The 72,089-nt window shown below is 39.2% G+C and overlaps 1 protein-coding gene across 3 annotated transcripts; it reads right to left on the reverse strand.

The window, feature by feature from the left end:
• Positions 1–9,192: 9,192 nt before the first annotated feature.
• SNX16 (sorting nexin 16) lies at positions 9,193–39,108 on the reverse strand. Of its 3 annotated transcripts, none has more exons than XM_069854280.1 (8): positions 38,984–39,108; positions 34,339–34,801; positions 30,488–30,574; positions 25,838–25,986; positions 20,249–20,318; positions 15,521–15,657; positions 11,589–11,705; positions 9,193–11,307 (listed from the first exon to the last, which is right to left on the reverse strand). In XM_069854280.1, the coding sequence occupies exons 2-8, from the start codon at positions 34,708–34,710 to the stop codon at positions 11,199–11,201; spliced, it is 1,041 nt and encodes a 346-aa protein (XP_069710381.1). In that variant the 5' UTR covers positions 34,711–34,801; positions 38,984–39,108; the 3' UTR covers positions 9,193–11,198. The 3 variants fall into 3 exon arrangements, with proteins under 3 accessions (XP_069710381.1, XP_069710382.1, XP_069710383.1); XM_069854281.1 differs by having other exon boundaries at positions 39,036–39,058; XM_069854282.1 differs by lacking the exon at positions 11,589–11,705.
• Between the last annotated feature and the right edge of the window lie 32,981 nt (positions 39,109–72,089).

A 72,089-nucleotide genomic window follows, 5' to 3' on the forward strand; every position in this document is an offset into this window, starting at 1 on the left:
ACCACAGTTGTATTGCAAGAGATTTTTTTATTTTAATGTGCCTGAAATACCTACCTCACATGCCCCCAAAGACCTCTTCATTGTTTCAGAACTGTGTGTATTTCACATTCCCGGCCTTGGTCAAGAGGAGGAAGGGCCAGGTCTTTTAAACATGAAAAAGAAAAATTGCTAAAGGCAAGGATTAATTGAAACCAATAAAATAATGCTTTTTCTAGGCATCTCATTAGAATCTCCTGAAAGTAAATGTGTATGTAACATCTCACATCTTATGTACACAAACATATGTATATTAAAGTGTTCGAGCAGTGATTTAATACCATCATTCCTTGTCTGGTGTGGAGAAGGTTCAGGTCCTTGGGCAGCTTGCCTTTTGCCCCACTGTAAAGCCTAAAAAGGGCAAGGAACTGTTCTGGTAACTTATGCAGGGCTGCTGTGTAGGCAGCTGGGAGGAGTGGAAGAACAGGAGGGGCATGTATGGGGAACATTCTGATGGAAAAATCACAAGTTTTCATGATGTAGAGCCTAAATGATTTTAATGAGGTAATTTATTTTTTTTAGAAATGTAAGGAGGAAGCTCTTTAGTCTCAAAAATGACCAAAGAGGAGGGACTAGCTTGAACATCTTAAGAAATAAGTCTAACGTTACAGAGCTGTCATTATTTTCTCATGTGTGTCCCCAGTGCAGAGACCACTGCAAGACCCACTATTGTAGCGTTGCTCACTCGGATAGATTGCAAGGAAAACTGGTCTGATTTTGATCACAGTTTAAGTTGTTTATGGTTTTGTTAGCAATATGTAATTACCTGGTCATTGCTGAACTATACACAGGATCAATATCTGCAGTGCAACAGATAAAACTAGACAATATAATAATGAAAAGTTAATATGTGCTTAAACTTCTAAACATCTTTGCAGAACTAGGACAGCTGTGTCTGGCACAGCCACGCTGGTGCCTCTGCTGCGTGGCTCCCCTCCTGCATGCTACAACTCCTCACGTTTTGCTTCTATGTCTGCTTAGCTAAGTTCCTCCTCTTCCCCCTCCAAGTCTCCTGGTAATTCCCTGGTGGCTGTTTTAGTACAGCCAATCATTGTCTTCCTTGCTACCACGATGAGCTTTGCCCTCTCAGACAGTTTGAGCATCCCCCACACCCTTACACCCCTTGCTCTCTCACTAACCAGCGGTACCCAGGCTGTTTTAAGGCAGCAGGGCTGTGTGGGCACACTCAGCTGACTCTTGAAGAGTAAACATCCCATTCTCCTAGACTTTCATGGCAGTGTTTCTAAATCAAGGCTCTGTGGTTTGTAAGTGAGCTAAATTTAATAAAATAGGCAGAGGTTAATTGGTTTGAGCTAGCTGTCCTACCCCATGCAGGTACCAAGTCTCCCCTGCGTGACATCAGCTTTCAAGTGTGGGCAAGGAGCGTTTTGTGGCTTCAAACAGGGTTTACGTGGACACCCCTCCACCTTGAGTGCAGCACCCTGTCCTCAGGGGGAAAAAAAAAGTAAACTTTAGAAGGAACAGAAGAGCAACAAAGCTGGTGAGTGGGCTGGAGAACAGGCCTTATGAGGAACGGCTGAGAGAGCTGGGGTTGTTGAGCCTGGAGAAGAGGAGGCTGAGGGGAGACCTCATTGCTCTCTACAACTACCTGAAAGGAGGTTGTGGAGAGGAGGGTGCTGGCCTCTTCTCCCAAGTGACAGGGGACAGGACGAGAGGGAATGGCCTCAAGCTCCGCCAGGGGAGGTTTAGGCTGGACATTAGGAAAAAATTTTTCACAGAAAGGGTCATTGGGCACTGGAACAGGCTGCCCAGGGAGGTGGTTGAGTCACCTTCCCTGGAGGTGTTTAAGGCACGGGTGGACGAGGTGCTGAGGGATATGGTTTAGTGTTTGATAGGAATGGTTGGACTCGATGATCTGGTGGGTCTCTTCCAACCTGGTTATTCTATGATTCTATGATTCTATGAACATAAAACTTCAGATATATTTAATATGTAAATATATCCAGATGTATTGTAGTTACTTTCATGATTGGAGTCCACAAAGGGAGCTTTGTGCAGCAGCTGAACAAAACACAAGCCAGCGGGGACTGCCCGTACAGCCCCTGTACTGCCCTGTACCCACCCGCTGCCGGTGCCCTGCTTTGTGCAGCGGCTGAAGCTATGCTGAGCGCAAAGAGCCGTCAGCAGCAGGACTCCGCAGCCCTCCAGGAGGAGCTCTGGATTCAGCAGATAGCGAGAAACTCCCAGCAGGCGGGGAAGGCTGGGGTTTTCACACAGGGCCCACAGTTTCAGCCTCTGCTTTCGCTGGAGGGAAAAGGACCTACGTGGAAGTGCAACTCAAAAAGCAGGGAGGAACCCTCCCCCCCTCCAATTCCCCATGTTTTCAAGGCTGAAATTCTCCTTTAAATACTAACTCACCTTCTCAGCTGCTCTTCTGGCTTCTGTCTCTCACCTTCCCCTCTCCGTGGCCACCTTGGCACCAGCTTGGGTTCCTGCTCTGGGCTTGCAAACATGCAGGGCAGCAGGACCTAAGCAGCAGCCCTTCATGCAGAAGTTTACCAGCCCCCTACTTACGCACTCACACCGTGACAAACTGAGGTTATGACAAAGATTAAATCAGTTAAAAGTACCCATTTGAGAGAGGTTCACATAGCCCGGCATGATGAAGAGATTTAACCTTTTTAATGCTGGTTCGGCTAATCGCGCTTTGCAGTGAACAGCTGCGAGCTGGATGTCATTGCAACACACTGAGGACTCTGAACTGAGGGATTTCTAGGTCAAGTCTGTCTCAGCCCTTGCTGAGCACTTTGTGTAGCTGTGTGGTAATAACAGTGCTACATTAGGTTAGATGAGAACCCACGGAACATGACTACAGCAATTGCAGCTGTTGGTTTTGAGGCTGTTGAGTAAGTTCAAGTGTAGAATTAGATCACTTTTATTACAGATTTGGATCCTACAGGTAACGTTATGAAGAAGGCAAGGTCTTATTTGTCAAAGGAAATTCAGTCTGAGCTGATACGCTTACCAGGTTGGTTCCATTTTCAGGACTGGCCACGCAATTAAACTGACTTGAGCTTGGGGCCTTCGACCACTAAGGAACGAACTCTGCAGCTCTGTTAGCTGTTCTAGTGCATTATCTATGAGTAACTGGACTAGCTTACTGAACTCCCTGGAAGAAACTTTCCCACACTCGACCTATCGCTATTGCCCAGAGCACCTTGTGTATCCCCCTTCAGGTACCTGAAGTAACACACTACAAAATATGCCTCCTGAAGGATGATAATAGGCTGGAAAGAGAAAACCGTAACAGCAGAATAAAACATATAGATAAAGCTTTGATTCTTTCACCAGGCTTTTCAAACACACTTTTTATACTGCACAGCAAGAGCTGGAGAGAAAAAGCGCTTCAGATCTGCAACAAGAGGCTGAGTGTCTTGGCTAAGCTAGAAATGGTGGCAGTGGCAAATACCAGATTTGATGGAAAGAGCACATAGCTTCTCTGAAACCACCCTGCTTACCTTAATCCCACTGCCAGTTTTCTTCATTCTACCACCAGGAGAAAGAGTGGGAGTGCTCTGAATAAAAGCTGCCTTTGGCTCAGGTAATTAATGCTAAAGCAAGAACAAACACAGTAGAAACCGTGTATAGATGTGCAAATAAAATGGACGACGTCACTTACTACTGACCTTCCGGTGGCTGTAATGCAAAGTTTCTGAAGTTACTAGCTGAACATGGGTATCAGTCACCACTTCACACTTTTCAGGTGAAAACCTTCAGCTCCCAATGCTTTGCAAGCTCTGTCAGCAAAATGTGTCTAGTCAATTTAGTTTCCTAAAATGGAGAAAAAGCCCAACCTTGCTGCACAAACCAAGAAATTCTGGAAAAGGTACCTAATAGTATTAACCTGACAGCTAGTCTTATCTATATATTGTATCAGACACTTGTGGTTCAACACAAAGGGCTTTATTTCGTGAAGATGACAATAGGAGAGAAAAAAATATGATGGGGGAAAATGATAAATAGTTGGGACATTAATTTATGTAGACTGAGAATTTATCTAGAGCACATACTGTGTCTGAATAAAATGAAATCTGAACCAACAGCTGCTTCACCAAGGCAGAACTGTGAAGCCTCTTTGCTGAGAGAGAAGAGCTCATGCTCTGACCTTTGGATAATCATGAATCTTGTGTAACTCACGTCATTTGAGAAGTGAAAGATGTTGCTCTTTCTGTGGTTTGCTAGATTCAGAACTGAAATAAAATGCTACACAGAGGATGCCAGTAGTTGGCCACAGCATGCCAATAGCAAAGGTAGATAAATTATTTGCACATGTTCTGTTTCTCAGGTTAACTCGCAGCAAGGTTCAGCTTAACTTTTCCTTGTTTAATACTCCATAACACATTAGTTTGCGCAGTAATTTTGCAACACTCTCAACCTATTTTTTTAATTGCCTATTTAAGGAGGGATGATTGGGTCAGTTCTGACTGGTGTGTGAGATGAAAAAGCAGCAATCTCCACAAGAAGCTGGCTTATCTGGGCTCATTTTGTATATTTAAGCAGACACAACACCTCTATAGGCACAACATCATCTTACTGAGTGGCTGTTTTTAAAGCTTTTTGAAAGATTCCAGAGAATGAGACAGTTTTCTCACTTGCCTCTTCCCACACAAGTCATTATCTCCTTGTCAGACTCTAACAGGAATCACATGATGATTTTGTTAAGCTTACATTATCCTACAAGCTATGCGGCAAGTTTTCTAAATTAACACTGTACATCAACATACAAAAACCTAAACTTCTCAGGACAAGACTTACTTTCTCAAAATGTACAAAGCAGCTGCCGTAATAGGGTAGGTCTCTCACCTGATGCCTCTGCTTATCCGTGTAACAACAGGCACAATTATAGCACAGAATGAGGAGAAACAGAGACCCCCTCACATAAACTACCTACTCCATGACCGAGTTATCAAATGCTGAGAACATCAGGAAAGAACTACAGGAAATCCAGGAGGATATATGCTCTGTAGCTTTGCTACATGTTGCAGCTGCTTCCTAAATTACATTTATCTATTTATTGAACAAGCAAAGCAGTAATGAGATCTCAAAAGGTCAATGTGCAACCTTCTCCCATTAGGCACTCACCAGATGAGCAACGCTTGACAAACACACATTAAGTGCCAAACAAACTTATGAGCAGCATTTCATAGTCATCCTCAACATTTCCATAAAACAGCGGTAATAGCTGTATTATCTTCTAGAAAAAAAGCATTAATCCAGAGGGATTTCTGAGAGCCGAAGCTTGTTTCTCCACCACATTAATGCAAACATCCTAGCTTTTTCAGTTTGAACTGGAAGAAAGGAATATTATAAAACCTAGAAGAAGCCAATAATTTATGAGCAGAGATATCCAGATGTACTCAAAACCCAGCTGAGATATCCCAAGACACTTATTATGCAGACAGCAGTCTCACCGGATGAGCAAATCATCTAATTTTAACCTGCTGACAAGTCTATGGGATCAGCAGTAACACTGCTGTAGGACTACACCAACTGACTTACTGTGCAATTAGGGTGAATCACATAATTAGTTTCTTCCTCATTCTCCCTGTTTGCAAAGCAGAGGGAAATACAATATCCGCCTCTCAGATACAAAGTGGGGACAAACTCATTACTTGCAGAGTACCTTGCTGATCCATGAGTCACAGGAGTGCTGAGTACAAAACAGCAAGTGTTTTAAGACCTCCATGAAGACCTTAAAAGGGGTAAAAGGAGCCACGAAGGGTCTCCATGAAGATTGTGTTGAAAACCACAAAAATCTAAGGTTAGAGCACTACCCCTGAGAGCTTAACAAAGGGTTATGAAGAACCTGCTAACTTAAGACACAGGAAACTCAGCCAGTGTGGGTAGTTGAGCCCAGAATCCCATTTATTAGGTAAGTGCTTTAATCAGATGAAACACAGCACCTGCAGGCAGACAAAGACCCTTTTGCTAGTGGTTTCTGCACTGGGAGTGAATGTCTTCTCTGATGATGCATTGTCCGGTCTCCTGAAGCCAAAGGGTTCAGCTCTGGCTAGCAGTGACAGCGCTTCTGAGGACTGAAATTATTACTCAGGTTTACCACTCCTAGTCCCAAGTCTCCTCTTTCTCCAGAGCCACGCTGCCCTGTTTGCAGTTTGGGGTCTTTACCAGCAATACTAGAACTTCAGCATGGTCCCTGGCTGGTTCACTTTAATATCCTTGGTGAGACAGAAAAGGCACAAATCACACCAGCAAGGACAGGCAGAGCATAAGAATATAGTTTACACATGAGACAAGTGAGTTGCAGACTATTTTCTTTGCCTGTCAGTTGGAGGTTAAAGAGAAAAGAAAGGAAAAGAGAGAGATTTGCCAGTTCAGCTAGAACATCATTAGTTCCCCTGAATTCTAATTTTAGATCAGGTGCTGTTCCATTGCAGAAAGACTTCATGCTAAAAATTGTCATTATCTGTTAAGTAAGAATGGCTTATATAATGTATTAGGCTTTCTGATTTATCTAGCTACACAATTATATGTGAGGAATCAGTAACTTTGGCCATTTTCATAGCTCCTTCAGCATTCCTTTTACTTCTAAGTGATAGTGAAAAATGCCTGTTTTTCAGAAACAACCTGTCTGTAGGCATCCTCTGCTCTGGGCAGACTAAATGTTACTTGTTAAACATGATCCTCCAATACTACTATTCCTTTATTTTTATTATACTGGATAAAAAAGAAAAAAAAACCTGTTTTACAGTTTAAATTACACTGACCAGAACAAAAAAAGATGGTTTTTATGTGAAAAAGCGATTATGCTTAGACGCATCTTGAAACAGCTGCCTTCTGTCTCTGCAACCACCATCAAAACGGTTCCGAATTCATCAGCCCAAGGAGAAATTCAGAGAAATATTTCCTATTCCAGTGTAACAATCAAGCTATCCAACTGGAGAATAATCTGTAAAGCAACAGCAGGACAGAACCGTCCAACAGTCACTAATACTTGTAAGTGGAAATGACATAAGTCTGTAATCTATACCTATTACAAGATAAGAAACATTAATCTTTTATTGTTGAGAATAAAAGCCTGCATGTTCCCACCTTTCCTTTCTTCCAAATCTGTAAAGTTGCATCAGATAACAAGAGATACATCAAACTTTGGAAGAAGATTTGAAGTATTTAACAAAAGCCCTAGCTCAGTTTGTTTTCCTTGCAATGCACAACCCGAGAAGGACCAAACACTAAACGTTGCCCTTGAAAACAAGACTGGGGAAAAAGATTAGCACAAGGGAAGAAGAAACCTTAGGAAAAGGTTTGTGAAGAGTTTAAGATAACACAGAATCTAACCCACTCATAACACAGAAACTAACATTTAGTGGAGAAATTATTCTGGTTAGCAATAAAGGGGAAAAATCCTAAAGTGTAAACTATGGACAAGGTAATCCCCCCTTTCTCCTCTGCATTTTCCAATCTCATCTTTTACTTCAGCTAGAAGGTTAAGATCCTCTGCATTAAAAGTGTGATGAAGATAAAAAAAAAATTTAGAACCCCTCCACTGGTCAGCACATTGACTGCTCACCCAGAATACAAGCTGTTCAAGACAGCAATCTTTTCTCGAGTCAGCTGCATTATCAGTTCTCCACATTTGAAGAAACAAACACAGATGCAAAGATACAGTCCAGTTACCCTATCATCCCTTAAACCAAGCCTTGTATTTTACAGGAAAAGTACATGTCTTGTTCTGAATGTTAGATCTGCCCAGAAATCTGAATGTACTGTCCTCTGGGACAAAGATTTAATTGAAACACAAAAATAAATGATGGGAGAAAAATTACCCCTACACCTGGTATTCCACAGAGGGAGTATTTCCCACAGGATTTTTTCCTTCCTTCACAATTCATGACCTTGGACTATTTACTTGTGTTATTTGACATTTCTTAAAAAATTTGACTGTAGCAGCAGCAACTTCACAGTGTAACTCCTCATAATTCCTCCCCCGGTGTTTATTAGAGCTGCTGTAGCGTAAGAGGGGAGAAAAAAAAAAGCCCTTACAAACAAAACCACATAAAACTTCCTTCAGCAAGTTGCATTTATAATCAGTTATACTAGAAATGCAAGTTTCTGGCAGGATAATTGCTGCTGCTTCACAGCTACATTTCAGTGGAGGAACAGAAACCACTGAGAGAAAAATCAAACTAGTTAGTGGCCTGAGTAGATGCACAGATTAAAACAATTTAGGACAGACATATGACGTAGAACAGGAGTTTTCCATGTCCCTTTTTTCCACAACAGTGGCAGCACAGAGCAACAGAGATGCCCTCACAGAGATGAGGACAGCAGCCTACCAGAAGAGACACTGCATTGGCTTTTCTCTCCTACAACCACCAGGTACAGTTTTGTGAATAAGCGTATTTGCTCTCTTCCTTGAGCTGGCTCAGTGGGACTGTTATAGCCACCGATGGCTGTCACAGTGGGAAAGGTATGAAGTGGGAGTTCTATATGGACTCATTCTTGCTTCATTATGAGTCAGCATTTTAATCGATTTAGAGGCATACAAATCAAAAACACAGAAGTAGCAGGGGCAGACTGCAAGTGCCTTGGAGAATAAAAAGTTCTGCAGGATTATTAAAAGATGTAGCATATAAAAAAAAAAAAAAAGCAAAACCCCAGTAAGATTAAGCTGAGTACAATGTATTAAAATCTAAATCCAAAGGAAGAATAACCCATTGTAAATCAGTGGCTGAACTATTAAGACAGTAACCTTTGGGAAGATTTAACTACAAGAGAAAAGAACAAGGTGTTACTGGTTGCAATTCACTCTGCTACAATTCCAGTTCCAACACTCCTCTGCTCATTGTGAAGACCACAGAATTCCACTATGAAATTCTTATGAAATAATGGAAAGTCGGTTTCTCAAATTGCAGCAGAGAGTGAAATGAGAAGGAGACAGGTGGAAAATAGTGCCAGAATGGAAGAAAGTGCACCACCCCAAGAAAAAAAGAAAACAATTAATATAGAACAGACTTGGAAATCACCTCCATCAGGATGTTCAAGGCCACCACAGGCTGTACGCCTACAGTTCTGCATGTCCCTTAGGGAGTGTAACCATTCACTAGCCAACAACACAGACTGAACAAAATTCACGTTTTTCAGCTCAGTTACATTAAAAAATCAAGGTCCCCCTAAACAAAAATGTTTATTCATGTGATTCTCACTCCTCTGGGTCAGCAAAATATCTTTTATATAAAACTTAAAGACAGAGCGCAACAAAATTTCTACTCCTTTGCCCTCTCATGACTGAACTGTAAATTACGTTATGCTTTCTTTAGTGACCAGATTTGCAGATTTACCTGAAGTATTGAGAACTTCCTAGCATGTATGACCCAAGCACCTTTTCTAGAGTTTAAAAACATTTATAGTTGCAAAACTTACACTTTAATGTACACAGTTCAACCTTCTTTTCAAATATATAAGTGACATCTGACAAAAGATTACATGTATATTTTCAACAAGGCATCAAAACTTTATTGAGTTCACTCAATATCTATGAGGACTCATGTAGAATATTAAAATAATAAAGGAATTAATTTTTTCTTATCTTCAACAGAAGTACAGCAAGTTTTCTGGTGCCCTGCTACAGCATACAAATTTGTTTTCATGCAGACAATTTTTGGTACAAAGACAAACAAAACTCAGATCAAAAGTTGAGTAACTGTAGGAAATAACTGAGATAAGTAATTTATCTTTCTAAATTTTTATCCCTCTACTAAATAAGGCATTGAACATTTTTTCTACAACAGAGAAAAGACAGGTGTCTTGCCCATAGTTTTATTTCATCAGGAAGGTTTATGCAGTTCTGCACAAAGGCCACTGTATGCACAGTACAAAGCTCCCTTTGATAACTCCAGCACAAAGACACTGCATATTGACAACATTATACAACAATGTGGGTGGGATAGGGCAAAAAAAAAGATTAAAACAAAACAGCATTCTTCCTGTTGGAAAAGCAGAACAAAACAAGGCACTTTCATTAAATAAGTGAAGAACAGAAACAAGCTGTATCAAAGATTCCACAGAGCTGACCCAGAGCACTGTAACAAAATTCTGCAGTAATGAACAAGTAAAATACAAAAAGGCACTGCATAATCCTCTCCCTGCAACTCCCCTTTCTCAACCAATTAGCCAACAGAACTTGGCACAATGGAGTCTTAATTATAAAGTGCATTTCCTGTCTTAATACATTTTGAAAAACAGGCTATAGTACACATGTAGCAACATCCCCATGTGTACACTATATTGAAACAAAAATACATTGCAACTAGATTCAATCTAGTTATGAACTGTGCAGGAAATAATATGGCTTCTTTACAAGTCTTTCAATAACCTCCATATAATCTGGAATATTTTTAAACAAACATGAATGCATTAGCTAGATGGTAAGAGGTAGTGTTCCAAGTAAAAGGCAAACTCACCAATTCTATTGTTACGTGGGTGTATAGCAAAGGTATCCCAGATTTTCAAAGCAGCATTACCGAACAAAGAGTATTACAGCATGCTATCTTGGGATGAAATACACAGTGTTTTGGGGTCTCATATTAGTTTGTTCAGCAAAAATGACCATTGTTTTTTTTAAAATGTCCAACTACAATTCCATGTCATAAGTACTTTTCTCTCAGTACTGTAAGTTTTCCTATTGCATTGCATTAAAATTTCCAGAGAAATATTCTTCAACTTTAGAATTTAAAACCAACACATTCTACACTCGTATGAAACATGAGTCCATTTTTACTGCAACAAGCATTTATGGCTATAAGAATACAATAACACAAATAGAAAACACAAGAACATATCAAATGTGTCACATCAGTGCAACATATGACATGCTCATTAGATATGTTTGGTGTTTTAATATGAAGCTTTCATCACTCCGCTAGGAAAGTCAGTCAAATTGTGTATGTACACTATCTAAATTTTAGCTGATTTTAGCCCTTATTAGACTTCAATATATTAAATATATACAGGCAAGATAAAAACTGAAATTGAAGCAGCACTGGGTATTTTTCTTACATTAATAAATTCTAAGGACTTATGTAAACATTCAATATGTGCAGTCTTGCTCTTTGCTGTAAATTCTTCACAGCTATTCTATGCCTTGTCCCAAGCTTGAACCTTTCAGAGGTAGCAGCAGCTACCTATTGCTCTTCATCAGCGGTATACGCTACTTCAGCAACTTCAATTTCCGGTACAGAATTTTCAGCCAAAGGGCCACTCCAGCATGCTTCATGGTTCTCTCTATCTGAGCTGCAACAAGAGATCAATAAGCTTTGTCAAATGGAAACTAATAGGATTCTCTGTAGTCATTTTATGCCTGCAATCCACAAAACATTTAAAGCTTGTTCAACTTATCGCTTATTCCAAATCTAAAATTATCTAACCTTAGGGTTTAAAGAAACATGAGATAGCTAGAGAGGTGCAATAAAATGCTGAATTCCTCAGCCGTGCAGTATTCTTACAAAGCCAAGCAGTTAAAAACATACTTTAAGAAAAACTAAAATATAACATGTAAGTAAAATAGTATTTACCAGCTGTCCTCACCCAGGGTACCCTGGTCTGCTTCTGCTGCAGAAGACTCCACCTCACCACTGCACTCGCTTCCTTCTCCTGACATTTGTCGAGTCATTTTTCCTAAAGATAAATCCCTACAACAAATAAAAACAAAGTACAACCAATCCATTTGGTGAAAATTCAGCATTGAAGGGTTTTTTCTTTCATTTTAAACTTTGCAGTTTCTAAGAACCTATCAATCTCACTCCTACATGACCCATTTCTTTTATTACTACAGAGATGCAGGCCTTGCAGTAGATAGCCATTTAAATAGTTCATTTGCCACAGCTGCTTATTCCTAAACTAAATTTAATCATCTGGTTGCATCACAATTTCATAGCTTTACAAAATTCAAGTCTCAGAGTAGCAATTTTGACTTCAGGTAAGAAATCACAAGCAGATGATCTAAGCCACACACATCTTGCATAAATGGCAGAAGGATTATATCCTGAACATAGTCAGAATGAAGATGGGCAGGATGATAAAAAGATTCCAACATTTTCCCAAGTTTCTCATTGTAACTTTAGAGTCACATATTACGTTTCAAATACATTTTCCCATTAATTAGAGACAGGTAATTTTTTTTTTCTTAACAGCAACACAAGCTGGCAGTCCAACTACCCTGGCAACAGCTCAGAATATGGTCATGTAAAATTAAAAAAAAAAATTTCCAAAGTATTTCTCTGCATGGAAAACATATATCAGTTTAGTGTTGAAAGCTGCCACCTGAACTGGGGAGGAAAGCTTGTGAGCAATTTTGTGTTGACAGTGACACTGCTGTATTTCCCTCCCTTTAAAATTTACTTTCAACTAGTACTGTTTCCATAGTTTTATTTTACTGCATACAATTCAAGTAATCACAGAGCGGTAGGGGTTGGAAGATCTGACCTCTGAAGATCATCTGGTCCAATCCCACTGCTAAAGCAAGTCCACCTACAGCAGGCTGTGCAAAAGCACATCCAGGTGGGTTTTGGATATCTCCAGAGAAGGAGACTTCATATCCTCTCTGGATAGCCTGTTCCAGTGCTCTGTTAACCTCAGAGTAAAGGTGGAATTTTCTGTGCTCCAGTCTGTTCACTGCTCCTTGTCTTGTTGCTGGGCACCACTGAAAAGAATCTGGCCCCATCCTCTTGACACTCACCCCTTATATAATTGTAAGCATTGATAAGAGCCCCTCTCAGTCTTCTCTTCTCCAGGCTAAACAGACCCAGGTCTCTCAGCCTCTCCTCAAAAGAGATGCTCTAATCCCTTCATCATCTTGGTGGTCCCCCACTGGACTCTTTTGAGCAGTTCCTTGTCTTTCTTGAACTGGGGAGCCCAGACATGGATACAGGACTCCAGGCACAGCCTCACTAGGGCAGAGTAGAAGGGAGGGATGACATCCCTCGAACTGCTGGTCACACTCTCCTTAATGCACTCCAGGATACCACTGACATTCTTGGCCAATACCTTGGCAGTGTTCTATAACATGACTACTGCCCCATGTCTGGGCCAAACCCAGCATGATATGTAAAGGCCTACAAGTCTGATGCCTTGTCCAATTGTCCCCTCTCCTACATCACATTTTAGGTACTTGGTCTTTAAAGTGTAGAGGCAGAAGATGCTTAATTCTTGTTGGGCCATCAGATTGGTGGTAAATGGTGTGAAATCCAGCTGGAGGCCAGTGACAAGTGGGGTTCCCCAGGGCTCAGTGCTGGGTCCAGCCCTGTTCAATGTCTTTATCAATGACCTCGATGAAGGCATCGAGTGCACCCTTAGCAAGTTTGCGGACGACACTAAGCTGGGTGGAAGTGTCGATCTGCTGGAGGGTAGGGAGGCTCTGCAAAGGGATCTGAACAGGCTGGACCGCTGGGCTGAGTCCAAAGGCATGAGGTTTAACAAGGCCAAATGCTGGGTCCTGCACTTGGGGCACAACAACCCTGTGCAGTGCTACAGACTAGGAGAAGTCTGTCTAGAAAGCTGCCTGGAGGAGAGGGACCTGGGGGTGTTGGTTGCCAGCCGACTGCACATGAGCCAGCAGTGTGCCCAGGTGGCCAAGAAGGCCAATGGCATCTTGGCTTGTATCAGAAACAGTGTGGCCAGCAGGTCCAAGGAGGTTATTCTCCCTCTGTACTTGGCACTGGTGAGACCGCTCCTCGAATCCTGTGTTCAGTTCTGGGCCCCTCACCACAAGAAGGATGTTGAGGCTCTGGAGCGAGTCCAGAGAAGAGCAACAAAGCTGGTGAGGGGGCTGGAGAGCAGGTCTTACGAGGAGCGGCTGAGAGAGTTGGGGTTGTTTAGCCTGGAGAAGAGGAGGCTGAGGGGAGACTTCATTGCTCTCTATAACTACCTGAAAGGAGGTTGTAGAGAGGAGGGTGCTGGCCTCTTCTCCCAAGTGACAGGGGACAGGACAAGAGGGAATGGCCTCAAGCTCCGCCAGGGGAGATTTAGGCTGGACATTAGGAAAAAATTCTTCACAGAAAGGGTCATTGGGCATTGGAAGAGGCTGCCCAGGGAGGTGGTTGAGTTACGTTCCCTGGAAGTGTTTAAGGGACGGGTGGACGAGGTGCTAAGGGGCATGGTTTAGTGTTTGATAGGAATGGTTGGACTCGATGATCCCGGTGGGTCTCTTCCAACCTGGTGGTTCTATGATTCTATGATTAAAATGTCACTTCAACACGGCCAAAGGCAGACCCGTTTCTTCTGGGTTCGAGTCCCACCAGAGAAGTTGAATTTCTTACCAAGTAAACCTGTGACCTTGTTTAACTTTTATAACTGAAAACCACAGGAGTTATTTTCTATCAAGACTTCAGCTTCTACTTGGCTGACTTTCAATAATTTTAAATGTCTGGGAAACTGGTAGGGTGTTTGTGTATTTAAAACCACCTCTATCTTCAAGGTTACCGCTAAAAAAAAAAAAAAAATCCCTTGTTATTCAAGCTTTCTTATTTTATTTTTAGTCACACAGAATTTCCTGTCATGATATTTTAGCCAAATACAAGTGATTTAATTTTTATTGGCTATTTCACTATTTAAAGCAGCAGTTAAGTCAAAACTTTCTTTTCAAAGAGTGAAATCTTCTTTCTAATGTAATCACTTGCCTTCAGGAGTAAGTGACAAACTGAATATGGTACTCAGATCAGGTATTTCAATAAGTCATAACAATTCAGTTTAAGTCCTTTTCCAAAAGTAGCTTACTTAAACTCTGTATACAAAGATGGGACCTGTTAGTCAACCTGGATATGCTAGACTCAACAACCCAAGCAGTTATTAAAATAACTGCTAAAGGGACCATGGGAATTTACTCCTTTGCTAAGGAAACCCCGCAATGACTGACTCAGCAGGTTTATCAGGACACTGAATGGCCCAACTTCACCTCCCTTGGGCCTACTACAAAATTTAGCAGACAGGCACCATAAAGTTCTACTATAAAACTCCACCATTCTTTTCCTTAGCATTTAAATAGCACTAGAGATTGTCCATTTAAGTCTATCTGCAGCATAGTTCCAGAAAATTCACAACAAAATTAAAGACACTAATACAGATGCATAATTGTTTGATCACTATGCTCTGTCAAAGCTTGGTAGTAGAACTTTACAAGTCAACGCAACGCTTTCATCTCTAGCAGGGCATTTCACATATCCACCACTTCAAAAGCAGTATGGAATCTCTGCCTTATCTTTGCAGGACTAAAAGGATTAGGAAACAATCCCAGTTACTTTAGATGGAAAGAAGATGGGACAACACACTCGCTGATTTGTTCTAAACAACAGTTTGCTAGCCAGCATATGAGAAAGAGTCTACTGGTAATAGCGCTTTGTATGGGGTTATGTGGGGAAAATTGTTTCCAAGAATACATTTGAAACTGGTGCTTGTGACTATATAGAGAAAATACCTTCATGGAAACAAGGCCCATAAAATTTCTACATACCTAATTCTTCTTTCAATAGTGTCTATATGAAGTTGCTTTTCACTCAACAATTTCTTCAGTGATTCAACCTCCCTTTGTTTTTCAAGCAGTTCTTTTTGTAGACGGTAATTTGTTTCCTCCAGAGTTTCACAGAAAGCCTATAAGACAAATTTAATAACATTTTCCATTTTACTTCAGTGGACTGCCTTATTGATTTTTTTCTTTTAGAAGTATCAATCCAACAGAATTGTAGGTGCTTTTCTTTGTATTAATTACCCTAAAGAGATCTATTAAAAAAATACATGTTAAAAAAGTATGTTTAAAAAACATTATTTTAAAATGTTCTGTCCTTAATAAAACAAAAGCTGCTTCACTTTGAACAACGAATTTATTATGCTAAATTGCAGCACAAATACTTTATCACATCAGTTTTTGTCTTGCAAGAGACTTTAGAAAGAGGCTTCTCTCCTTTGACACAGAAGTCCCTAATTTTGATTGGTTTTGCCTATGTAGAACATTAGCTAACTCCCTACCTCCTTTCCCCCTCACATAAGCTTTGCTTTCACATGATTTGCATGTGAATTTTGAAGTATCTAATTATTCCCAAGATACTAGGAAAATTTAGATAAAGCATATGCACTTGCCTTACCCAGGACAAAGGCAAAGTTGTGCAGCTCTTGTACCCAGTAGCTGTTACAAACAGGACAATCATCACAGTCAAAAGACCAACACAAAAACATTCTGAAAAAGCTAAGAACAGTAACTACTCAGCCATAATATGGACATTGTGCTACTCTGCTCAGTGGGATGTGTACACACAGTACACCTAATGAGTTTGACAGTGAGCAGTCTCAAAACTTAATGTGAAAAGTCAATGTAAAATGAAATATCCAGTGAATGCAGGAAGCAACAGAAGTGTCAGCACAGAGGCTGCTGATGTACTCCTGGGAAGAGCATGTCTAGCAACAGTAATGCGCAATACTGACTTCATAATTTACATGTTCTTGCTAAATAAGAAACCCATATAGGAGGCTTTCTTGGCTTAGCATTACATACAGCTAACTGCTAATTCACAGAATCCACTGAATATGAGCATTGATATAAACTCAGTTAAAAGCAACGCTCACAAGACACTGTTTTCCTGAATTTTTAAAATGGGCTACAGACATGAAAAAGCTACTATATTTTGTTTTAATTCAAGCTGACTCATCTTACAATTATACAATTCAAACAAATGCAGTGTTTTTCAATCCAATAACTGTTTTGACTTTTCTTTTTGCACTAAGTTATAATTTATTTTATTGACCCAAATAGGAAATTTATCTTGATTGACAGACGCTGAAGACCAATCATAGTTAAGTCACAGCTTTATTCACATTTACTAGAGCTGAGAAGCCGTGTCATGCAATTCATTCTTCACACAGCATTTTTAGCGATTGCTTTAACTACCATTCTAGTTATTCAGTCATCCTCTTTCACCCAAGGCAGTTAAGTGAATTGTAGTGTATTTTGTAAAACTGTTCAGGGTTGCTGGTGCCTTGACTGAAAACTGGCAATTATTTCCTTAGGAATATAACTAAGTTCTATTATTTCTACCTTTACGATTTATGCACATGCAAGTTGCCCTATTCACAGAATACCTAAAAATATTCCATGGGTTTTTGTGAACTGTTTGATTGTTCTATATGAGAAACAAAAAAAGACTTTCTGAAAAAACATATCTCTAGCTGTAATCTCTGTTATCAGCTGCCCAAGGAAAGGAAGTCACTGTTCACAAATGAATAAGAAAACAACATAATCTGAAGGATATAATAGCAAAAAGGTGAACTGAAGTTAAGGAAGACCTATCAGGGAATAGTGTCTAACAAGACATCTTGCACCCTGAGGAGCTGAACACCTGAGTCCAGTACAGCTCTAATACCCACATAGGTCAAACTTTCCCTGTAAATTCTGAAAGGACAACAGAACTAAGCCAGCTGAAGAGAGCTTTGCTTTCTTTTTCAATGGATCATGAAACACAGATGTCTGGAAAAAGGACCTGTGGAAACAATTACCATGGATATGACAAAAAATTTGCTTTGGTGACTATTCAGTCCACACTTCTGTGATTAGATTTCTGTAACTCCCAATTGATTTTTAATGGGCAGACTCCCTGTACCCCTCCCAAAAAGCTAACTATGTTTTGGCAAGTCCTTCTTGAACTGGAAAAACACAACAGACATAAAACAAAAAGGATATCCATATTTTCCTTTATCAGGAAAACAGCAAGATTTTTTTTTTTTTTGCAGTGCTTTGATATGACAAAAGTAACACGAGAAAGGTGAAACAGAAATTGAGTGATTCATTTACACGTTGATTCATTTTAAAATGAACTCCAGCACCTGTCCTGTAGCTGGGCATTGTTAAAAAAGGCAAGGATGGATATAGATGCTCTCTGGTATGCAGAGGTTCAGGATGCTAGCAGGCAGGACCAGGGCAAAAAGCAGGACCATAACTGTGGATTTTGGGTGAGCAGATTTTAATCTCTTCAGAAATCTGCTTGGAAGAAAGAATCTATGGGAAACCATCCTGAAAGGAAAAGCAGCCCATACCTGATATTCAAGATTCATTACCTCCAAAGCTCAAGAAAGGTCCATTCCAACAAGTAGGATATCAAGCAAAGGTTGCAGGAGGCCTATGCAAGGAACTCCTAACTGAACTCAGACATAAAAAGAAAGTATACTAGCAGTGGACGCATGGAGAGGAGACTCAGGAGAAGTACAGAGCTGCTGTCTGGTCTACAGGGACAGAGTTAAGAAAGTGAAGGCAAACCTGGAGCTGAATCTGGCAAGGCATGGTGAAAGGAAACATGAAAGGATTCTATTATACAAGTACATAATCAGCAAGAAGATGACTAGGGAAATCACGGACCTGCTGCTGAATGGAGCAAGGGAACTTGTGACAAAGCACACTGAAAACATAACGTACTTGATACTGTCTTTGCCTGTCTTGGCAGGCAAGACTGACCTGCAGGAATCCCAGACCTCCGCAACCAGAGGAAGAGACAAGGAAGGGCAAGACACACTTAACCTCATTGGAAGAGGATCAGGCCAGGGAAAACTTAAATTTTATACATTAAGTTCACGGGAGGCTGACAGGTTGCACCTATGAAAGCTGAGGAAGCTGCCTGGTCTCCAGCTTGTTGTACACCAGGACTCCAGGGCTTATGATTCAAAGACCATAATCAAAGATAACTAAGGGACCTGAGCATCTTCCATGTGATAACAGGATGAGAGCGCTGTGACTTCAGGCTGGAGAAAAGAAGGCGTGGGGTAATCTTATCAATGGGTATAAATACTCAATGGAAGGGAATGAAGAAAATGGAGCCTGACTCTTCTCAACAGCGCCCACTGACAGGACAAGAGACAATGGGCTCAAATTAAAACTCAGAAAATTCAACCCAAACACATGAAAACACTTTCACTATGACTGTGATCGAAGGCTGGGGCAGGCTGCGAAGTGAGGTTGTGATGTCTCCTTCGTAGAACATTCAAAGGCTGACTGGATATGATCCTGGGCAATCCGCAATATCTGACCCTGTCTGAGAGTTCAGCTAGGTGATCTCAAACCGCCCCTTTCAACTTCAGCCATTCTGTAATAAAGTGGGGTATCCCTCAGAGACCAGAATTTTGACAGATGTGTGACAATTTTATAGAAATTGTTAACAGCTGAAACTGCAACAGCACAGCTCTTTTAATAGTTTGCCTAAAATCCTATGGTGTAAGAATAACCCTTAGACTTCACCACAGTATGCATGATGAAAATATCTCTTGAAATTTCAGTGCCTTCTTCATTATCTTAAATAATACCTGTAATTTTTATTAATTTCCATCAATTTATATATCTATGATAAAAATGACTGAATTGAAGTTATGAGCTCTTAACACAAAATAACTCACATCACTCAGATAATTTAGCAGTAATTTTTCACATAACTTTTCAGTAATTTAACAAGAGCCAGGGCAATCCCACTTACATGCAAACTGAAGTGGTAAATATAAATTTAGTTGAAAGAGCATCACTTTAACATCCTTAATGTCTACACTACTAACAACAAATGTACAATTGCAAAATGTACTGTTAGTCTGTAAAGCCAGAAAACCAAGACGAGCCATTCTAAACAGACTTGATGTAGCTTTGCATGCCAGTGAAACATACTTGAAATAAAATAGGCTGCAGCATACATCTGTTCAATGCGCTCATATGCATCGTGAAAGGCTGCTGTCTTACAACACTAGTTAACACTACTCAGTTATCTGGAAGAGCACTATTTTTGGTGGTCAGAATTAATCCTTTCATTACCTTCCACAGCAAGAACATTTTACCACAAAATCTGAAGTTTAAGGTATATGTATTGTAACAACGTGTTGGACACAAACCTACAAAACCTCTTGTTATATTCAGTAGCAGCCTTATGTAACTAGTTGCCCTAAAAACAAATTTCATCCACTTGCCATAAAAGGCAAAAAGGAAGAGATTATATCTTGGGATAGGGATCACGTACAGCACTCAAGGATTATCAATGTGCACCAATAAGATTGTGTCAGTTTGTCAGTTTTAGAAATACATAATTTGCAAATTTTTGTGAAAGAACATAGAAATAAAAACATTTCATTCCATATCACTCAGCAGACTCAGCAAATCTTACAATATTCTAAAAACAAATACTGCCTTCTGCATACTGCTTTTATCATATTACATAGCACTTACCCTGCTCTCTTCTAGACTGTCAAAAGGACCCGGAGGATCATCCAGACAAAGAAATTCTCTGACTGCAAGGCTATACCAAACAACAGAATGAATTACTTGGCATACAGAAAAGCGACAATACTTAAATATGATGATACAGGGGCATTATTTCTTTAAGAGACGCAAACATCTATGCTCAAATTTACTCCAAACCATTTAAAATAATGTTAACAGACTATTAAGTCTCAGTTGTATGTGTTAACCAGGGACAGTACTTAACTGTGACTTGAGAAGTTGCACAAATACACTTGGATTTCAAACAAAGTAAATAAATTCAGAACGTGATTATTCAAATATTCATAGAATTTGTTGCTAAATGACAATTGACAAGTTTATCACTTTGGTATAGAAGTAGTTTGAAATATTTTTAATCTATCTTTAATATTTTTTTTTTTCATCAGGAAAAGTATTCCTACACAGATCCCTTTGGGAAATATACGCAGGACTAAGCATGGGTGCTGAAGCATGCTTATGTGTCACTATTTTGGTAATATCATAATCCACCAACATACAGGATATAAATTTTCATATCTACAGTACATAATACATCATACAAGAAGTGACAAGGTTAACATGCATTGATGTACTACACATCACCTCTAAACACACATCTCAAACTAATGTATTCAACTTAAAATTGTGTAAAATTCCACAGCAGTTGTTACTCCCCCTCCTCCATGCATCATTTTGTGAAGGCCAGAAGAAGGAAGTATGTGGTTTACTATGCAGTATTTTGAGCACCTTGCTTATTCTATCTTCCGAATTTAGATTGCTTTTCACAGAATTCTCCAGTATCTCAAATCAAGTCCCTTCATCCACCTAAGACTTTCCTGCTGTTGTGTTCATTCTTCTCCATATAACCTCCAATCAGGCTACTGTATTCACAATTAATTAGCAAGTAGTAATGCACTAACGACTATAAATCTTTAAATCATCTCCTACTGCAATGAATCCACAAAAATGGAAGATATGAGTCCAAATAATTTCCTATCTCTTCCTTCCACCTAAGTCCTGTGGGAAGGTGAGGGCAAAAGGAAGCCATTTTCTGTCTTCCATTCAGTCTCTATATTTGAGTTAGATGCAAAAGTACAAACACAAGAAAGGAAACCTTTACCCAGCTACTGATGTAATCCAATAGCTTCAGGCAAGCAAAATGAGGAGAGGAATTTCTTCAGCTAACAATGATCATTGATTGAACCATCACTTTCAAGAGGCTCTGAAAAATATTTATAATATCTTGAAGAGTAAAATATGCTCTTGGATTTTTGTATGCCTGTTTCCAAAAGCCTATTGCACAAGTGAAGATAAAGGTGGTCTTCTTGGGCTAATGGTTGGTGAAAATTCTTGCATTTTATCCACTTTCACCTCATCAGCCTCTACACCAGGCTGAAAAAAAATTCTCCTACAACCATGATCATTCCTTTTCCCACATAATCTGTGACAAAATTGATAAAACCTTCCTTTTTCAAGCTGTCTCAGCTGTTTAACATTAATCAACCCATGATCTGTGCAAGCCACGGCCTAAACCTGTACACCTGTAAAACACCTCCTTCCACATACTCAAATAATAAAAAAAAATCTTGGTACTTAAACCAAGATTATCACTTGATCAGCACAGAAAATGAGAAATGGTAACAAGTAATTAGTTATTAGGAAATATAAACTCAAATCAAATGAGAAGTTATTCAGGCACATGAAAGTACATTTACAAGGAGAAGAGCAAGTTGTTTTTTTCCTCTCCAAGCAGTTTAATCTGTTTGAAGTGACCCTTTTCCAACATGATGCCTGAATCCATTTTGTTAACGGTTGAATTGTTCTTTTCATAAAGATGCTGAATGAACTCGCATACGTCTAAAGCGTAAGAATTCATTATGTGGAAACACTTGTGCTTACAACTTTTCTTCAATATCTCCATCCTTATTCACATAGCTCAGTTCAAACATACTTTAAAAGTATTTTTCTATATGTTGCTAGTTTTATTATGATAATGGGTAACATTAAAATGACATAGCATGCAGTAATGCTTATGAGTGAAAAAAGAAATATCCAGAAAAACAAATGGCAAAATCATCCAATCTGCATACAACATCTACTTACCACAACATCTACTTAGTCAAACACATTTATTTGTTTTCTCTACATCTGCTGACAGAAAACAGTCTTTCAAAACAGTTTTCAAAACTTCTTGAGATTGAAAGCTGTAGATTTATTATTTTACATAAGGAGGTCAAGAAACTGAAAACCACAACTCACTGAAAACATCGTTTATCTAAAATAGACACCTGAGGGCATAAACATTCATTTGCAGCCTAGCTGTACTCCGAGTCTGCTTTGCCTCTGTTCTCCCCTCTATGCATTACACTTCTTTTATTCAAAAAATAAGATAAAATCCTGCCTTAAAAGTATCACAGAAATCTTCTACATCATGCAACAGATTGCTTCCTATGCTAGCTGACATCCTTCTCAAGAGAGGCAGCAATGCCAGCATACATCAGCATTAAGAAGGGCAGCAAGGGGTAGTGCCACCCATGAGATCCCTGGCAAGACTCTCAGTTCCTGCCTTTAAAGCTGCTTCTGATATAGGGTGGAGGCAAAGGAGAGCCGTGTCACTTATATAAAGCCAAATGACACTTCTGTTTAACAGGTTAAACTTCTTTCTCCCGCTTCATGGGTTATATGCAACTTTCCTGAACACATTAAACTCTGTGGGTGGACCTGAATTTGATCTTTCACTGAATCTTCAATACAAGGCAAAATATGAGAAGAAATCCATAAGCCGGACTCTAATTTTAGTTACCTCTATGCTATCCTACATTTTACCTTTAAACTACTTTGTGAATCTATTTTTGTTAAAAAAACAGTGTACCAAATGAGGTCTCCTATTCCTGAAGAGCATATTTCCCACTATCAATACGTCTCAATGACGATACAGTGCACCAGGAGAAACAAAAGACTTCTCTACCAAAAGAAAAAGCTCATTTTGTTTTGGAGCAACCCAAGCAGTTTGACTTATTTGCAAAACTGTACAAGTAAATGGTGAGCTCTTAAGGAGGATGCAGGGTCAGATGCTCACCACGGCTCATGTAAGGTGCAAATATTAATTTCTATTAATAGTAACTTCTGTTCACTGATAAATGGGTAAAAAAATCAGATGGATCAAGTCGTCTTAGTTTTAATCATTTCCTGAGGAATTCAGACCTTCCACAGATCCAAATATTCGAACGTAAGTTGTGCCAATAGGTTATAAAGTTTGTTTAAAAACTTGTATCTTCATGCAGAGCCTTACACAGCCAATATCAGAGTTCTCCAAACTACATTTCAGTTGACTACTTGTTCCTTAACCAAAAATACAAACTGATTCCACAAACATGTAAATTCCCTTTATTGAGCAATGCAGTCTAAAAGTTGTGTTTTGAGGATTTTCTGCCTTAAATTATGAAAAAAAGGTGTTTTCTCCAATTTGGATGGACCATCATCAAAACACAAACAAACTAGCTGAATTAACAAACTAGCTGCAACACCACAAAGCTTAAAGCCTTCACTTCTATGCAAGCAGATTAAAAATCCATCCAGCTCACTAGTCAGTTTCTTGCGGCATAACATAAGTGATATTTAGAGACTAATTCCTTTTTGCATTTTTTTTGGACAACTATTATTGTGTAATTTAATAATCAGGAAGTCCTTAAACTTCTCAGCCACATATTTCACCTGCATGATCATGCTTAATAGTGATGACAGAAACTCACAGGTTGATCCCAGTTTCTTTCTGGAACCATTTAAGCTTTCTGTCTCTGACATGTCACAACAAAGCTTCACAACTCAGTGTGATGTACTGAGAGATGACTATGAATCATCCAAAATATTAACATTCTTTACTCAGCTTCCCTATCCACTGTATGATTTCATATGCCCTGTTTAGCCAGCCCTTTCCCAAGACGACAGACTAAAGAGAACAGAACTCTTCTTGCATGGAAGTTTGTCTGTAGCTTCAACTGTTCTTGCTTGCCTTCTCTGTACTTCTAGCGGACCATCTTTTGAAACAGAATGCTGCATTTTAGCACCAAACTATGTGGAAGTGCAATTCAGATTCCCATGGCAATATTTTTTTTTAATTTCAAGTTCCTCTTCAACAATTTCAATGTAACTTTTTGACTACCGCCAAATACTGAACTGATTCAGTAAACTCTCAATACCAATAGCTGTTTTCCAGGTTGTAAAATACAATTGAGTTTAAGATTCTGTATATATGTACTGTCATTTTGCACTTCATGGCAAGAGTTAGTCACCCAGTGCCTCAGGATCCTTCTACAGTAGTTCACGATCTTATTGTTCATTCCCTTCTCCAGATAACTTCCAGATACTCCGAATACCAGTGTTCAGATCTGTGATCCACCATTCCATATGTAATAACCCTGAATTTCCATCAATCCTTTTCCTCTTGCCTTTCAACTATTTTAAACGACCTCCCTCATAACTTCTTAAAAGATAAATTTCTCTCTGCAAACTCCACTGTTGCTTTCCTAAGTATTATTTTTATTTGCCTGCTTACCATTTCAAGTTTTTTTATTACAAGCAGTTCCAAAAATTAGACTGACTTACTAATTGCTAGCTCCCAGACTCAGTCAAATGCATTATAAAAATTTGCCAAATGTATTAACAGGTAAAGTAGATATGAGCAGCTCAGCAATTCTACATTTTACTAGCTTTAAAATTCTTGAGGGAACGCTGTTTGCTCTAGAGAACTTCTTACTCTGATTTTCATGAAGCTGCAGACGAAGACAGTTCCTCAGGTACATTCCTCAAAAATTCTCTGGTCAGCGACCTCACAACTTTATTTCTGGTGTTAGAAAAGGTTTCTAGAAAAAAAACTGCTCTGCCTATAGCAACTCGCTTACTAAAATTCTCTTTTGACCTATATTAAAATGATTTTACATTTCATTTGCTAAAATTATGTTCTACTCACCTCCCAGCTTTGGAATAATCTTCCACTTTGTATGCAAAAAGATATTGTTCTAAGAGGCTTCTAAACTTTATTGCTTATGTACATTATGTTTTTTAGATAACTCTTGAGCCTTTTTTGATTTGTGATTTACATTTACTTATATAAAGCACTCCATAAAGGTACTTCTATTACTGTCATTTCATGCAAGTTAAAAACCTTTAGTTTAATACACTTCTAAAGAACCTACCACATAGAACAGGTATTTTCCATTATGAAATATTAATTTAATCTCAATATGAATTAACAATATACCAATTCTGCATTCAGCACACAGAAGTACTCTTTTATGAGTAAACAGAAAATCTGTATTAATGACTAAAGCTAGTTAGTAGTTGACGACGTACAATTCAAATACTGCAATTCCCCTTTTTTGCTTACGTTAAGGTGGGATTAAGTCACAGGACAACAAGTTATTCACACAATGACCAAATGCACAACATGGGCATTCATCAAATCCCTTAGTATGTTGCTCAAAGATACACTGCTAGAAAGTAGAAGCTTTGAACACAAAAAGAATCCCAATCCACAGGCAAAGTTTAATCACGTACCAGTTAGCAATATCTTTGTGAGCTACCAGGTTCTGAAGAAATGCTTGTAGCCCCAACTGTCGATCTTCCAAGAAGTCAGGATTATAATTATCCTTGAACCAGCGCTTTGGTGGAAGGGCCAACCGAAAACCCGGAAACATATCTTTTAGCTGAAATTAAAATCAAAAGCAAATGAAGAAAACCAAGAAAGAAAGTCTTGATGAAATACTAAATTTGACATAGGCACTGACTTTACTCTAGATTACAGGATTGTTCCATCTACTGTCAAATTCAAGCACAAGGTAAGTCTCAACCGTTAGTATAGTCCAAATCATAGCAAGAACTTTGGATACAGTTGTTACTTTCTGTGTTGCCCTTTGCAATCAAATGACCACTCAAATTTCCTGTATGAAAATAAGAATGAAAAGTTTTGCTTTGTTACCTAATGTTTCTGAGTCTGCTGTTTAATGCCTTTGAGTCAGTAAATATAAGAAAATCATATGTAAGTAAACACTATCAGATGAGTAAGCATTTCAGTGGTGTTTTTTCTAAAGCACTCGGGAATAATAAATAAGTACTATATAAATAAAACATATGAAACCCCATTACAGACCTACAACTCTGCAACTTGTCTGGTTTTGGCAGGACTAACAGAATTGATTACAACACAGGCAGGAGATACTTCTAGTAAAGAGTGGCTCCTTGTGCACCCGGAATATTAAAATAGAGCATGAATGTGGCTCAAACCCTAGTGCTAACATGCAAAGCTATTTTTGAGTTACTTAAATAGTAATGGAGTGTACTCACTATCAGATATACCTGTAATTTTTCTTTAACTGAGAAAAAGAAACATGCAAGTGAATGAAAGCATAAAATTATATAACAATGGACCTGTCCAAGGATGCCAAGTTAGTTTTGTAATATGCATGAAGATAAACATTAATGCTTTCATAAAAAATGATTTTTAGATGCCTTTTCTTAGATGGGATGCTTGATGGAAAAATCTAAAAAAGGATTTAAAACCAACAGGATAAAGCAAACAGGTTTTACAAAATCTAATGTTTCTCCAACTGCCACAAGAACCGTTTAATCTTTTTCTGAAGATAGGACACAGCCAACTTTTGTCAGGGATGTACTGTATAAATATAATACATTCATATAAATGTTCCAGTGAAGGATTCCAGAATCTGCCTTGAAAAATGCTTATTTTAACTACTCTTTATGGACTCTTTGAAAACACCAATGGACAGCTCTTTCAGCAGATTAAGTCTTTAAAAAAAAAGAGAAGTCTTTTAAAGAACAGATACTATATTTCAGCTAGAATATCTCTACACAGTTTAATGGAACCTTGCTCATTCAAGTACCATTTCACAGTACAAGAAAGGTGTGTTTTTAACATCACAAGCATTGTATATGTAAATAGCCCATGATAAGTACTACCTTCTTATTAATGTAAAATGGCTTATTGTCAAATCTTTGCTCTTTGTTTCTGTGTTTAATTATTTAAGAATATATTTTCCTCTTCTCTTACTGAATTTCATCTTGATATTAGACTCTTCTTGACATTTTAAAGTTTATCTCTGGTCATCCAAAGTTCCTTTATTTCTTACCAAGTTACCATCAATGCTATATATGTAAGTATCCTCCATGCTCCATAACCTCTACTGAGTAGAACTGAATGTAGAAGATAACAAAATTAATTCCTGTGAGAGTTGTAGAGAGGACCACAGATATTGATTCCTGGGAAAGTTTTTCAACCACAGATTTCTGCTTAATGGTAATTCCACTTGTCTGTTTGTGTAGATTATGTAATTTAGTTCTAAGGGAAGAGTATGCCTTCTCAGAGATTACTCCTTTTGTGGGTGAAGGGAGTACGAGAAAGCTCCCTGCTATCAGCAGACTAATTTTCAACAGCACAGTCCTGGGACACACTTTCTCGAGCACTCTTCAGACAAAGCAGGAAAAACTGTGGGTCAGACAAGTTGTGTGGGCTGTGATTGCTTACTTGGATCAAGCGTTTTTTCTAGATGCCTCTCCCCTAGAATATCAAGTGATAGATAATGCATGTCACATGAGGCACAGACTTGGGGAGAACTGGTTAACTTATTGGTTCTTAAGACTGGCCATTTCATTATTTGTTCAACATCTGTACCAGCAAAGTAATAAACTTTACAAAGGTCTTTTCCTGCCATTTTTTGGGGGACAGAAGAGTATTCTTCCCATACTTCTCCAATCCACTAAGTGTTAAAAAAAAACCCAAAGCATCTAGCCAAATCTGTTATTTTAGCCTTTGCTCTTATCTCCTCAAATTCTGTCATGTTCCAACATCCACCAAGATTAATGTTTTGTTAATAGCAAGAGACAGTATTTCAGCCTTCGCCGTACCATTCTGTATTTGCTTCCCACAGTTGGGTCTCAAGCAATGGATCTGTTAGTTACTGCCTCCTGCCCTTACTTCTGTCTAATGATTTACAGAACTTCAGCTATTGCTCCCAGCATCCTGTAACAGCTCATCTTGCACCTCAGCACCTCTGCCTTAGTGTTCAGAAGCCTGAACTACTTTCCATGTACCCATTTCTATTTGTATTTTTTCTTTAATTAGTTTTGGTTTTGAGATCACTATGTGGTTTCTTATGTACCCATACTGGCAATACCTAATCCTTCCTTTCCAATGGATTACTTTGTCATCATCTTTTGTTTCTCTTCTTTCAGCAGGTATAGAGTTTTCCTAACCTTTTCATTGCCTGGAAAGTAGACTCCTTGGACATTTAAAGAACCTGTTGCTTTCATTTGAAATCTGTCCAAGTCTGAACCTGCTGCTGCACTTAAGTATTTAACACATAAAAAGAGAGCCCATGGTTTTGAGCTCTGTTACTCCCATTCATTTCTATTTTATTAGCTGTTCCTTACGGAAAATATTTCAAACTACTGGAAGTACAAAACACTTTCTAGGATCCTACTTGCTATCTATTCTGCCTTTTTTAATTTTCTTTGAGAGATCAGGGCTTACTAGATGCTTCTATCAGTTAACTGTGCTGCATTCATTCATCCAGTCCTTACTTTATCTATGCACGCCCCCATTGTGACACTGTTGCTATTCTCATATTTTCTCCATTTTTAGCCCTTGCCAAAGTCCAACTCTCAGTTCAGTTTGGACTTGAGTATGTGTCTGACACATGCAAAACATACTGCTCTTTTGTCTCCTGAACCTGGCCTTCCTGAAAAGCCACTCCCCTCTCTGTTAATACCTCAAACTGATTCACAGTGATTGATTATTCAATTTGGCTGGCATTTAATGCCAAGTTTCTAATACCATTTTAGAGAATGGTTAATTAGCCACCAAATTCAATAAAGATGATAAGGAAAAGGATTTAAGATGGTATATGTCTCTTTTTCATATTGAATTTCTAGGAGATGGGGTAGAGAAAATCCTGAGAGTACACATGCAGGCAAGTTCATTTCTATATTTGTCATTACAGAACAAGGAGTTCCAAGTGTTGCACTGTACCTTTTGAATCACTGATGTGGGCATATAACCACTGACTTCTATAAGAGATTACGCTTTTTGTAACGCAGAAATGCCAGCTCCAGGAGCTGAAATGTACCATTATTCCAAAACTTCTAGAGAATTACAGAATTGCAACAAAACAAAAGCCTAGATGTACAATGTTTATAAGTTTCACTGAAAAATGAAAAAGCTTCAGTGACACAAGGGAAATAAAGTTCCTCTACCCAAGTAGAAATGCTAATACATACAAGTCATGCCAGATGCCAAACATATTCATGAAAGACTTGACTGTAAAGACTAAGGACTTCAATAGCAAAATCTACATATCTATTCTAAAATGAATACTTGTGGCATTTTAATTTTTCAAACTACTGATAGCCACGCTACAAGTCAATGGATGTAAGCCAGTTCATCTGACATAGCTGACCAAAACACAGACTGCATCAAGTGTGTTAAATTTGCAATGAAACATTATTCTTAGAGTGGACAGTAGGACAAAGAAAAGTGTAATTCTGTTTTTCTACTTTTATGCTTCTATAGGTAAATGGAATAGCCAAACACTATTTACCAATTCAGAAACTTTGTGCTTTTTACACAAATATTACTTTGCTTTCAAATGTTCTAAAAATACTAAGTTTCTGACCCAGAACTCCTATTTACCTGGCATCTGTCTTTAGCTTTAAAGATCTGATATAATATTCAACAAAACTTCAAAGATGCTGAAGAAAACTGAAGACTGACCAAAATATAAAAAACATCTTGTGTTTGCAAAACCTCAGCTTTAGCATGAAAAAAATAGTTTGTTGCACTACAAAGGATTGAATAATTATTACATTATTCCTGCAAAAGAATACAGACCCCCTAATCCTATTGCCATGCAGGGGATACAACTATTAAAGAATTTCCTTTATGACACACATTAGGAACAAATGTTAGCACACTAACAGCTCCAGATGAAGATATATCTTCCTAACATTAGTTGTAGTTATCTCATGTAGCTTTAAAAAAAAAAAAAGAGGAATCATATGTTTTTCATTAATTTATCTGCAGTAAAAAAAAGGCAAGAAAAGAAAAAAAGTGGCAAAAACGTGAGACGAATTAAAAGAAACGTGAAAGAAGAGTAAGTCAAGTTAGCTGACAATTTACTGGTACATAATACTCACCTTGTCATTAAGCCTGGAGAAGTCAGTGTATCGTCTGAAAACCACCCAACTTTCCTCAGGACTTCTTTTTACTAATATTTTGTATACCTGAGTGGAAAAACAGGAGCGTCAGGAAAACATGCAGAACTTCATGCCGCATTGGCTAGAAGGCTGATATTAACCTTTAGTTCCTAATGAAACACAACCCATGGATAAAAAAAAAAATACTTCATTGGATTTTTTTTTTAAACTTAATTATCAGTACAAACAGTATAGCTTCATTTCAGAATTTAAGGAAGAACTTCAATAATTCCTAAATTTAACTATTTTCTGTCTGTAAGAAAGTTTATGAAACTGTATTCAGATTTATTCACCAGAAAAATACAAGCCTCTGCTATCAAAGAGGTAAGTGAAATATGATTTAGTGATCTAATTTATCCTTTGCAGAGTTATAGTGTTACTCAATCTTTGAGATCAATCTCATTTTAAGATTACTAATAAGCAGTTACTGGTGTTATACAGCTTGAGATGTCACATCTGACTTGGTTCACAACGAAAAGTGATGCTGTATAAAAACAATATCCTGCTTTGGTTCCATTTGTCTTTCCAGGCAGAGTGTGACCACTTCCCTAGATAACTGCATCAGAATGAATATGCTAGCACCATAGTACTGAGGTAATAGATCCTTTGAATCAGATTTAGCCATACAACAGCACAGCAGTATCATTCTCCTACTTAAAATCAAATGGACAAATAAAACAACATAAATAATAAAACCCCAGACAGTTACCTTTTAGGAAGACTGTGTTCAGCTATTTGAGCATGAATCTAACAACACACAACTTCAAGTAAAGAATACTAAATAGTGTCTAGGAAAGGAAAGTTCTCATGTCACAACCTTATTTTCTCCAATGTAAGGAAAAAGGCTCTGCAATTGTACTGGGTTAGCTTTCCCAGTCTAGGTGTTCTCTAGTCAAAAAAAAAAAAGGAAATAAAGATATTTTTTGAATCATAACTCCTTAGTGGCATTTAAACAAATTTTATTTAAAACATTTTCTAATCTGTAACAGTAACATCTTTCCTAGTATTTCATGTCTGCGTAGCAATTTGTCTTAGCCAATATATGTATTTCTCCCGTTGCAGTCCCAGTATGTGGTAACTGCAGTGCTAGCCAACTTCTCTACATGTATGAGATTATAGAATAAAAAACTGATAAAACCAATGTATTAATTTGAAATACAAACTACAGGTAATATGGTGCAAGTTAAAAGCTACTTTTTGGCAAGAATTTATCTTCAAAACAGAACTCCACTTTCAAGCAGCAGCATCTGTGGAGGTCATAGATAGAGGCAATGTATCTGTGACCAACAATAACTATTAGTTTTTAAAATTCACGTTGCAAGGCACGCCTGTGATGCCAGCATTAAAATGCAATTCTCCTGTCTTGCATATTCAATATAAGTGTTTGTCCAAATGCTCTTTCTTGGCATACCATAAGTATAAGCAGAGCTTTATTTCACAAAAAAATTCATAAAGCAAAACTGCTACAAAAAAATCGTGAAGATTCTCTGCTAGTACACAGCAAAACATAGAATGAGCAGCACTGGAATATGCTTGTTGATTTACTTGCTGATCAGCATTCTATTCTACTCTTTTATTCTACTAAAAGTGTACATGTGAAAAACAAACAGCTAGCCTGACCCTCATTTTGAATGGTTTCTAAGTAAATATTACACAACTTTTAAAAAATCTTCACGAATTATGGTCTTATAGATTGCAATCAACTTGTGAATAATGGCCAAATAAAATATGGTAAAACTTAAAGAAAAAAAATCTTTGATCATACTGCCAAAGTTGAAAAAAAAGTGGGTTTTTCCCTTTATTCTTTTTAAGATTTGTAATAAACAAGAAAAAATCAGACCATTAAAAATGAACTGTCAATTTTTCACACAAGGTTTTGTGAAAAAAATACAAATGAATCAACAAATTCAAGTAATTCCAGCCAATCCTGAACTGCCTTATTCCACAAATACAAAATATTCAATGAAAATATGCCAATATTTAGCAACAATCTCTGGCTGATTCAGTATCTCATTACCACTTCTCACAAAAAAAAAAAGAAAAAGAGTGCTAATTGAACATTCCAGACCTGCCAACTCATTTGAGGCCAATTGCTTACAAACAGAGACATTTTTCAGCCAAGTCTTTTTCTCCCATAAGGTTCATCAGCTATACACTCTAGCACACACTAATATTTAACTCTTGATATTAGTACATTACCTAGATTAATACCAATTCAGATTGGTATTTTTGGCAACTAGGAGATGCTAGCAAGCAGTAGAAGACTTCAGCAATTGAGTCTCCTCTCTTTTCAGATGATTTTAATATAAATTTCCACTGCCTTCCATCTCATTGATTTTGCACTGCAGAAGCAACCAAAACTTCTAGGGCTAATTACTTGCTGGCTTTAATGAGCAACAGAAAGCTTATTTTCAGCACACAACTAAAACCAAGCAGTTAATTATCTGCTTTCAGAAACAAAACAGCAACAGAAGTGAATTCAGGAAGAGCAAAAATGCAACCAAGCATTTTAATAATGAAGAAAATTTCATTTGCACTGTAAAATAGTCTTCCACACACACTGACAATTTTGACTCCTTATTTTAAACACAACACCTTACATGCACATTGGAAAGTGCCCTGGCATATTTTCAGACCAACTTATGTCAATATAACTACATCAATAATTGTTTTACAATACTTTTGAAGGTATTATTTAAAAGGAATCTAAAAAGGAATTTAAAAGGAATTTTAAAATGTTGGCTCTTCTCTTAGGCTACCATGCATGAAGATGTTAGAAACTGAAAAACTTATGACAAGAACAAGGTATCATTCTCAATTAAAAAGCAACATTTCATTCTCAATTAAAAAGCAACATTTCATTCTCAATTAAAAAGCAACTTTTTTTTTTTTTTTTCAAAAAAATTGATGGTTTTACTAGTATTTGAACTGTCATAAGGGAAACAGCTTTCACATTTTTACTAATGTAAAGGAAAAAAGTCAAAAAAACCTGTACGCTATTTCCACCTTCTTTCCTATTTGTGAGTAATGTTGCTGTCCTGAAGTAACATAATTAATGAATAATAAGTAATAAGCAATTTCAATTCAGCAATGCCTATGGGGGCTGATGATCCCAATGAAATATATCAAACACATCCACAAAAAACAATTCACAAATACCTTAATGTCTTTATAGCATGTAAAAACATTAAATTGCCATCTACAGTACATTCTGAGAAAAATCAATACAAACCAGTTAAGCCAGTGTTCTGCCATGAGATATTTGTGTGACATCTCACTCCGATGTTTTCAGAACAGATATCCTTTTATTAGAAACTAAACATAGCAGTGCAAGTAGCTGTAAAGAGGTATTTGCACTTCAATTCAAATGTTGTATACTTCTAATAACTGTAAAGGGAAAATATCAGGGTATTTTACCAATAATTTTCAATAAAAGACCACATTTTATTTAAGATGTTTTAACTATTCAGAACTTCCAGAAGTTCAGTTTCACAACGAATTAAAACTTTGCAAGGAATTCCGAACTTTTCCAGCAGAAATTGATCGCTGGAGTGAATTGCTTCTATTCCAGGCACACAAATACAGGAAAGACTGCTTCCAAGTCTGTTTTCCCACCTGTAGAATGGGAATGGTACTTTCCTGTCAGAAGGCAGTATTTGGAAGCTAAACTGGTATTTGTAAACTACTCCATCATCCCTGAACTGCAAGATTAATTACTGAAAGAGAATACAAAGTACATTCAATTATTATCTTGTTATTACAGGATAAACTATACTGTCCCCAAAACTTACAGTGAATTTTGCCCTTTCCTCCATCACCTCATAACCCAGTATAGTAGGCGTGGATGGTCGATCTTCCCAGCTCCTGGAATCTGTATTCTGCTCTATTTCTTCTATGGGCTGAGTACAGTATTCTATGGATGTGTCCATACCTGTAAATCTAGTCCTAACAAGTGGACTACTACAGACAGATGACGTAGAATCAATCTGGTCAGGCATGCTCATCTTTTTAAAACTACCAACTGTAGAGTCCTCCAGCTGTCCTTTTGAGGAGCTGGAACTCGTCGAGATGCTCCCAAAAGAAGAACTTCTTTGGTTTCTGTTTGTAAAGCTGGATGACGTACTTCCAATAGGAATAGGAACTGGAACATACGGTGTTGCCATTCTTCATGAAAAAGAACTCAGGTTTTGGTCCAGAAATTCAAGATTCATTCACTGTGTAAGCCATATTTTCTCTTCTTCTCAAAAACAGTATCTGCAGTGAAGGGAAAAAAAAAAAGAGAAAAAAAATGAAGTAATTTTTAAGGGAAAGCAGCACTAAGATAACACTTTGGAAGAATCTATATCAGTGTTGAGATGGTACATAGCAGTATTAATGGTTAAACGTTTTCATAAGGAACATGGCTTCACATAAAATGCCGCTTTGAATTATCTCTGCAATTTGACAGATAGCTTTACGGGAGTTCTGTCTTTTGCTGTTATTAAAATAGAAAGAACAGAAAGTTAAAGTAAAATAAGAAACAGAAATCTCTGTCTTTACGATTTAAATGCTATTTTGCTTTATTGAAAGAGTAAGCAATTTTAGGCATAGAAGTTGGTGTAGTTTTAGTGACTGCTTAGTAAAGCAGTACAAAAGCTTTTCTTGGAATTGCTTCTCTTAGCTATCTCGAGCGGACTACACAAGCCAAATACCCAAGCAATAACACATATTATGTGGATCAAAAGGCAACAGTAAACAGCTTAGGTGAAAAACATATCTGCATGTATTACATTCATTTGCATATATTACATATTTACTGAAGTATGAGGAATATGTTTTCAAAGCAAAACATTTTTTCAGAACAACTCTGCGGCATATAATGACACAGATATTCGTAACAATGTTAACTGGTCACATTTTCTGTAGCTTGAATTGGAGCAATTATGTTTTACAAGCCTGCACATAAAGGCAGCCTCATAATAGCAGCTAGTTTCCCATTCCAGAGGATTAAAACGTAAAAAAAAGTTCAGGAAAAAAAACCAGATAAAATATTTGATATCTTTTCTTCAAGAACAACATTTCAAGCTAGAATTTATCTTTTATGTACATGTGCATACATTTTGGCAGTCTCAAGCTGCCAAAAAAGCACCACCTCCTCATTTTAAACTAAATACCCAAATAAGAGCTCTTACAACATACAAATCAGATGCCACCTCTTTGGATTCGTAGGATTAGTCACCACCCATTTCACCCAACATTATACCAATCGTCCACAAGGCTACAGATGGCTGCAAAATGGAAAACCATTAACCTGATTCATGTCATATACAATCAACCACCTACTGGAGCAAGGCACAAATGAGTTTCCTAATTGCTATGGTAAAGCGATGTTTTAATTCTCTTGCTCTGAATATATCTCAGAGAAAATGAGTTAGGAAATAAACATGAAATGAACCAGTACCAACAAGAAAGACTGAAAAATGCTCTTGAATGAATTCCTTGAGTGAAGGAAATAAACCAAACTTCCTCATCTTTTTGGCTGCCTAGGGAAATCTTCACATGTCAGACAGGTCAGGGAATCTGACCATAAAGAACAATTTCTCAGACAACTCAGGGAACTTGAGCATAAAGAACAATTCCAAATAGGCTGTGCCTCCTTGGAAGCATCTCTGCTTTCCTGTGGAATGGGCCTGGATACTTGGCAGCATGCAAGGGAGCAGAAGCGTCAGCGTCAGTCTCAGGCTGACTGACTTTGCTTGTCAGGTGCAAGATTTGGACTATCCAGCTGCTTTTTCTTGCAGCATAATCATGTGATTGGCTCTGTGCCTTAACTCCACGTCTCAGACAGATGATCTGCTTCAGCTTCACTCCATTTGAAAGAAGCAAGTCACACCTGCCCTGGAGACATTTTCACGTACCTAGATTAAGATTTAAATCCCTTTTTCCATCTGAATATGAATAAGTAAATCATTTGTGCCTCAAACAATAAACTTAGCGATAAATATTTTTAATACAGACGGAAATATCAAGGCATGAAGTATTCTCTGATAGATTTTCTAGCAGCAATATTGCAGTCTGTACAAAATTCTGAACAAGGAATTCCTTTTTCACTTGCCACTTCTCTTGTGTGTTGACAGCATAGGAAATTATGAGCATCCCCTTAAAAAATGCCCCAATCTGCTATGTTCATGGGATGCGGGATTAAACAGGAAAGCAAAGGATCTCTGAATAAAAAAAAAAAAGTGATTATTAACTGCTGCATGATTTTACAAATCTGAACTAGGAAAGGAAAGTAAGCCTACATCTCAGGGAAACTGGTGAAGTTCACACAGGAGCTAGTGGAATGTTGAGAAGGAAAAGAGGCTTGCTTTTGAGGAAAAAAAAAAAAAAGAAGAGACATTTTCATCAGTTGTGGTATTTATGAACAGTGTCTTTTCTAGAAGAATTTATTCCTTTTATTTGAAGCCCCAGTCAAGAACTTACTACTACTCTTAAATGTATCTTTTACTGAAAGACTGTACTGATACTGGCAAGCAGCACAACTTAACATGAACAGACCTGTACAGCCAAGCACGTGGTGTTATGAGTCCAACACCTACACTATGCAAGCTTAGCAGCTTTCATTCTGACTGGCTATAATTTGGTACCATTGAATGCTTATTAGCAGCTGGACTGCATTAGGTCTGCTCCCAGGGCGCATTTCTGGCTTAGCTTCTCTTTTGTGCACTGCAAGACAAGCCCAAGTTGATAGCTGCTGCATATTAAACAGTGATGATCACAATATTTGCTTCTAAAATACATTCTTTCCTCAAACTAACACAGCAAACACACCCACAGATAAATAAAAGGGGCTGACAAGTAAGTTGCTGATTTCTAAAACTCTGAAAAGTAATAAGAGAGTATTCTTTGAGTAACAGAAGAATCAGGTTAAGTGAGCAAAGGGCACACTATGTCATTTAATCTGATGTATTTTGTCAGGAAAGCAGAAAAAGAAGCAAAGATACTACATTTGAACTTACACACATATTTATGTATTTGAGTCTGGTAGGTCCATTTTAAACTATAAAAGTACCAAAATTTCCAAGTATCTAAAATATTTAGATCCTATGAATCCCAACAAGGCTTAAAATAGCACCAATCTGCACTTTGAGAAGGTTAAACATTAGGAAAAGAACACAATGCTTAACCTTACGACTGCAGCCTTTCCTATGAATACAGAAACCAACTCATGCAAAAAAGGAACAGAAATCATCTGATAAAACACTTCTGGACAAATCACATTGCTCCTTGTTTATGTCAGTCACATGCTACTGCACTAAACCAACAGAATCCTTGCACCACACCAACTTCCAGAACAAACAGATTGTTCCCAACGTCGAAAAAATAATCCAGCCACTGCACTCTCTTTCTTGTGCAGATACCTACTTTACTTAACCTAAGAAATTTCTTTTCTGTTCAGAATTTCTGAGAGGTTCAGATTGATTTCCAACCGTAAGTTATGAATGAAATAAAAAGAAGAGAACATTTGCTGGTAGTACTGAACTGCTAGATCTGAAATGGGATAGGACGGAGTCCCCAAGAACCCTCCTATCATCTCACGCTACAAACCAGCATAACAACAATTTACCCTGCCGGGTGCTGAAAACGGCCACCTCCCTTTTTGCGGGTTAAGCAACAGGCTATAACAAAACCACTTAAAAAGGGTTTGCCTCTGGCTTGCAGCTATCGCAATGCCAAACCCTTTTAAGCTAATGGCTTGTATATTCATTCAGAAACATGTAAGCCGCGCAATTCAAGGATAATAGATTAGAAACAAAACAATCCTTATTTAACAGTTCTAATTGGATTTAGAAGACTTTTAGCTATGCAATACTATTTGCGATCCGGTTACATACATTACAGCTCTGTTTGAACAGGGCAGTCAGGCTGACCTCTGTTGTTTAAGATTTAAGTGTTACCGTGGAACGCCAGCTGAAAAACCAGTTGGAACTTCTGGAGAGACAATCTGCCAAATTAGGTTTCGTGAAGTTCTTAAAAAAAAAAAAAAAGATTTCGTCCGGCTCTCAATCAAATAACTTCGTGACATAAAGAGGAATCTGTTCATGATGAGGGTGGTGAGGCACTGGCACAGGCTGCCCGGGGAAGGGGCGGCTGCCCCATCCCTGGAGGTGTCCGAGGCCAGGTTAGACGGGGCTTTGAGCAGCCTGGGCTGGTGGGAGGTGTCCCTGCCCGTGACAGGGGGGCTGGAACTGGGTGATCTTTAAGGTCCCTTCCAACCCAAACCACTCCATGATATCTCACCGGCTTATGAACTCAAAATCGGGGGGTTTTAACCACACCTCGCACACACATACCCTGGTAATCGCCGCCCCAAAGACTGCTAGCAAATTGGGAACAGCTGAAGGCAACTCCCGCCCCTCTTCAAGCCCCACCGCAGGACGCGCTCACATCGCCTACCTCAGCCTTTCCGCTCCCAAACAGACCAACACCAAGCAGAGCCCGCGCTCACCGGCCGAGCCCTGACGGCGGGGAGGCGGCCCGGGGCCGCGCTCCGGCAGCCGCACGGCCTGTGGAACGCTGCCCGGCCGCCGCCGGGAACGGGGAGAGGGAGGAGCGGCCGCCACCGCGCGCCGCCCGCCGCCGTCCCTCACCTGCTCGCCGCCGGCCCGCCCCCGCGCGCGGGAAAGGGGGGCGGGCGGGGACCTACTGCGCGCGGAGGGAAGGGCGGGGCACGCCTGTCACGTGCGGCCGCGCCCCGCCGGGGCGCGGGGCATGTCGGGTGCTGTAGTTCCTGAGCGTCGCGGTGCATGCTGGGACTTGTAGTTCCGCGGGTGGGCGTGTGTGTCTGTGCGTGGTGTGGTGGCGGAGGTGATGAATGGCGGGTGTATGGCTTAAAGTGATACATGCTTTGAGCTAAAGTAACTGTTTATCTATGTGAGATACACTCAATCACTGGTAAAATATTAAAAAGGACAAAGTCTTCGAAGTAAAGATAATAATATTTTTATTTTACAATTCATCGCTGAATTGGATGCCCTTCTAAAAAAGGCATACAATACCACAAAAGCAGCAGGTATATATACTAGTTTTAGACAAAGAAGCATATAAATCTCTTCAAGGTTGCTCATTATATTTTTGGAGTATTCAACCATGTCTGGAGACTTCCTTCAGGTTACCTCTTGACCTAAACCTACTACGTCTTGCTAGACAACTACACATAACATCTGGAGATTGTCTGCATGTTACCTCTGGATACAAGACAGATTTATTTGACAGGATAATTAAACATACAAGCCAGCTGCAGTAAAACTTACCAATTAATTCTCACATCTATCTATTGAATGGTTGGACTCAATGATCTAAGAGGTCTTTTCCAACCTAGTTCTTCTATGATTCTATCTCTGTCCTCTCTTGTAATTTTAATTTGGGGGTTGGAACTAGATGACTTTTAACGTCCCTTCCAAGCAAAACTATTCTATGATTCTATGATAATTATGTCTATTCCTCTCCTGTGAGGCCTCCTCTGGAGTATTTTTTCCAGTTCTGGAATCCTCAAAATGAGAGGGACATGGAGCTGTTGGAACAGGTCCAGAGGAGGGCTACAGGGATAATCACAGGGCTGGAGAACGTCCCATATGAGGAGAGGCTGAGAGAGTTGGGGTTGTTCAGCCTGGAGAAGAGAAGGCTCTGAGGAGACCTCGTAGCAACTTTCCAGTACCTGAAGTGGCTACAAGAAAGTGAGGAGGGGCTGTTTACAAAGGCTTGTAGTGATAGGACAAGGGGCAATGGGTATAGACTGGAGAGGGGAAGATTTAGACTAGACATAAGGAGGAATTTCTTCACGATGAGAGTGGTGAGACACTGGCACAGGTTGCCCAGGAAGCTGTGGATGCCCCATCCCTGGAGGTGTCCAAGGCCAGGTTGGATGGGGCCTTGGGTAGCCTGATGTAGTGGGAGGTGTCCCTGCCCATGGCAGGGGGGCTGGAACCAGGTGATCTTTAAGGTCCCTTCCAACACAAACTATTCTATGATTCTATGATTCTATGATTCTATGATCTAAAAGATGACCAGTTTTACAAAGAACAGAACACTCTGTAAGATAAGATAACGAAGTAGGGAAGCCACATTGCTGCGCTAGTAGAAAAAGACTAAGTTTTTTACAAGTTTGGGCTGTACTCCCTGTGGGAGCAACACCAAGTATATGGAAGATTAATTGGGACTAAGATAAAGCCTGAAGCTGGTATGAAGCGTATTAAAATAAACATTACTAAATGACCACGTGTTCCAAACTAGACACACAGGTTGATGGAGCTTGAATGTGTGAGAAGGCCAGGCTGGAAAGAAACAACAGGGAATAAGTGAATTGAAGATGTGGCTGAGAACAGTCACGAGAGTGCAGAATAGACAAAACCAAAAACATCCTGTTTTTCTGATGGTTGGAAAGCTGAGGAACTGTATAAAGATCTGCCTGAATGAGCGTAGCAAGAGTAGTAGTGGCAGTAGTATTACTTCCCTAATGTGACTTCTGTATACTGTGCTGATTAAAAGAAGATAGAGAAATCTGCAAGGTCTTTCTCCTTCATTGCCGCACCCCCTCTACAGTTGAAAGTTTACCAATGAGGAAGACTTCGAGCCTTCATCTTTGGACACCCAGGAGGGGTCCTCATGACCACTCAAAGGACCAACTGTGCATGCAAACAAGGTGTGGAGATATGTTAATGATGTCTCGGAAAAAATGAATATGTAAAACATTTCTGGGAGATGAAATGAACACATATAGGTCTGTAACATAAAAGATGTGGTTTTCTCACTTGGGATGTGTGGTTTTGGAGGAGTGTTCCCCCGTGCACCCAGAACTGCAAATAAAAGAATACCTTGTTAATAATGACCATCCAGTTGTCATTATCTTGGAATCCTTACCCAGCTGCACCTAGCCTCCCACTTTTGCGAGGAGTGCTAGAATGCAAAGGGGTTTGGAATCCAGGCTCCTGATGATACAAGAAGTAGTTGCTGTAACAAAAAGTGGAATATTTTGATTTAAGCTAAAGCAGAGTTAAGTTTCATCTAAGCAGTTGCATGTTTTCAGAGTTAGACAGAATGTCCCTCTGATAACGTGTTTTCTTTCAGACAGTGCTTTTGCAGACACTGTTCATTCTGTGGAGATGATGAAGTCTTAAGTGAGGTGCAATCTGTGCTGAGCAGACCTCTTCTTCTGTAATCACCTTTGTTTCCAGTCTCTTCCCATCTCAAATGCAAGGTCAGGCAGAGAGCTGCTCCAAATGAGCAACAGTTTTTACCATTGCAAAGCTTCATAATAACATTAGTATCAGTCCTTAGAAAATAATAGAATATGCATAAGATTTCTGGGGAAATTTATACATATTCATTTAAGTAGGAAATACATTCTGCAACAGCTTTTGTCTCGCTGCACGTTATTGATAGAGAACACTGTCCCATGTTACCCAGGCCTGGTAAAGGGTGCTTATTTTCTAAAACTCCAAAACAAGTCTTGGAGAGTTTTATTTTTCAGTGTCACTGGATGTGGGAACACCAAGAACTGTGTCAAGTGTGGGGAGCTAACGTCGTGTCACTTAACACCACCATAAAGCCCTGCTGTAGAACCAAGTGTTTTCATGTGGCAGCATAGGAGATGTAGCAGTGGAGCACCATGTTAAATTTCATGGGTAAGAGTGATCAGTGAATTTGCTTGGTGTGCATGGAGAGAGGGAATTGCTGTTCTTTAGTGGTGGAAATAAAACGGTGTCTTGCTATCTTATAGTGACCTGTGTATGTAAACAGGGATACAATACCTTGGAGAAAATGAAAACAGCACAATTTGGGTTAAAGTGTACACTTTCTAAATGTACACTTTCTTTAAATATTTTGTATTCTTTGTACATCACATAAAAATGTGATACCTAGAATATCTGAGAAGGTCCTTCTGTTGAGTTTTCACCTGGAGCTTACCACATGCCTGGATTTCTAAGATTGCCTCTTCCCTGGCTTTGGATCTTTTTATCTGGAAGGTACTCAAGGACTTTGGGATTTTAGGGTGTCAGCAGGCTGCTCGAACAGTAGCTGTGACTGCTGCCCAGCATCTGTGTTGTGTTCACGGATCTGGAAGCTGTTAGAAACTTCCTGAACATACTATACCTCTTGTTCAAATGCAGCACAACTGATCTGCTTGTTTATAATAAATTCGATACGTTCTGCAGGGCATGGACACAGAAATAGCATAGCAAAACTATGCTGGTAAGGTGATCTTATCTGTGATTGCAAACTACTATAGGCCGGTTGCATTAGCATGTCAATCTATTCTGTTCTCGGGGCTACTGTAACCACTGGAGTGCAATTCTTCTGCTGGAATTAAATTCTTAAGGAATGTTGGTTGTTTTTTTTTTCCTTATTTCTCCTCTCCCCTCCCCTTGTCCCCCCTTGTCATATTGTTTAAGCAGTAATTCAGTAATTTCCTCAGATTTGGCAGAGCTGCTAGCATTCATGATGAGTAGAATTAATAGATTTGAAAAGCAGTTCTGAATGATTAGTTCTGAAGTCATGCCATGGGGAACTTTTTTTTTTATCTAATTCTCTTTTTAAATTCCCAGTTCTGTTTTAAATATGTAGTACTCAGAAGAGATAACACAGTGGAATTTTGACATGTGTTATGTTAATGTGAATATTAAATTAGAGGAAATTTTTATCAACTGCTTTTTGAAAATGGTGCTGCCAAACCTGATAGGCTGAGTATATACTTACTATGAACTGTAAACTTTATCTCACTCAAGATGAAATATCCTCTAACATATAGCAGCAGAGGAGGAAAAACTGCTAGAAAGAAGAGAGTCCTAACTTCTAGTTGTTCAGAACACTCTTTTTTCCATAATAGTTGAACATGTCTGAGCATTACAAAAATTTAGTGTATATTCTGTATTTTTTTTATTTTTAAGGTTTTCTACGTACACCAAGCTACTTTATAAAAATAAATGAGATTTTTTTTTCACATCCAGAAATATTTGATAGTTATAAAAGCACATTTTTCAGTCTGTCAGTCAGCTATCCCAACAGGTTGTGTCATGACATTCACTGTACAGGTTAACACAAAATTTCTAACAGCCCCCTTGGTGATAGTAAGGTCAGTTTTCACTATGACAGTATTGATCAAGCATGGGTCCTATCCCAGATCCTCTGAGGAGAACAGGGCATTTTTCATCACCGTGAGCAGGTACATGAACAGGGCTGTATTTCATAGAATCATAGAATCGTGGAATTGTTAGGGTTGGAAGGGACCTTAAAGATCATTTAGTTCCAAACCCCTGCCATGGGCAGGGACATCCCACTAGACCAGGCTGCCTAAGGCTCCATACATCCTGGCCTTGAACACCTCCAGAGATGGGGCACCCACAACTTCCTTGGGCAACCTGTTGGACAGGTTGGACATTAGGAAAAACCTCCCTGAAATGGTTATCAAGCACTGGAACAGGATGCCCAGGGAGGTGGCCGAAGGTATTTAAAAGACAGGTAGATGAAGTGTTTAGGGTCATGGTTGAGTAGTGGACAGGTACAGTTGGACTTGATCTCAAAGGTCTTTTCCAACTTAGCGATTCTACGGTTCTACATGATAAAGTCACTCTGTAAAAGACTGGTAGCACTAGCAGAAGCTTAAGTACCTGGACACCCAGCACACCAGCATGCAGTAGAGGGAAAACAAAAAATAAACCGCATTTAAAACCTCACCAGAAAAGAAAGCCCAGAACACCTATTTCAGTTAAATACCAGCACAAACATTGTCTGCAAGAAGTCTCTTTCACCCCCATCCCACTTAGTTTTGTCCTCTATGGATGCCCTGTTATGAGTTTGTCCCATAAACTCAACGCTGAAGGCTGTCCACATCATAATCATAGAATAGTTTGGGTTGGAAGGAACCTTAAAGATCACCCAGTTCCAACCCCACTCCCACAGGCAAGGACACCCCATTAGATCAGGCTGCCCAAGGCCCCATCCAACCTGGCCTTGAACACCTCCAGGGATGAGGCAGCCACAACTTCCCTGTGCAAGCTGTGCCAGTGCCTCACCACTCTCATTGTGAGGAAATTCTTCCTAATATCTAATCTAAATCTGACCTCCTCCAGTTTAAACCTGTTCCCCCTAGTCCTATCACCACAAGCATTTATGAGTTGTCCCTCTCCAGCTTTCTTGTAGGCTCCTTCCAGGTACTGGAAGGTCACTATAAGACCTCCTTGGAGCCTTCTCTTCTCCAGTCTGAACAAGCCCAACTTTCTCAGCCTGTCCTCATAGGGAAGGTGCTCTAGCCCTCTGATCATCCTTGTAGACTCCTCTGGACTCGTTTCAACAGCTCCATATCCTTCTTATGTTGAGAATTCCAGAACTTGACACAATACTCCATGTGAGTTCTCACGAGAGAGGAATAGAGGGGTAGAATCACCTCCCTCAACCTGCTGGCCACACTTCTTTTGACATAGCCCAGGATGTGGTTGGCCTTTTGGGCTGCAAGCACACGTTGCTGGCTCATGTTGAGCTTCTCATTGACCAGCAACCCCGAGTCTTTCTCTGCAGGGCAGCTCTCAATCACTTCATCCCACATCGTGTACTGAAATCAGGGATTGCCTCGACTCAGGTGTAGGACCTTGCACTTGGCCTTGTTGAACCTCATGAGGTTCTCACAGGCCCCTTTCTCCAGACTGTCCAGGTCCCTCTTTGGTATTCAGAAGTTCCAAGGAAGTCAGTGGAATTTTTGGCTGCTGAAGAATGTGGGCTCAGTGCCTTGACATCACAAGATGCTATTCAGTCATCAGGAATTGACTGCTGCTTCACTGGGGTAACTACGCATAATGACGGTAAATTAAAATTGGGTCTGTGCCTTTTCTGGTTTTCTCTTCATAGTAGGTCTTTCCAGTGTATTTCGGCTGTAGAAACCCGTAAAGCTTTGAGACTGACTTGCTCCAGCTACTCGTGCAAGAAGAAAATACGTGGCTTTCATTGCAGGCGAGACTGAGCCACCATGTGGCAATACCGCGCATTTCACCTTTATTAAGTCGAAAGGACAACAAAAGCAGTTGCTAAATGTGTATGGGCAAGTATTTGCAGTTTTTTTTCCGCATATATTAGTATCAGATGCCACCCATGTTCTGCCTCCATCCACTGGTTATTTGTTATTTTTTTTTTTTCAGAGGATTGGTGTATATATTATAGGCTTGATTAAAATTTGCCATATTTTCATAATCCTTTGTGCCAAGGACATGATTTTTTTTGTTAATACTAGCTGGTTAGCTAGCTTAATTTAACCTTGTTTAGGGGCTAGGGCTTTCTCTGCTGGGAAGAAGAAAGCAGGAACTGCTAATTGTATAACACTAGTGTGCCAGCAATTCCATCTTCTGTTGTGAAAAATAATACGGATAATCCTATAGGTAAGAACTCTGGGATAATCTTGTTGAATTAAATGTGGCTTCTTCTGTGCTAGTTGAGGTATAACACGTTTTCAAAGTCCTACCTGCCCTCCTGATCATGTGAAACACTGAGGATATATTTTCAATCAGGTTATGGGATTTAGACCCTCAAATCTCATTACATTTCAGTTCGAGACAGACACTCAAATTCCATTGTATTTTAGAATAATTCAGGCATTCAATCCCATTTTCTTTCTCAGGATACTGTGAAATCTATAACTTGGAGGATGTTTGTTTTATGACAAAACAGTCAATTTTCTTTCTCAACTGCAAAGCCTTCACCATTAGAAGTGATGGATTTTCTCCGAAAAGCAATTATTTCTGTAATTCCACCCTGGTGCAAAACCTACACATCTTTAAGGATGCACAGCTGCATATTTTGGAAGTAGACATAAGCATTGGAACTGGGAACTTCATAAAATGTGAGCATTCAGATCCTGACTTTTGATCCTGTAATACTTTAAGCTGCTCCTATATCATTCTAACATTAAAGTCAGCTTCTATGTGTATGTATCAGCTTCTATGTATGTGCATATTGTATTTTAACGCTTCCTATGTCTGTGAGATGCTAGTTCACCACATGTCCAGAGGGACTTTGGCTTTTGAAGGGCTGAAAAACAATGACCTCTTATACATACACTTTGGGAGCCGCTGCCCTTGGGAGGTTGTACTATACAGCTTCAGATATCTGGTGGTCAAAAAAAAAAAAAACCAAGAAGAGAGCATGTGCTACAGAGAGCTTTTCAGAACAACTCACCATGCATACGCATGGTCCCTCGTCAATCACTAGTCCAGGGGTGGATGGGGATGGAACCTAGGTAGCCTGAAAGGTATAAAAGATAGGCTGGCACATGTCACCAGTCCTCCCACTAACACTGGATGTGAGTACCTACAGATCAACACTTCTCTGGCTCTAAGGGAGGTGAGAAAAATCTTAGCTTTCCTATACTCTTCCTACTCTTTCTCTGTTTTTTCACTTTTTTTGTTTTTTTACTCTTTTTTCTTTCCCACTCTGTGGTTCAGTCCCAAATGAACTGAAGCTTCATCTCTGCTGGTCTCTAACAAGTAAAACCATGTTTCCTATGTTTCTGAAGCTGGTAAAGTTGCCTCTGCTTTCTGAGTCCTTTGAGGGTGACTGTTGCAATTGTTTGTTGGGCTTTTCGTCACCGTCAGTGCTTTCTGAAGTTTTAATAAAGTTATTGGTTTCTCACATCCTCTGGGCCCCTATGTAGCAGCCTTGCTCAGCCCTGGGCAGCACGCAATTCCCTCCAGAGCATTCAAAGAGTTTCTTTTGCCCATCACATTTCCTGAGTCAGCAGTGGAACGTATTTTCCCGTTCTTGCAAAGCAGGTCAGAAGTGGAATGTGACACTTTGTTCTCACTCAGGTTTTGAATTTCATACTTGACCCTTGTCCAGAACACTCAGAAATGGGATGCAGATTGTTTCTTTGTCTCCTGACTGATTACTTTCAGCCTAGTAACACCGTACATTATCTTGTGATGCTTGCCATAAACTTAGCTTGTAATGTGGTTCTGTACCTAAATTGTTTTCAAGGTGGTATCCTGATAATAGAATGGAATAAAAATAGACTTTTTTTGTGGAGTACCAGATTCACAGATATAGTCCAGCTGCCGTGTATTATTCTGGCAGTTCACTGAGCTACAATTGTGACTTACCAGCTTTCTATTCAGCTGTGGCTGTTGTGCTTCTCTCTTAGATGGGAGTTCTCAAGTAAGAAAGCAGAAGCAGCAGCCTCTAAGAAGTTAAAAAATTCCTGCCTGTCAGAGGCTAGGTCTACTTTGACTTACAGGAAATTTTTCTCCTCAGAGCAGGTCCAGGGAGGTTATTCTCCCTCTGTACTCAGCACTGGCGAGACCGCTCCTTGTATACTGTGTTCAGTTCTGGAACCCTCACCACAAGAAGGATGTTGAGGTTATGGCGCGAGTCCAGAGAAGAGCAACAAAGCTGGTGAAGGGGCTGGAGAACAGGCCTTATAAGGAACAGCTGAGAGCTGGGGTTGTTTAGCCTGGAGAAGAGGAGGCTGAGGGGAGACCTCATTGCTCTCTATAACTACCTGAAAGGAGGTTGTGGAGAGGAGGGTGCTGGCCTCTTCTCCCAAGTGACAGGGGACAGGACCAGAGGGAATGGCTTCAAGCTCTGCCAGGGAAGGTTTAGGCTGGACATTAGGAAAAAATTTTTCATGGAAAGGGTGATTGGGCACTGGAACAGGCTGCCCAGGGAGGTGGTTGAGTTACCTTCCCTGGAGGTGTTTAAGGCACGGGTGGACGAGGTGCTAAGGGGCATGGTTTAGTGTTTGATAGGAATGGTTGGACTCGATGATCTGGTGGGTCTCTTCTAACCTGGTGGACTCGATGATCTGGTGGGTCTCTTCTAACCTGGTGATTCTATGATTCTGAGTAGAGAAGCTTGCAGGTGTTATGGCCAGTATTTTCAGATGAATCAACTATCAGTGTGGACTTTGAAATAATGAGACTTAAAAACGTTTGCTTCTGTCCTTTGGCAGATATTCAGATTCCTAACAAATTGTTTCTTTCCTTCTTCCTTCATTTTTATCCTCCCTGTCAGCATTTTCAGCCCCTGTTTTAGCTGGTTATGTCTTGCTTTGGCTTTGAAATACAAAAGTAATTATGATCACCAACTACTACTAATGATGTGTCATCAATAAATACAATATACAGAAGTATTCTGATAATTTAACACATTGATGCTTGGGCAAAATTGTCCTAGAAATTGACAACTAAAGCCTCCTTGACATCTGGCCAACCCTCTGGAAAAATAACAAAATGCATAATTGTGACAATAGGTAGGCTTTATAATATTCCACTTGTCTCCAGCTTTTCCTGCCTTCTTTGCCTTGGTCTTTATTGGTAAAATGAACTTTCAGTTATATTCATTGTCCTGTGATCAGTGGGAAGGTTTGGATCAAGGCAGATTTGTCTTGGTGAAAGAGGATTATTTTGGGGAACATTTAAACAAACTTGACCTATGGAAGTTCAGCAGCCTGGTAGGATATGTCCATGAATGTTGAGGGGGTGGCCTAATATCAGTGCAAGGCCACTTGATCATCTTTGAAAGGTCATGGAGGTTGGGAGGAGGTTCCTGAGGACTGGCAGAAAGCAAATGTCACTTGTTTCAAGAATGATAAGAAGGTGGATCTGGGGAGCTACAGGTCTAATGAGAAGATGGTGGAGCAAATAACTTGTGAAACCCTTTCTGAACATAAAGGACAAAAAGTTGATAAAGACTAGTGGTTAAGAAGGGAAAATCATGTCTGACCAACCTGATAACGTAATGAGATGACTGGCCTGGTGGGTGAGGGAAGTACAGTGGAAGTGGTTTCTTGATGCAATTAAGGCTTTTGGCACTGTCTCATGTAACATCCTTACAGATAAACTGATGAAGTAATATCTTCATTAATGACCTTGCTGAGAGTACACCTTCATCAGGTTTGTGGACAATACAAAACTGTGAGGAGTTATTGACATACCAGATCGTTGTGCTGCTGTTCAGAGGGATCTTGACAGGTTGGAGAAATGGGCTATTAGGAGTTTCATGAAGTTCAACAAAGGGAAATGTAAAAGATCTACCTCTGAGAAGACATAACCCCATGGGATAAGGAGTACAGATTGGGAACCAACCAGCTGGAAATTAGCTTTGCGAAAGGGGTCCTGGGGGTCCTGCTGGACACAAAGCTAAGCATGAACCAGCAATGTGCCATTGCGGCAAAGGCGGCTAACTATGCTGGGCTGCATTAGGAGGAGTGTTGCCAGCACGCTAAGGGATGTGATCCTTTCCCTCTGCTTAGCACTGGTGAATAGTATCTGGAGAGCTATGTCCAATTCTGGGCTCCTCAGTCCAAGACAGATATGAACATACTGGAGCAAGTACAGCAAAATGCTATGATGATGACTGTGGGCTTGGAGCATCAGACAACGAGAAGAAGCTGAAAGAACTGGGATTGTTCAGACTACGCAGAAGGTTCAGGGAGTATCTTGTGCAGAAATACCTGTTGAGAGCGTGCAAAGAAATTGGAGCCAGACTTTTCTTGGTGGTGACCAGAGACAGGACAAGAGTCAGAGGGCACAAAGGGAAATACAGAAAATTCCATCTGACAATGAGCAAGCACATTTTATTATGAGGGTGATCAAACACTGGGATAGGTTGCCCAGAGAGGTTGTTGCTTGATGAAACTTGGAATCTGACTGGACACAGCCCTGAGAAACTAGCTCTAGCTGACCCTGCTTTGACTAGGGGCTGAACTAGACAATCTTGAGAAGTCCCTTGCAACATCAACCCTTCTGTGAGCTTAGAGGCCCACTGTCCTACTGTTGCTGCAGAACAAAAAGATACCAGACACAGTTTCTATTCCTATTTTCTTATAAGCATCTACAAGAATGTACTCTTTGAAGAGTGTAGGAGCAAAATTTGTTCTCCTCATTTGCTGTTGTGTGATGAAATGAAATAAAATTCAACTTGTTCCAGGTTGACAGGTAATCTTTGAATGTACTTTTTGATACCTTTTCTCTGAATGAGGTGTTTTTTTTCCTGTCCTTCTTTTTTCCTCCCTGCAATCAATATGAAAAGAACAGTGTAAGGAAAACCCACGAGTAGAGAATAATGAATTATTGTTAATTGAATAGTAGACTACATGGCTTCTTTTCAATCTAAATAAAATTATTATGGCAGAGATCTTAGGCATTTTGATTGAGGAGTCATATTAATGTGCAATAATGACTTCATTACATGCCTTTGAAGCTTCAAGTTTAAAAAATGATTAGTTTGCTCTTAGCTGGAAGTGATTAAAAATATTCTTTGTTTTACACCATTGAAACATTGACTTACTTTCCTTGTACAGAAAAGGTGATTCTTTCACAAACACTTTTTTTGGATGCAATGGTACCCTGCATTGTAATTTGACATGGCGAAGCTTCTGGTCCTTTGATATGGCATTTCTAGAAGGCTTTGGTTTTCCCTTCTAATGCTCTAAAGCTTACTATTTTATATGACACAATGTATTTTAGTATTGATTTATAAGAAGTCTCAAAGGTATTTCCTTCTCCATGGGGTAAAGAAGAAACTTGGTCCTGAACAGATACACAAATGGGACAGAATCTGTTAACTATGTGAGCTTGGACAAATCACTTCAATTTCACTTTACTGTCACTTCTCAGGTTTTGCTGTAGGCTCATTAAATGAGCTAACAAAGTTACAGTGAATATAATCTTCTTCTGAATCTGGAAGGCATCACTATTACTTGTATACAACCTTGTATTCTGAATTTAAAGTGATGCTTGTCTTTCCTGCACTACACAGCTCTGTTACAACAAGCTCCTGCCCACAATGACTAATACAGCCCTATAAAGGGCAATGTTCATTAACTGTATCCTGTGCACAAAGGGTGAGAGTTTCATTGTTTGTAACAATAATACAGAAACCTTTCAATTTATTTCCAAAGCTGAAATAGCAGCAGTGGTGTGAAACAGCTTTGTCTTGGAGCAACATGTGTCGCATTGATATGTAAATGAGCACACCCCGTGCTTCAATAAGTGCCAAGGTGGCAGTGTTTAGAACTGCTACACTTAAGTGAGCTTTTGTATTGTGCTAAGTTGTGATCAGCTAGCCAAAATTCTAGCATTGTTTCTCTCTCTGTTAGAGGCAGACTTTGAAATACTGCTATAGTTGACATCCTTGCATGTAAATTTGGATAGAGTCACAGTTTTACACTTTTCTTGTGATGTAGCGACATGTGGTTAACTATTTTTAGATGAACGTTATACAATAATGTATTTAATTCATGGTAAAAACATCAGATAATTTTGACTTTTGGGGTTGAAGAAGAAAAATCAGTCTTTCAGAAGGACTCTTGCCTAGTGCATTCTGTTTTTTTCAGTCTTTTCCTATTTCAGCTCCACCTTGTGAAATGCAATTCAAGAATAAGTTGCACATTGATATGTTAATTTAGCATTAACATTTGCCAGCTATTCTAATGCTGGAGGCTACAGTTCAGTGATTGTTATTGCTATCTTCCAGAGCCTAGAATTATGCTAAATATTTCAGGGTGTATAGAAAAACATCATTATTTTCTGGATGGATTTGTAACCTTGTATTGAACAGATTGAAACAAGTGATGATGACAAATACTTGAGGCAGAAGTTGACAAGAGAAAACAAGAGTTATCACATGAGAATCAATCACTTACTCATTTTAGTTCTTGACATAGCATTTTTTATTATCATCCAGTATTTATTGTGATGGATGATTACATGGACCAAAGACTCTTTTAGGAGAGATGAGCTCTAGTCAGAAAGATTCAGCTGATCCTCAGTGAAGGAACGTAGTAGGAAGTCCCCAAACTGGCGAAATTGAGAAACAAGTACACCGAGCGGTGTGTTCTGCACTACTTGTCTCATCATCCGGGCACAGTCCTAGTGGCTGGAAGGCCCATTCCTTCCTTCTGAACTGCCCACATGTCTTATTTCCCATAGAATATAAGAGTATACAAGGGAAACAGGGTAGGATGGTCTCAGAATGCTGGTAGGACACAGCCACATCTCCCTACCTGACCCAAGACTGGGGAAGAGCTCCCAGGAACCATAGCTTAAGTATAGGAATAGATACTTGACATGTCATTTCACCCAGAAATATGGATGGAACAAATCACTAGCATATTAGGGCATTCCCAAAAATTGAATTTTAAATGAAGGGGAAAATGGGACATTTGAATGAGTGAATAATATATTTTCTGTGCTGAGGAGGAAGCATCCTTTAGGATGCCTTTTGAATGAATACGTTGCTGTGGCTGGTTGTAATGGAAACAGCAGACTTTGTAAGTGTAGGGTGAGACAGTGGAACCTATGAGAGTGGTTATAAGAAAGGTAAACAAATATCAGATGGGGTTTTGCTGTCCAAACAGTCACAGACATTTCTAAGGAGATATAGTATGTGATCAAACAAAGTCACTATTAGAATGGTCAGGTTTTAATAAGAAATCAGTATAATATTTCATGACTAGGCATGAATACCCACATCCCCACAAGAGCATACTACCTGCAAAATTAAGAATGCCATCAATTTAATTTTGATGGTGTTAACTTCAATGGAATAAGTATTCCTAAGTCATCTGATGTGTTACCCTGACTCACTCACTCTAAAATACTGAGGACTTGAAGTTTCAGCAGGAAGACCTTGGCCTATTAGATATGCTGAGTCCACAGTTGCCACTGATTTTTTTTTTTAATCTTTTAATAGAGATACTAAAAAAGAAGAAGAGTAGTTACAGCATCCAAAATGTAACTCAGTATTTGAAGTATACATTTTGTAATAAAACTGGTAATTATAAAAACACATAATACAATAAAAGGTAAAAAGTTTGCATTTCACCAACATCCCATAACTGCCTTGCTTTCTATAAAGAAAGATTTTAGTTCTTCCTCCCGTAAATCTATATTGGAGCTAGAATGAAATACTTAATCAAATGTCTTTTTTGAAGAAGAAAAATGTGCTTGAGGTGGATTCAAGCTATTGCTTTTCCCAAGTTTATGCTTCCATATGGCTTTGCAGGGAACAAAACAAGACACAAAAGAGGAGAGAACAACAAAAGCTGACATTCAATTTTTATTGTTGGTGCTGATTTTTAGCTTCCAGCTTCATGAGTTGGAATGACAGGCCCATTGTACCATCTTAGCATCCATCCCAAGACCCAGCAAACCTGCATTGGCTACCTTTCAGGTCATAGGTTGCCAACGAAATGAAAAGAGGTTCTGCCTTAGTTACCTAAACAGATTTCTTTCACACCAAAGAGGAAAAGAGAAGTACAAAAGAGTAAAAGCAAACCAGAGCAAGAAAAAGAGAAGAAATGTTACACCCAGCACCCTAACCTTATATTCTGGATGATGTTACAGAATTACTGAAAGAGCAGTGAACAATTATGGAATCATAGAATCACTAGGAAGACCTTTGAGATCATCAAGTCCAACCGTACCTGTCCACTACTAAATCATATCCTTAAGTACTTCATCTACCCATGTTTTAAATACCTCCAGGGATAGTGACTTGACCACCTACCTGGGCAGCCTGTTCCAGTGCTTGTATAACCCTTTCGGTGAAGGAGTTTTTTCTAATGTCCATTGTGAACCTCCTCTTGAGCAGCTTGAGACCATTCCCTCTCGTCCTACCACCTATCACTTGGGCAGAGACCAACACCCACCTCTCTACAACCTCCTTTCAGGTAGTTGTAGACAGTAATAAGGTCTCCCCTCAGCCTCCTCTTCTCCATGCTAAACAACCCCAGCTCTCTCAGCTGTTCCTCATACGGCCTGTTCTCCAGCCTCTTCACCAACTTTGTTGCTCTTCTCTGGACACGCTCCAGGACCTCAATGTCTTCTTGTAGTGAGAGGCCCAAAACTGAACACCGTATTTGAGGTGTGGCCTCACCAGTGCTGAGTACAGGGGCAGAATAATTTCCCTGGTCCTAATGGGCACACCATTTCAGATAAAAGCAAAGTGCAATTGGCCTTCTTGGCCACCTGGGCACACTGCTGGCTCATGTTCAGTCAGCTGTTGACCAACACTTGAGATCCTTCTCTGCCAGGCAGCTTTCCAGCCACTCTTTCCCCAGCCTGTAGAGCTACATGAAGTTGTTGTGTCCCAAGTGCAGGACTCAGCACTTGGCCTTGTAAAACTTCATCCCATTGGCCTCAGCCCATAGATCCAACCTGTTTGGATCCCTTTGTAGAGCCTCCCTAACCTCAAGCAGATAGGGAACTTACTAAGGGTGCACTCAATCCCTTCATCCAGGTCATTGATAAAGATATTGAACAGAACTGGACCCAGTACTAAGCCCTGGGGAACACAACTTGTGACTAGCCTCCAGCTGGATTTAACTCCATTTACTGTGATTCTTTGTGCCCAGCCATCCAGCCAGTTTTTCACCCAGCAGGTGAAAAACCAGCAGGTGACTTTTCAGGCCAGTGGTGGCCAGTTTCTCAAGCAATATACTGTGACAAAAGATATCAAAGGTGAAAAATTATGTTACAAAAGGAGCTGGATTTCTTACTCTGTACAATGTAGAATATAGAATTCTACACCACAAAGCTCAGTGTATGAAATCTCCTTTCTTGGTATTAAATGGAGTTTCCGTGGTGTGAAATGAATTGTGTGCTGTAATCTGAATGGTAGCAATGTGACTTCTGTGCAAGAGAGATGGTTGAGAGGAAGCATAAATAAGACCTTACCATTTATTTCTGACATGCAGATCATGCTGCACATTAGATGATGAAGATATTTCTGTCCTTTGATATCCCGTGTTCTTACAAAAAATTATTATAAGTCAAAGAAATGAGCTCTGAGTCAAAATGATGGTAAAAGTGATGAGCTAGAAAATAATGTAAAGAGCTAGTACCTAGGAAATTACTGCAAATGTCTGGAGAAATAGGGTAAAGGAAATTGCTCACAAAGTTGTTCAAATGACTTAAGCTGCTGTCTGAAAAATAAATAATCTGGGATATGACTGTTAAAAATGAAATCTGGTTAAAAGCTGAAGTTTTTGAAGCACTATATCCAATACTGCATTACAAGCTATCTTTCCTGAGCCTCCTTCCCTGATTAAAGTTTTAGAAAGATTGTAGTGGGGGCAAATAGAGGGCAGAAGAATTGCCAGTGTCATTGTTCTGGTTTGAGCTAAAGCAGAACCAAATATCTAACTTTTCAGCTAAGCCTCTTCTAAGTAACTTCATTTTCTGAAAGTTAACAACATGTTTTACAGGCAGTCATAAAGAGTCTTTCTTACCAAAGTCATTAGCCCTTTTCCAGTGATGTCAATAGTGGGTTGAAGTCATTATTGCCATAAGATTCCTTAGTGGTCTATGTGAAATAAGAATTGATTATTTCATTCTCGTTCTTGTTAGATATTTACATCACAAAAAAAGATTGCTAGGATCAATACCGCCCAACTGATACCAGAGACTAAGCAGTGGCTGGATTCACTGCAGAGTGAAAATTGTAGTTAACATGATAGATGATCCTTTTAGGAAAGGGTTAAGTGAGTGATCTATCATGTCAGGGAAACTTGTCCTTTTTGCTGACTAGGCTCTTCTGTGATCTAGTCTAGTCTCAGTTCATTGGAGTGTCTTTCTGTATCCACTTACGGACAAGGCTTCTTCTTGCCTGTGTTTAACCATCTAAATTTATGTTTGAGGTGGTTATCTAGGACCCTTCATAGCCCATACAGAGATGAAATGATTTTCAGAGTACTTCAGTTTCTCTGAGATAACTGTTTTGGATCACTTTGTGCGGGTTGCTCTTGTAGTACTGTTCAGAAACGTTGAACATCAGGTCATCCCCTCCTACAGAAATGGCTGGGTCTTGGGTTTATTCACGTGCCCAGAGAGGAAAAGAATGTAAAACCTCTTAAGTAAAATTTTCTTGGTGGCTACAAGACTAAGAGCAGAGATGAGATGAACAGAAATCAAAATGTTATGTGTTCTGGGAAGCTCTTCCTGTGGAAAAAATCAAAGGAGAATGTAATGTTTAGTAGGTCTTAAATATTCACACTGAAAATGTTAGTGGTGAATCTTACTATGAAGGCAGAAAGTAGTGTTTCCTATTACTCAGAGCACAGACTTTCCACAAATTCCTGCAGTGTAAGCTTGTCTTTGATAGCTCTTCTTTCTGGGACCTCAAATTTGTTACTTTGATCTTTACTTCAGTTTCTATGTCAATAAAATGGGGATAGCAGTACTATGTATCTCCCTTGAAGACTTTTGCTTAAGAATTCCTTGTTGGATTATAGGTGAATAGTGTGCTGTATGTGCTCAATGGCCTGGACTAGCAGCAAGATCTCTTCATGTGGATGGTACAGACGTAAATGTGTCTATTAGAAAACAGTTATAAGCTTTACATAAATTTTTCACCTGCAGCATCTGAGCTCTCCCTTGTGTTTCCTTTTTTATTGTGGCCTTAAATACTTCCGTGTTTTTTTTCCAGAGAGAAAATACAGACCAAAAGGGTTTCTCTAAGGTATGATCATGGTGATGCGTTATGAATGTTATGGAAAAATCAAAACCAAATTATTGCTGTGTCTTATTAAAGATCCCTGTGTCTGGACCAGATATTTGCTCTACAGCCAGTTTTGCTAATGAATAAAAGGGTAACTAACCATAACATGATTAATTTCTGGGTGAAGGTCAATCTTTGCCTCTAACCCTAGCAAGTGTTTGTATAAAACAAAACATTTCCTGTATTGCAGAGAATGTTATATAACCTGTCCACTACCGGGACTTAAGAAAGAAAATATGTTGTCAAAGACCAACAGATCAGCACTCTTTCTCTAGAAAAAAAAGATCCTGACATTATTTATTAAATGTATCTAAACAAGTAGCGAGTGAATTTTTTTGATTATACTTTACTGTTTCTCATGCCTTGAATTGTGATAGCTCAGATAAATACGGTGAAAGACTGTTTGTTCTCGCTTTTGCTTCCAGAAATAACTCTTTATGTTTTTTTTCAGTGAAGTACTGTTTTGGAATTGACAACATCAGTCTCACTGTGTGAATCTCTGCAGCTATCTCAGCAACCTGTTCAGGAGTAATACAGGGTGGTTAGCATTTCCCTCTGCTTTCCAACAGTGAAACAATAATGGTCTCACAAAGCTATGCTAAATTAGAAGACTAGCTTTTTCTGTGCTAACTCCCTATTGTTATGTACAATTTTAGTCAGTATGGTGGAAGAAGAGGATGAAGCATCTCACCTTTCTGGGTGGTTTAAAAAACCTTCCCTCAGATGTTCTATAAATGTACTTGAGCTTTCCTTTAAGTCTCATGTCTGAATTTGAGAAACCCATAAAGGAAAAAAAAGATTCAAGCATCCTCTGCATGTAACTTTTAAAAGCTAAAAATAGAAGTAATAAAATCTCAGTGTGGGTCCCCAAAAGATAATCTAGTGGTAGGTACTGAATAGAGTACGCTGTGCAATTTGCTGATGAATCCTGTGAGGTTTACTTAGACATAGGTTCAACCATACTGAGAGCAGAGTAATAACTCAAGCACTTCTTCTGGGTGACAAAATTGTTGTCTTCCTGTAGCTGAGTTAGTGCTGAAAGGTGTAACAAGCTGGCTTATATATTTTTGATAGGAATTCTTTAATAAAAGGCAATAAATTTAAAGCACTCTGCTGTTCTATAAAGGTGTCATAAAAAAGGGACAGTATCTAATTAATTAACCATAATTTATTTTAAAAATAAACACTAAATTAACACTAAATGGATCTAATCACACAGGGAAAATCTGGGTATTTTTCAAGAAATTTAGATCCTGTTCATAGCTATTTTACCTTAACATTTCCTTGATTTCTATCTCACCTGCAGTATGTCCACTGTCCTTCAAAATCCCTTTTTCCTTAAAGAGTGGAGATGACATATCCTGTTATGAGCTATAACTTTATGTACGCAAGCAGAATTTGAATCTTGACCATCTAGTCCCACTTACAGAGCAAAATTTTTGCAACAAAAAACATGGACCTATTACTTGTTAGCATGTACATTTGCTCTCAAAAAGTCTTTAATCACTTTCTCCATATTTTCCTAGCTTAGTGCTATGTTTTCTGTTTAACAGGAAATGTTCTGAGGTTTTTTTTTTTTTTCCATTAGTCTCATTCTAAATTTGTCCCTACTTAACTACATGTGCTGTCTGCTTGCTTAAGGATTTAGTTCTGTTTTCTCTATGATTATTTGCTGTGCTTCCACTTAAGTGCTATCTGAAAATCTGGCTGTTTCCCAAGACATTTAAACAACTAATATTTTTATTACTGCCCACTGTTTTTTTTTTCTTTAAAACCACTTAAAACCAAAAGTAAACCAAATTAGCCTGATGTTTAGAAAGGTTAACATCCCCAAAAGCGAAGAGAGCTTGTTAAGTAAAAGAAGCCATTTTAGTTCTTGCAAAACTCTCTTCTGTTCCTGTTGCTTTTTGACTTATTTCATTATGTTTGAGTCCATGTCAACTAGAGAATATAAAAAATGCGTAGTTTAATGCAGGGTAAAGAAACTGATACATATAATATTGCACGTCATACAATCTAGTATCCTCTATTTTTTCCCTTCATTCCAGCAGAGGAGGTTTCTAAGGACACTGACCGTACATGGAAATTGACTGTTTTCCTCTGTAATAATTTTTAAAAATTTCTTTAGATACTCTGTTTCTTGTGGTCTGCAGCCTGAAAAGAAGACTTCTACCCTCAGAAACTCTCTGCAATGAATTGAGACATAGTGCTTTTTAGCGCTGATAAAATTACACTCTGTCAAATATTTGATGGTGGGGGGATAATGAGTTGCTCACTTGGATGACTGACCAAGTTGCAGTCTCAAGATTTCAGGGTAGAGGTAAAAATACTGCTTTTGTTAATGCTTTCTCTCACCTCAAGGTGCTGAGAAGTCAGCTGAGGTGAAGTGAGCCTTTTATAGGAGAGAAGCTGGCCTGAAGACTCTTTTACATTTCTACCTTACAGTTGGTTCATGTTTAAATCTAGCCTTCATCTAAATAAAGATCGGTAGAAAATTATTTCATTTTCTTCGGAGCCAATCTTCTCAGGTGATCATTCTTTTTCAGTGATGCCTTCCTCTTACGGAGTTGTGAGCCATGATTCTTTGGACACTAGTTATGTCTTAGTATTTGTGATAGACCAATTTTTTATCAAATTTGTACTAGAAAGCATTAGGAAAGGCCTTATGGCCTTATGTCAGGGACATCCACTGGTTGTCTAAGGACTTCAATGGCCACTGCTGCTGCTGTAAGACAATTTCTCTCCTTTTCTATGCAAGGATCCATGGCTGGTCATTTGAACCTCTGACAAAGGATTGGAGCACTGACTGTTGTTTTGCTTTTACTCCTGAAGACATTTGGTCACAAACATGTATTAAGTCACTCGTTGCCTTCTGTGTATGGGACTACCACCTGCTCCTCCACCTCTCATACTGCATCTTGCTAATGACTTTGCAGTGTGCATATGCAGAAATGTGTGGGATTTCATCTAACATTTGTGTTTGCATGGATTTCAAGGTCCTTTTATGCTGCTAGATCTATGTAAACAGGCAGTTGTGGTTTGTACCTGTGTATTAAGCATAATTTAAACAGGAAGGGCTCAGTTCTGTCACCCTGACTCCATTTCACATAATACCTCACTGTACTACTAGATTCAGTGAATCTGTTTATGTGACAAAGTGCTGTTCATGTGAAAAATGGCAGCAAAATCAGGCTGCTAGGCTGCTTGCACTTAAGCCCAGTGGGAAATAGGATATTAACTGACTCTGTTACAGAAGAAGTGTAAAAAAAAGTTTGACACTGGGAAGAAAAGAACAGGTCAGCAGGATAGCACACCTTGAAAAACACAAGTGGTGATTATATGTCATTATTTGTCAGTATTCCTTTTCTGTATTCTAGAGTGGCATTGGCAAAGTTGCAGAGCTTGAGAGTAACTAGTGGGACATAGGCAAACCTGAAAGACTTAACTAACGTGAACTGAGTGTGATCTGCCTTTATTGGCAGTAGGCAAACGGAAGGCAATTTGGTCAGAATTCCTTCCATTGTATTTTCAAGGGTGTTCTCTGTAGAAAAAAAAAAATTGCTATGAAATGTACTTGTTTTGAAGCACTTGCTTTCACAGTGCTCATTACCTCAGAGAGCTCAAGAATAAAGGTTTGAGAGGAATCTCTGTACATAACAGACTGTGCTTATGAACTACATTTTCCCAGCATGCATAATTCTAAGTATTGAATGATGACAATTACTAAGGGCATATGAAGAGTGGGACATTGAGGAGTGTTGTCATATTATATTAGTTATGGGTAATAGCTACTGACTTTAGAACAGTGATTTGAAAATCAGACCACTTCAGAAGCTCAATTTAGAAGCTGGGAGAGTCATGCAAGGTGACAGATCAGTACTGATGGAGGAAATGTCTTAGAGGCAGATAACTGCTGTCTTATGCATAAGTAGTCAGGGTCCAAATATTTTTCTTATGCAAATCAATGTCAAAATTGAGGTTAACCTGATTAGGATTGTCTCCTTGCAGAGGATTGTCTGTGGCTGTATCGCAGAGAAGAGTTATAATTACATTTTAGATGGGGAAAAGGCATGAATTCTATCAGTTAGATATGTTGAATCTAGCAGTCCCTAGGAAGCTTCTTTGTATCGCTTATTTCCTGTATATAACGATTTTTGTTTACAGAAACAAATGAGGAAGGTGCTTTTCCATGAGCTTAGGAAGGCATTTTGAATTGGTATGCGTGGTATGCACTTGTGCTGATCCTGCAATGTGCACTTGTTATAGCCATTTTCCTAATGCGCTTACATTTGGTGAGAGTACATTGAACATTCCAGGAGACTGCTCCTTGTCTTCGGTAGTTTGCCTAAAACAGTGTGATCTCCATAACTAATGACGCTTAAGTTTTTTTGTTGCATCTCATCCCTCATCTGCATGGGGTCACCTTTCCCATTTTTTTAGGAAAGACTCCTGCAAAAGGGTGTTCAGGAGACATTGACAAAGACCTGCAGTATGTCTCGGGGAGGAAGGAAGATTCCTTCTAATCTGTGCTATAAGTAATAAAATTTGGCTAGGCAAATCATTCTTTTTCTCTGGAAAAGTTCAAATAAACCATTAGGGAGATATTATAAACTCATTCGGCGTGTAAAAAACCCTCATGTTCTCATTCATACACAAGGCAACAATAAAGAATTTATTTTGTCTAGCATATTTATCATGGATTGCTTTCTGTAATTATTTAAAAAAAATTTCTAGTAAACCCCTCATGTCTTCCAAGGAAGATTACTATACCAGGAAAAAGTTCTTTTGCTATCATAATCAAAGCTGTATTTTAGAATGAAATTAACTGTATTCACAAAGGGCTGTTTTTAACATCTTAGTATCTATATTAGGAGTGTTGCCATTGTAAACAGAATTTCCAGACAGGAAAAACTTGTAAATGTGGAATTACTTAAAGTATATGAGCCTCAAGATTTTCATAAGCTGTGCCTAGTTAGGAAAAAGTATGTGTTGCAGTGAGATTGGTTTAGTAGGATGTTTTACTCAAATGTGGGAACACTGGGTGTTCTTGGTGAATACATAATTTCAAATTTCTCTTCATTTGTCTGTGTTTGTTACCTCATCCTCCCTTTCTGAACAGTGAGGCTCCTGTTTCTAGAATATATCTATTGTTTTCAGCAGTGTTAGTCTTTATGTGATAGATCTGAACATAAATGCAAATTTTTGACCATTGAAAAATGATAGAAGTGCTTTTCTGTGTGTGCTTTCAAAGTAATTTCTTTGTTCCTTTGTTCCAGTGCTACTTTTTGCATTTGTACAACCTTGTTTTCTTTAAGTGGTCTCACAGAAAAATACATGTGCTGCTGTTTAGATTATTGCTCACATTATTTTAGGATTAAAAATTGGATTATTGTGCTGTGGTAAATTACTGAGTATTTACAGTGATTTTAGAGGAGAGAAGAACTTCTTTTTTTGAGTATAAAAGGACAGAGAAGCAGAAAAATGCAAAAATTTTGAATAAATGAATTCCTATTGTTATATCTTAGATATAGCCCCATTCTCTAAGTAATAAGGCTCATGCTGATTCTAAATACAGAAAAGCTGCGTAATTTTTAGTGCTTAAAATATGGTTTGGTTTTGTGTCTTTTAACAGTTCTGACCTGTTTCTTCCTAGCCATTGTTTTACATTTCAAGGAAAGCATAGTATAACTGTGTCTGAAATTCAGAAATAAAACCAGAGCATAATACGCACTGAATCAGAATCCATTATGTGATGGTAGGTGTTGGTTATGGCAAGAGTGATTACATTATTACTTTATCTAGACTACTTTTTCTATAATTCCTGTATTAATTTTCATAAGCTTTCCCCTTTAATATTCTTCTGAAAGGGTTTTTAGACAGAAAATGGTGGGCAGAATGTTTTCCTTTTAAATCAAACACACTGCCTTCACTCTTAGGATATGCTACTGGTGTCTCTATCTTCATTTCTTGATTACTCTGGGGAAGAGAAGTTAAATTGCAGTAAACCTTAGTGCATGCTATTAATTACATATTTAGTTATGCCTGTTCCCTGCCTGATAGGTAAGAACTTTAATATTCCCAGGTATGCAATCTAGAATTATCACTTGTAGCAGATCTTTTTACTTAAGTAAATGCAGTGGAAGTACTATGAAGCTTCTCTCCTGAAAACAGGATGACGATTTTTTCTGCTGTTCAAGAAACTTCAGAATAATAGGAAACTTCTGAATTTGGTGTATTTGCACGTACTTGGGAAAAGTCTACTTTTAAATAGAACCATAGAATAGTTAGGGTTGGAAAGGACCTTAAAGATCATCTAGTTCATAGGGTAGCACTGTATCATTTTAAAGCACTGAAGAGTAAGTAATATGAAATCAACCAAGAGGATAATCTCTGACATTTACAAACATTTATAATGGCATTAGTTCCAAGTAAGTTAGCTGAGGCAATTTGAACCTGTAGACCTGAACAAATAAATAAGCATGGCTTGCCTTCAGCTACTTCAGAAATGTACCAGTACTGCTGTGGAGCTTTGTGCATGCAAATAAGCAAAGAGATCCACCAGAATTCTCTGAGGCTTCCTTCAGTCAAGACATTGTCAGCATTACTAGAAAATACTTCTCGAATATGTAACAATCACAGAATCACAGAATGGGTTGGAAAAGACCCACAAGATCATCGGGTCCAACCATTCCTATTAACCACTAAACCATGCCCATCAGCACCTCATCCACCCGTCTTTTAAACGCCTCCAGGGATGGTGACTCATGACGATGGAAAGGGGTTTGGCCAGCACATCCGCCAGCTCCTTCAATACTCTTGGATGGATTCCATCCAGCCCCATAGACTTGTAGGTGTCTAGCTGGGCAAGCAAGTCTCTAAGCACCTCCTCTTGGATCATTGGAGCTTTGTTCTGCTCCTCTAACTCCTGGGTGTGTACACACAGGGGACAACTTTCCTTACTATTAAAGACTGAGGCAAAGAAGGCATTAAGTACCTCAACCTTGTCCTCATCCTTTGTCACAGTCGTTCCATTTACATCCAATAGGGACGGAATATTCTCCCTGGTCTTCCTTTTATTTTTAATGTATTTATAGAAAGATTTTTTGTTATCTTTCACAGACTTGGCCAACCTGAGCTCTAGTTGGGCTTTAGCTCTCCAGATTTTTTCTCTGCACAATCTCACTTTCTCCCTGTAGTCCACCCAAAACACCTGTCCCTTCTTCCAAAGCTCATAGGCCCTCCCCTTCTTTTTGATGTCAAGATCTCCCTGCTCAGCCAAGCTGTATTTTTTCCCCACTGGCTCCTTTTCCGGAACATGGGGATGGCTTGCTCCTGAGCTGCTAGGATTTCCTTTCTGAAGACCTCCCAGCCCTCGTGGGCTCCCTTGCCCTTAAGGACTGTCTCCCATGGGACTTTGCCAACCAGCCTTCTGAACAGTTCAAAGTCTGCCCTCTAGAAGTTTAATGTGACTGTTCTGCTAATCCCCCTCTTCACCTCACCCAGAACTGAAAAACCTACCATCTCATGATTGCTTTGTCCCAGGCGTCCTCCTACCACCACATCCCCCACAACACTTTCTCTATTCACAAACAGCAGGTCCAGGAGGGCACCTTCCCTTGTCGGCTCACTCACCAGTTGTGTGAGGAAGTTGTCTTCCACGCACTCCAGGAACCTCCTAGACTGCTTCCTTTCTGCTGTATTGTACTTCCAGCAGATATCCGGAAGATTGAAATCTCCCACAAGGACAATAACTAGTGATCTTGAGACTACTCCCAGTTGTTTATAGAAGAGCTCATCAGCTGCTTCTTCTTGGCTGGGTGATCTATAACAGACTCCCATCACAATATTCACCTTCTTGTGGGCTCCTCTGGATTTAACCCATAGGCACTTGATACTGTCATCACCATAATCAAGCTCAAGGATATCAAAGCACCCTCTAACACAGAGGGCTACCCCACCACCTTTCCTACCCTTCCTGTCCTGCCTGAAGAGTTTATAAACCTTCATAGCTGCACTCCAGTTATACGAGTCGTCCCACCACATTTCCATGATGGCAACTATGTCGTAGTCTCCTTGCCCTGCAATAAATACTGCATTGCAGAAATTTCTGGATTTTCTCTAGCCCTCCAGTCTCAGCTTCAGCAACCTGAAATAGTTGCCCTGTGAACCATTTAAGACAATTATCCTGATGTGGCATTCAAAACTAAAAGTTTGATTCGAAAGTAGGGAATTTACAGAAGCACAACTGAGTGTTAAATTTGGCTTGTGAAGCCTTTATTTCTGGTGCTAATGTTTAAGACAAAGAACCCAGCCTGAGTTCCAGTTCCACAGAGAATTTGTAGGCTTAAGATTTAGAAGAAAAACCCCTTTTACTGGTATATGAAGACATTTAACCTGCTCCGTGAAAGAAGACAAAAATACAATTCTCGAAATGCTTTGGTTGCGTTTTTTTAGGGGAAAAGCATATTTAAAAACTGGAAATGGTAGTAAACGTCAACTGTACGATGCATCCTTTAATGCTGATTTCCTGCTACCATCTGCTCTGTGACAAAAAGGCGGTCTCTTAGTTTCTGGGTCAGAAACAAGGCTCTGGTGGTAACTTTGTACTTCTTGGAGGATGTTATGTGCTTTAAACCAATTCTCTCCTGTGGTGCTGTGCAGTGGGTGGTCATCTGAAAAGTTGAAGATAACCAAGGATAATTTGAATCAGAGTTTTAGCAAGGGTCTGTTAGTTTTAAGCACTAGCACAGTTTGGCCAAGGATTACATATATATTGATTCCTCAAAACTGAGCACACATCTAAGTAAGACCTGGAGGCTTGCTGCAAATGGTTTCACATTTTTTTTTTCCAAGACTCATTATAAAAGTTCCTAACTGAGTGACACTTTCTAGTTTATACTGAACTTTTGTAATGGTGAAATTTAAGATTACAGGATGATCATCCTATCCATAACTGCAACTACAGCCTTGTGGAGTGTAAACCTGTTGTCCTGCTCTCTTTACTACTGTTCTAATGAATGGCAGTTTTGTGGCTCCCCCAGACCCCGAAGGTATGACACAAGTAATCTCCTGAGTTAACAACATGTTATATTTTCCAAATTGTTAAAAATCTGAACGTATAGAAGTACCCAAAATAATTATTGACCATTCATAAAAATTAAAAGGACAAATTATTGGAATGCCTTAATGTGTTTTAATGTTTTTGTATGTATGGGGCTTTGTTGGAGCTGAATGAGTTGCTTTTTGTAACCAACTTTCTGAAATTATACTTCTGCTCTTTTTATTGTCTTGTTTTCACTCCTTTTCCAAATGAAGTTCATAAATTATTTATGAAAAAAGATATCAGCTGCTAAAGATTTTCATCTTCTAGAATACCAGCCATAGTTAGGGTTGTTCAGAACAAACTGAGGAGAATGACAGAAGTATCACCATTTTGGAAATGAACATTGAGTATGCCAAGTAAGTCTGAAAATGTCTTGAAACTGGTAAAAGATAAAACACCAGTCTGGTGTTGGCGTTGCCTTTTACACAAGATGCAAGGAGCACCTTGGGTGAAACCTGACATTACAGCCCCTGTTCCTTGGGAGGGGCATGTGCTTGGTATGTCTGGGTCACCAGATAAGCATAAAAATGACTTCAAGAAAATACACTTCACTGACCCCAGTTCCCTTCTTCTATATGAGGAGTGGGCATCTAAGAAATCCCACTGCCTGGCACCAGGGCTCACCCTTCCTGGGACAGTACTCTACAGCCTGGCTGGCTGCCCTGATACAGGAGAGCTGGCTGTCTTCCCTCTCATGTCAATGGTAGTAAATCACTTGTAACTTATTCAGGGGCAGAAGTGGAGTTCTCGTGATTGTCTGTCTTGTCTTGCCATGCCCTCGATCTTCGCTTTTACTTTCAAGTTTGCTGGTGGAGTTTCCAGTGTATTTAGCAGCCTACAATCTTAATAGATGTACTTAGTTACTTAATCATAGATTATGCTAGAAAGTAACTGATTGGATTTCTGTCTTGGACATTGAGTGGCTTTTCTGGAGCTTTCCAAATATTCCCCTGCCCTCTTTCTTCTTCTCTTAACCCAGGAAAGCTAATAATTGAAATTCCTTCTTTATTCAGAGAAACATGGGCAGTGGTCCAGCAAGGCTTGCACTTATCACTAACACTTGTAATTTCCCATGCCTGTAAAGGAAGCTGAGGACAGAATCCAAATGGAGAGATTAGAGTTAATCCTTGAAAGTAAGATGAAGTTCACAAATTGTTTATTTGACAACTTAGTTTATTTGTCTAGCTGCTGCCGTCTATATAGTCCACTTATCTGTTCTTGATAAAGAGATCATTTATCATTCAGAAACATGGCTCAGTTCTTTTCTGTGCTGGTGCACACAACTAATGCATGTCATTAATGTGATCCAGAGGGAGCAGTTTGGAAGATGAGAGGATAATTTACTCACCATGTGCATTCAGTCCTCGGCCTCCTTGCTGAGAATCCCCTGCTGGTTTGGATTCTGTTTTCTGACATAAACCTGTCCTCTCTGCGATAACCAGAAACATAGTGAGCCTACTAGTTTAATTCAAGGAGAGGATGGTAAAAATTCTGTTTGCACTCTTTGGAATTCAGAAAGCTGAATTCTGCGTTAATTTGCAGACCCAAGCCCAGTTCTGGCATTGCTACCTCTGAGAGAGTTGAGAACTATGTTAGGAAAGACTGTGAGATAATTATAATAACTAAAATATGAATACATTATTTATATTGATTACTCTGGAGCGGGGAGCAAATTTCAAAATGTGCTGTGGTGCAGGGGTGTTGCGTGGTTGCTGTAGGTAAAAAAGTGCCTTGGCCTTGGCAAGAGCCTACTCCTTGCAGCTTTGTGACCTCCCTCTGAAGCTGTTGAGCTGTTTATAGGAGCCTTTGTGCCAGCATTTTTCCATTACTGTTTTCATGCTGCTATTCTTGTATCATTCACATGGACTTGCACCTGCAAATCCTGACAGTGTTATTACTGTGGGCTTTTGTGGGAAGTAGATGCTGTGGGTTTGAGAACTGCCTGTCTTCCCCCTCTTTCTTTTCTTCCTGTTTTGTAATTTTGATTTTTATTAGTGGCACCAAACACTGCAAAATAAAGGGGGTAATAGTCATCGCAATACTCAGTAAACATTGTTCAGCAATGTATATGGACAAAAGCTTATCAGTTTATGTACAACACTTGCACCTGATTGGCATACTCTGGTCAGTGCTAACAGCATCATAAGCAGGAGCAACCCACAGGGGGTTTGTGTGAGTCTTAGTGAAAAGCTTAAGAGGACAAGAAAAGTTCTTGTCTTCATCATCACCACCTACCTCCATCACCAAAGGAGACACTATCTGGAGGATGATGCTCACCTGGGACCCCATGTTTGCCCTTGCTAGTTGGCCTCTGGGGAGTTTTTCTTCCTCCTCTCTCTATTTTCTTCTCTTCTGTCCTCTCTTCACTGTTGTTCTCCTCTGCTTTTGTTTTATGTTTTCCCCCTAAAATTACTTTGTCTGTTAGAGTCAGTGCATGTCATCAGCAGTGGATCCTGCTAATAAATCTTGCCTCAGCATCCTTTGTGCAGCAGGAGAATTGATGATCAAGGCTGAAGTAGAAAGCTATAACAGAAAGCGAAAAGTTGTGATAGAGGCAGGTAAAAGCTGAAAAGGAAAGAGGGGTCAAGCAGCAGCACCTTAGGGCCAACGCAGCACTAGTATGCTTGTGCTGATCTTTGCTATCAAAGTGCTCTCGCTGAGGGTGCAGTTTGTAATGGAAATATTATGGTATGCTTTCAGCTCTCTGCAGAAGTGCAGTTTATTTCTGGAGTAAAAGCATCTATGCAAGGACTTCATTGGCACTTATATGTTGGTCACAAAGACTCATATTACTGTGCCAGTAAATCTTCGTAGAACACCAGAGTGTGTGTGTGCATGTTGAAGAAAGTGGCATGTGCACAGAGGCACCGGCTTACATCCCCAGCTAAGCCCAGCACCTTTTCTCTGACAAAATGAGATGCAGAATGTGTCAAGGTTATTTTGCAGCTCATGAATGATGCTGGTCTTCCTGCAGTTTGCTTATTAAATGTCTGTTGTTTCTCCTCCTTCATGGTACAGAGGGTGCTGGAGACAATGTAATCACCCATGTACAGAGGCGAGCATCGCAAGCAGTGAGCAGTCTTGAGGGTGCGTTAGCCCAAAGGCAGGCTCATATGTGGCTGCTGCAGGGCTGTGGTCCCCAGCATGGGGTGGGTTGGGCACTAGCTACTACAGCGGCCCCTGCCTCTGCCTTTTACCCCCAGCACTGCTTCCAGCACCTGTCAGAAGCTGTCTGCAGATCTCTAGGGCTAGGAGACTCAACAATAAAGTGACCTATTTTCACATTTGCTGCTCCTTTTGTTTACAGAACCATATTTATCTTAGTCTGTATTTTGTTTCAGTTCTATTGTGCATAGACTAATTCTATATTCCATGGAAAAATACCACTGGCTGACTTATTCACAAAGAGATACAATATCAAATATAGTGTTATTTTTTGCTATTCATAAGTAATTGATAGAAAACAGCAGGTGTTATATTTTGTCTTGGGGCAGATAACATTCAAGAAAGAAAGAACTTTCTCCTTCCTATGGACAAAAGACTGATAAATTATTCCATGACAGATAAGGGTAGAACTCACACAGGTAACAAAGCTTTGGAAAAAAATGCCCACAATAGTAATAGTGATAGTTATAACAGTAATAATAAAAGATGAATGTATGCTTGCACTGCTAAAACCTTGTTTAGATACAGAGCTCCAAAGCTTTCCATGTTATTGAATCTAGAAGAAAAGCATTTTGTTGTTCTTAAATTAAAAACAAAGGAACAAAACCCCAAAGCTCCCAAACAAACAAACAAAAAACCAACCTCAAAGCCAAGAGAAATCCATGCAGAGAAGTTCACCAGTGAAATCCACACCTAGGCCCTGGCCAAAACAAAATTTCCATTTGTCTGAGTGTTGGCTAGAATCTATCATTATACTAGTTCTGCCAAGAACAAGGCAAGCTCATTCACTGATTATTGTGGACTAGACTATGGGCTCTGTGCACAGACTTATACTGTTTCAAGTCTTATTCACTCCATCCAATTCACCAATTTGAAAAAGTGAAGAAAAGATTAAAAGTCGGCTTTAATGAAAAACAAGAGAATTAGCTCACAATATCTGTCCACATTCTTAGATTGCATCAAGTCCCCTATGATTACATCTTTTATAGATATCCATCTGAGCTGGTGATGAATATCTTCTATACATTCTTCACTCCTCCAGTGTAATTGAACCTTACTGATCTGAGGTAGATTTAGATAACTGGCTGACTGTGGTGTTGTGCAACTGATTTGAAATTGATGCTGAATAGTGGAATAGTTGCTTGTGGTAAAAAGTAATAAATAGAAGCAGTTCTGAGGGTCCAAGAGCAGTTTAGAGATCAGGGTTAAATCAGACCTTTTGAAGCTAGTTACAAATCTGAAGTTTGAAATCACTTTTACCAGGGCTGTGTGACATAGTGAGCTACCAGCTGGGTTTGTGAAGCTTTCTGGCACAAAATGCCATTTGAACTGAGCTTTTCTTGATGGTTGTGGTCTGATGTAGGGAAGGTTTCAGACATTCTGAGATTTGCAAGAAAAAATGAGACCAAAAATGGAAACCTGCTATTTTAGAACACAATCTATTCATGCATTCAGGGCACTAAAAGTGCATTGTGTGGTATATAAAGACCTGAATCTCTGCTTTATCTGGCTTGGAATAAGGACTTAAACATAGCTGTAACCCTTTTCAGAGTCCATTTGATACATAATTTACCATTTGAGTCTCATTCTTCACTTGTCCTCTGAAATGGCAAACAGAACTAAGATATTTTTCCAGTGTAGAAGCTACAAATACGTTGTGGAAATGTTTGCATGAAATAAACTTTTCTCAGGAATTAAGTTAGACTTAACATTTTTTTCCATCCCTTTGCCTGAGAATGTGGCAGAGCCTGATCTTCAATCAGCTCTCCAATCTTTGTCTTAAAATCAATCAGTTTTTGTGTTAGTCATTTAATGAGTTAACTCATGATTTTAAAAGTTGGAAGTTTTAGTATGGATATCTACATAGAAGTTTAGATTTATCGATACAGTAGGTAGGAACTCATTGCAGCTTCCTCAGTTGTGAAAAAAGCCCTGGGAAAACATCTGTGTGTCAAAGACAAGGATGGGCTTATTTTGAGCTTGGTTTATTAGCAAAAACCTCAGGATCTACTCTCTTGCTTGGGCTGATGGTTTGTAAATAGACTCAGAGCTGAATCAGAGAATTTGTATGGTGTTGCCATTCATTAAGCAGACTGAAGTAAAAGAAAGGGCTGAAGGCCTGACTTGCTTGGCAGGCAGCAAGGAGGAAATCCTCAGCTTGCATCTCTGCCAATCATTTAAAAAATGTTCAATGCATCTGATGAAATAGAATGTTATTCCTTTTAATTCTCTCTAAAACTTTTGCAGACTGACCTTCCATGACAAAATGTGAAGATTTCTCTGCTTTTCTGGACCTGTCCTGGAAGGTACCTATTGCTCCCAGCTGCCTTTGAACTAATTGAGCTGCAGCTCAGGTAACAAGACTCTTAGTTTTGCCAGTTGTATTAACTTGAACTTGTCAAGTAAGTGAGAAAAGAAAATAGTTGAGCCAGAGTTACGGGTTTTCTTTTGTGGCAAAATTTGGCATAAGGAAAATGTCCTTTTACTCCTAGCTGAGGGGGAAATTATGTATTACAGATGCAAAGGAATTTTTTCTGAAGCCAATCTTGTCCATCTTTCATGAAATGAAAGGATGGAGTCAAGTTCTGGAGCAAGGTATTTTGAAATAAAAACTTACTAACAGGTGGCAAGGAATAAAAAATAATAAAAACATGTCTTTGGACTAAATTGTGCACTTGGAAGGTTTTGTCAGTTGCTTCTAGTGATGTGGTAAGAATGTTTCAAATTCTTGACACAAACATAGTACAGATGTTT

The sequence above is a fragment of the Phaenicophaeus curvirostris genome, chromosome 3 (genome assembly GCF_032191515.1).
Source record: "Phaenicophaeus curvirostris isolate KB17595 chromosome 3, BPBGC_Pcur_1.0, whole genome shotgun sequence".
Classification (NCBI taxonomy): domain Eukaryota; kingdom Metazoa; phylum Chordata; class Aves; order Cuculiformes; family Cuculidae; genus Phaenicophaeus; species Phaenicophaeus curvirostris.

Bases quoted from the DNA above. Each gene is read 5' to 3' on its own strand.
- SNX16 (XM_069854280.1), bottom strand. From the start codon at position 34,710: ATGGCAACACCGTATGTTCCAGTTCCTATTCCTATTGGAAGTACGTCA. The intron at 25,987-30,487 runs GTGAGTATTATG...TTTTAATTTCAG, and splicing joins TCTCCAGGCTTAATGACAAG to CTAAAAGATATGTTTCCGGG. The intron at 11,308-11,588 runs GTAAATACTATT...CTCTTGTTGCAG, and splicing joins ACCCTGGGTGAGGACAGCTG to CTCAGATAGAGAGAACCATG.